This window comes from Labrus mixtus, chromosome 21, assembly GCF_963584025.1.
Source record: "Labrus mixtus chromosome 21, fLabMix1.1, whole genome shotgun sequence".
In the NCBI taxonomy this organism is placed as follows: Eukaryota; Metazoa; Chordata; class Actinopteri; order Labriformes; family Labridae; genus Labrus; species Labrus mixtus.
In genome coordinates, this window is record NC_083632.1 from 7204904 (window position 1) to 7261336 (window position 56433).

At 40.2% G+C, this 56433-nt stretch overlaps 3 protein-coding genes across 6 annotated transcripts; 2 read left to right on the forward strand and 1 right to left on the reverse strand.

Annotated features, from left to right (window-relative positions):
* Positions 1-2594: 2594 nt before the first annotated feature.
* On the forward strand, positions 2595-18803 carry LOC132955713 (thrombospondin-2-like). 2 transcript variants are annotated; one of them, XM_061028677.1, is made up of 21 exons: positions 2595-2989; positions 3118-3183; positions 3330-3466; positions 4416-4682; positions 5530-5623; positions 5717-5881; positions 6178-6354; positions 6439-6612; positions 6929-7059; positions 8454-8588; positions 8692-8910; positions 8993-9100; positions 9220-9379; positions 10446-10564; positions 11716-11950; positions 12333-12560; positions 12658-12788; positions 13430-13570; positions 13756-13853; positions 17335-17474; positions 18446-18803. In XM_061028677.1, exons 1-21 carry the CDS (start codon positions 2983-2985, stop codon positions 18451-18453), a joined length of 2940 nt encoding a protein of 979 aa, XP_060884660.1. In that variant the 5' UTR covers positions 2595-2982; the 3' UTR covers positions 18454-18803. The 2 variants fall into 2 exon arrangements, with proteins under 2 accessions (XP_060884660.1, XP_060884659.1); XM_061028676.1 differs by lacking the exons at positions 13756-13853; positions 17335-17474; positions 18446-18803 and having other exon boundaries at positions 2595-2980; positions 13430-13602.
* A 990-nt stretch (positions 18804-19793) lies between these two features.
* On the forward strand, positions 19794-24908 carry LOC132955716 (potassium channel subfamily K member 1-like). Its single transcript, XM_061028681.1, has 3 exons — positions 19794-20251; positions 22081-22485; positions 23646-24908. Exons 1-3 carry the CDS (start codon positions 19900-19902, stop codon positions 23936-23938), a joined length of 1050 nt encoding a protein of 349 aa, XP_060884664.1. The 5' UTR covers positions 19794-19899; the 3' UTR covers positions 23939-24908.
* A 1118-nt stretch (positions 24909-26026) lies between these two features.
* On the reverse strand, positions 26027-46662 carry entpd1 (ectonucleoside triphosphate diphosphohydrolase 1). Of its 3 annotated transcripts, none has more exons than XM_061028678.1 (10): positions 46506-46662; positions 35858-35985; positions 35371-35488; positions 33034-33184; positions 32570-32729; positions 31870-32073; positions 31425-31682; positions 29924-30037; positions 29648-29785; positions 26027-26652 (listed from the first exon to the last, which is right to left on the reverse strand). In XM_061028678.1, the coding sequence occupies exons 1-10, from the start codon at positions 46519-46521 to the stop codon at positions 26446-26448; spliced, it is 1494 nt and encodes a 497-aa protein (XP_060884661.1). In that variant the 5' UTR covers positions 46522-46662; the 3' UTR covers positions 26027-26445. The 3 variants fall into 3 exon arrangements, with proteins under 3 accessions (XP_060884661.1, XP_060884663.1, XP_060884662.1); XM_061028680.1 differs by having other exon boundaries at positions 46365-46512; XM_061028679.1 differs by lacking the exon at positions 46506-46662 and adding an exon at positions 37147-37413.
* Positions 46663-56433: the final 9771 nt, after the last annotated feature.

Sequence of the window (56433 nt, forward strand, 5' to 3'; positions counted from 1 at the left end):
ATTACCCTATATGCTGAAAATTAATTAAAAAATAAAAAATCACTATTAATTTTCAACATTACAATTAGCCAAGGCTACAAAATTCCATTAAAGCTATTGCAAGCTTGGCGCCCCAAATTTACAGGGTAAAAGTTAATTTTAAAACTCTTACTTACAAAAACGTAAACAATTAAAATGAATAATTTTGTCAGCTTAAAGAGGATATTCTTATTATTTTCAACTCTAGGTCAAATGAAGTTTACTACTTTCATTCCTTTTTTTTTGAGAGAATGTTAAACTATCAAATCTTTGGATACATTTATGTTAAACACACGCTTGCAAATTTTTTTTTCCTCTATAGCTATAGAGTTTTATTTCGGGCGTATTGGCTCTGACATGTGAAGACTTCAATGTACAGGTGCTGCTAGGTAGGCTAATCGATACAGGTGTTGCTTGCTAGGAAGAACCCTTGGCTGGGAGGAGTCATGGTGGACTACAAGTCCCAGAGGCTGTGTAAGTGCGTGTTGCTACCTAATCTGCCATATAATAGGATTTTCTGATAGCCTAACTGGATTAATTACCCTCTGTGTTCTACTGACTCACAGTGACTGGCGGGAACGATATGTACTCGGTGTGTGGGGTGAATGTTGTGAGTCAGCATATCTATCTATCTATCCATCTATCTATCTATCTATCCATCTATCTATCTATCTATCCATCTATCTATCTATCTATCCATCTATCTATCTATCTATCTATCCATCTATCTATCTATCCATCTATCTATCTATCTATCCATCTATCTATCTATCTATCCATCTATCTATCTATCTATCTATCCATCTATCTATCTATCCATCTATCTATCTATCTATCCATCTATCTATCTATCTATCCATCTATCTATCTATCTATCCATCTATCTATCTATCCATCCATCCATCTATCTATCTATAGGACAGGAAACTATTAATACTACTAAGAATAACTCTGATTTTAATTTCAGTTACAAAGTTCTTTACAGAGGCTGCAAATTAAAAGAGGCAAGTCATAAAATAATCAGGTTTTTGTATGTAAAATATAGGCTATCTTTACAGTTTAGGCATATAGGCCTATTAGAAAAACATATTTTTTGAAGAAATAAAACAATATAAAAACTACAATATCATCTCACAGCGGCTCGGAGGTGAAAGTATGTCTTATACGGGGACTTAAAATTGAAACCTGACCTCCTCCATGCACTCCTGCATTATGTGCCCCCTTCCATGTAAATCCCTTTACTTTTAGCCCGTGTAATTCTCTGACCGTGTAATTCTCTGACCACTACATACTTAGAGCTGTTATCGCAGGAGGGTCTGTCTGCAGTTCATAACAGCAGTCAGGTCTCACAGTCATCATGGCTTAGCGCATAATGCAGAAAGCCCCTTTGAGTTCACTGGTTACCTTTAGAGAGATGGGCCAATTGCTGCAGCCCTACAGCAACCTTTTTTTCTTAAGCTGCCTGATTGCATAAAGTGCCCTGTTTCTCAACCTGGCTTCAATCTCACTAGTGATGTTCCTGTTGCTTTTGCAGGTCTGTCTGCAGCTCATCACAACCTGAGCCATGTGCTGTCTTTAAAACAATTTTCTCTCAAAAGAACTGACTTCAGGCTCCCAGAACTGAATGTGCCTTTTACTTAGTGCACCATAACTTTTTCCCAAGGTCCTTTTTTCTTTTATACCCCCTTAGACTTTATTACTTTTTGTGGCTTCTCGGAGAAGTGACAGGCAGCACCTGTTTTCACTGTCTCTACCAATGACCCACATCCAAAAAGAAACATCGGGTCTGTCCCGGTTTGTTCCTCGTTGTGAGGTTTTTTTCTGCTCTCTGGAAATGGGGAATTTGTTGATGTGTTTGTGCGAAAGTCTGTGTTTGTATGGGCACAGTCGCACACATCTGTGAGATTCATTATTCCACAAGTGGAGGCTACAGATGGAAAATATGATTCAGGAGGATGATGATGCCTCTTTGACTCGGCGGGGAGACGACCAAACAGAGAAAAGAGAGAAATAAAGGGAGAGAGAGAGTGAGGGAAAAGAAGGATAGAGAGATGATGGTCCCATTGGAAGAGGTTTTTATATTTCACTATTTTACTCATCTTTACCTCAGAATGTGCAGACGTCAAGACAAAAGAATCTTAAGAAACACACAGGAACACACACATCAAGCCTCTCATTTTCACCAGGGATTAATTGGGTTGCCAGTTTTCCCGCTCCAAATATTTTTGGAAACTCGGACAGCCAATCTATATGTGTGTTTCTGTGTGTGTGTGTGCGTGTGTGTGTATATTCTTTGTGTGTGTTTGAGTTTGTTGAGTGACAAGTATAAACGACATGTCTCGGAAACCTGCATAGAGACATCAACACACACACACACACACACACACACACACACAGACGTACACACACACATACACATGCACACAAGAACACACTTACACACACACACACACACACACACACACACACACACAGATCCTTCCATCCAGCTGGGTTTCTTGCTGGGAGATATGCAGCCCAGCTCATCGCCAGACAGACGGGTAAAATATGGCCCCCGCTCCTGCCTCACACACAAACACACACAGGCGCACACACACACACACACACACACACACACACACACACACACACACACACACACACACACACACACACACAATGACACACACACACACTCAAAGAAATACATAACCACATTAGGACTTTCTGCAGAGCTGTCTGCATGTTCTCTACTCTTACCAGCCTTTCCCTTTTTTTATTTTTGACACGTTTTAAAACTAATTTCTGAAAGCTGTGACGGTCCAGATTCCAAGGTGGGAAGGACACAAGGAGACAAGGAAACAAGGGAGAGTGAAAAAGAGGTAGATATTCCATCACAGCCTCTGTGGAGCTGCAGCAGGGACTATCCTTCCAGCCGGGATTTTTAATTGCTGAGAAAAGCAGAGCAGCGAGGAGCACGCAGGTATGCAAGGTTAATTCCCTCTTCATCTTCTTCTTCTTTTATCTCCTCTGCTGCAGCCGTGCTTGTGTTGTGTGCTGGTGTTGCAGTATAGCAGCTATACTTCATGGTGAATGCATATGTGATTAATGTGTGAACAGGAATGAGTCCGCTGAGAGGTTTCCCCCTGATTCTGATATTCATCCATGCAGCAGCTGTGCGTGCAGGTACCAAACATCCTCAAAGAGACACTCAGAATATCTGCATTAAAATGCATGTGCAAAGCCAGATTCTTCATCATTCTTATTAAATTATTTATTGATGCAGATCTACAATCTGGCACTGATGACACACACGTGTGCCTTCTCTACAGGTGTGGGTGGTGTAAAGGTGGAAAATGTGTCGTCACAAATCTGTCGTCATCCGTGTGACGAGCTGGTGGGTTTGCTCACTGAAATCCACGGCCTGAGGATTGTAACCAGCAACCTGCTGGAAGACCTGGACAGAGTAGTAAGTAGTCACATGTATGATCTGCATGTTGGCAATTGTTTTCCTTTTGTATGTAACTTTCTGATGCTACTTTTATTTCAATAAGAAGGAATTGAACTTAACATCAAATAGACATTATTAGAAAAAACATGTAATAACCTTTTAAAGGAGTGTTTCAAAAATGTAAAAAAGAAAAGTGATGTTTCAGACTTTTTTAATCAGTGAGTAAGAGGTCATTTAAGGCTCTTTAAGAACTTCAATCCGGCTGTTTAATTGTGGATAAACTGAAGGTATAAAATAAAATGCTAATAATCAGAAATTTGTAAAGGAGTTTTGGGAGGGGTCAAGTGAATTAAAAAGAAAAGTAAATGACAACATTATGTATATTTAAACAAAAAGCTACTCCTATTTTCTTGTTTAAAGATGCCCTGTTTGCACATTTAAATTCATCACTTTAAAGTTCTGACGTAGAAAATATGAACAATATAAAAATTTTAAAAAACTGTCCGATCCCTTGTCCCTTCTGAAAAGTAATTAAAAAAGGCTTTTTATAGTTTAACATTTCTACATCAATAAAACACTACAAAAGTAGTTTTGGTGTTATGGTTTTCGACAAATAGAGACGGTTAATGTGAATGCCGGCTAAATCAGAACTTCACACTGTATTTGCCGGGGGAGATTTTATTATGAAGTCTGTCTTCTTCCAGGGAAATTTGAACAAGTGGCATAATAACTTTCTGGCCGGAAGCTCCGTGGTTTGTGGTGGATGTCTTGGTAATTTGGGGGGGAAACATAAACAGAAAGAAAAACCACCCGTGTTAAAATGTTGCCAGTGAATGAACTCAAGCACCATTCAAGTCAAATTCAAAAGGTCTCTGTGTGCCATAGAGGGGGATAGATACAAATCAACATGTGTTGTAAGTTTTCTGATGATGATTTTACTGTTTGTGTGTGATTTTTGTATTCTCAGTCAAAAGAGAATGAAGAGATGCGTCTTTCTTTGGCTGAGCTGAGCAGCAATAGCAGCAGCCGGAGCAACAGCAGCAGCAGTCGTAGAAGCAGTGGCCGAGGTGATTGGCACGGTGACGGCCGCGGCAATGACTATGGAGGAGGGGACCTCGATGGTTATGACCCTGAGGTGGACAGAGCTGAGGAGGTGTGGTGCGTCCAGGACGGGCGGGTGTACGACCATGGGCAGGACTGGGAGGTGGACAGCTGCACCTTCTGTACCTGCCAGGTCAGTGTTTCACCAACCTGATGCAAATGAAATCTAAAATATTCAAGGCAGGGGGTTGCCTATCAAGTCTCCGATGCACAGAGAACAGAGTTAAAACAATCATCTTGATAAAAAGGTACACCCTGACTTTATATTCCTGAATCTTTCTGTTTTATTTGCAGTGCAGAACAGTTGTTTTTTTTGTAATTAAAAAACATTTCCTCTCTTGACTTGTATCTGACTTCTGCAAGACTTTGATTACTTGGGAGTTGACTCTGTTGATGACACGTGTAACCTTACATTTTCTTTTGCAAATATTATTTTTCTATCCAGGAAATAAAATAAATTCACAAATCTTCCTCCTCTATTGTAGCTTCACCTTACAGGAAGGGTTCAACAGTTTGGAAAATTCGCTTATTCCCTTTCATGCTGGTAGTTAGATTAAAAAAAAAAAAAAATCAATTCCACTTTCAGACTTAAGAGTGGGATCGATCTTCTCTTCTCACTCTTGGCAAGAAATCAAATAAGCATATTTTCCAAAACGTGAAATAATTTCATTGTAATTTATTAACCAGTTGGGGAGATGCTAAAGTTTGACTTAAACCCAGTGTGGTTTCATTGAATTCCTCTGCTGCCGTTTTCCAGTCCATATTTCATGCTTGCTTCATCCTCCTCTCTGCGTCTGTTTCTCTTTATGAAACATAATTAGTTTTAGTCAAGGTTTGGATTGAAGGAATAGCCAAACTTACTATGAGTCATGACGGCAAAAGAATTCATCCGCAAGGACGGGCAAAACATCTGGCTCAACGTGACGTATGTTGAATAATGTTTGTTCTAGTTTCTTGTTTTGTTTCTCCATCTTGTGTAGGGAGGGAAGGCGGTGTGTCAGCTGATGTCATGCCCTCCAGTTTCCTGTATCAATCCTTCTTTTATTGAAGGAGAGTGCTGTCCAGTGTGTCTCAGTGAGTTCCTGCAACGTGATACTATCCTCGACATTATATAACGCAAGTATGATGAAGTTGTGCTGATAGTGTGTGTCTCCGTTGTGTGTAAAGATAATGAAACTGGCTGGTCCCCGTGGTCTGAATGGACGCACTGCTCCGTCACCTGTGGACGAGGAGGTCAGCAAAGAGGCCGATCCTGCAACAGCATCATGCCGTCCTGCTCCGGCCCGTCGGTCCAAACCCGCAGCTGCATGCTGACGAAGTGCGACCGCAAGGGTAGGAGGGACATCAATCGGCACGCCTGATGTCATGGTTTAATTTATTCTAGTGATTGATTTTGCACAGCCGCTCAAAGGGAACGATCGAACATTCCTCAAAGAGCAAAAAATATGGAACTTCAGAGTAATGGATTCTGAAGATTATGATCATAATTGGAAACATGTGGTAGCTTTAGGGATGTATACACAGTGTGGAGATTTGGCGGGGGTCTGTGTTGAAGACTTTTCCTAGCTGCGACACAAAAAAAATAGACTTTTTTTTACAAACTTTTCTGTGTTTGTGTCATGTCGAAGGTCGCGCTGATGGGAACTGGGGACTTTGGTCTCCTTGGTCTGCGTGCACGACCACATGTGGAGACGGAAACATCACACGGGTTCGCCTCTGCAACAGCCCTCCACCACAGAAGGGGGGCAGAGGGTGCACGGGCAGCGCCAGGGAGACACAATCCTGCAACAACACACTCTGCCCCGGTGAGTTTTAAAAAAAAAAATAGAAATGCACAAACTCGCTTCACTGTAGACATTAACTTTTTGGAATGATATTTTCACCTTCAGTCGCTGGAGGTTGGACCGGCTGGAGCGGATGGTCACTCTGCTCAGCAACATGTGGAGGCGGCCTTAAAAGTCGCCAGAGGGAGTGTTTAAACCCGGCCCCTCAGAACGGAGGGAAACCCTGTGCCGGAGACGCCACAGACTATGAAGCATGTAACAAACAGTCCTGTCCTATAGGTAAACCTAAACCATGTCCACAAACTTCAGGCTAGAGGTACAACTTAATAGTGTTTGCATACATTATTCTATAAGTAGAGTCACATGCAAGAAAAAGCAGAATTGCTTTTTAACTGGTGCGACATATTTTCATACAATAATGGATTAAAAAAAGATTATCCTGCAGCCCTTATGCTGCTTTCATCTAATTATTCAGTCCGAGGAGAGAAAAGACAAATGATTCATATCTCAAATTCCTGAGATAATCAGAGCACCTTTAACCCCTATATGGATTACTTTGCAATGTGACTCATTTTAATGTTTTGTTTTTTTTTAGATTTATGTTTGCTGTCGAATCCATGTTTTCCGGGGGTGAAGTGTTCATCATATAGCGATGGATCGTGGGAATGTGGACACTGTCCGCTGGGTTTACAGGGAAATGGCACCCACTGTGAAGATGAGGATGAGGTAATGTGGGCATGCAATTGTATCTGAAGTCAGCTGCTCCTGCTCAGTACTTAGACTGCGAGGTAACACCACCACTTTGGTGACAGAAAAAGCTTGGAAAATGCATGAATTATCCCTTAAACAAGTTTTGAGGTCTCATGCATAAATTTATATGTAAGCATGGGCTTACAGGACACCATGAATTTACATATTCCAGGATAAGAGTGCAGAGTCTCAGTGTCATGGAACAAAAAGACAACGCAAAAGCAAGACAAAATATCTTTTTATATCTGTTTTCTGAGCTTTTGAGACAAAATTAGCAAGCTTAAACAGCCATTCCAGTTGTTGCACATCTGTCCACCCCATTATTTCTGTTTTTTGAAGAGCAACATTATGGAATAATAGCTCAATAACAAGTCATCATATTTTGTACAATGCAAAAGAAAATGGGACTCAGTTTCCACTTCATCCAAATCACACATCTCACAGAGTCTGTTTTCTTTAAGAATATTTTTAAATCGACCGACTCCAATGGCCTGAGGGAGAAAACCAGATCTTAACTGTGCGACCAAGGATCTTTGGCATCTAGATAAACGACATGTTACATGTAACATTTGTTAACATATGACAGATGGATTGGCATTAAATTTAGTACAGGTATTCAAGGTTCCCAGACCATGTATCCTTGTAAAGTTGATGGCTCCCAAACGGTTCTTCTAATGCAAAGAGCAGGTTGATGTTGAGGTTTGGAGTTAAACGTCTCACATCGACTGGATACAATGGAATGAATCTTTGTACACCCATTTATGTTTCCCTCCAGATGAATTCTATCACCAAGTCAAAGTTTTATTTTGTCTTTCACTCTGCTTTAGTACCCATTACCTTCCAAACAAATGATTTTGCCATCAACCTCAGCTGAACTTTGTGTTTGCTGACAATCAGTAAATCTCAGTATGCAAACACGTTGAGCTAACATGGAGAAAAGTGTAAACATTAAAGCTGCTAATTATCAGCATGTAAGCTCTGTCATTGTAAGCATGAGGAAAAACCCTCGTACTAAACGACAGCCTCACAAAGCAGCTTGTGTGCCTGTAAACTCTCAGATTTACCGTCTCTGCCTTTTTCCCACAAACATCTATGACATGCACGATAAATCTCAGGTTTGGTGGAAACTTCCAGATCCGCAAAGTTTTTCCCTAATCCTCCTGATGACTTTAGCACTTCATGGAGGCTGTGAAAGAAAGCTGTGATCGGTCCGCTTTATCTGACATTGCGTACCTCTAAAAAGAAGTAAATGTTACGTACAGTAGTGTGATCCAGGCCAAGGGTTCCAGCTCATAAACACCGCCTGTCATGTCTTTCTCTTGTGCTAGTGCTAGATATACTTAACATGGCTTTCTATTCTATTGCTGCAGTGTGAGGTGGAGGGTGTGTGTGTCACACAGTGTGTAAACACAGACCCTGGGTTCTACTGTCTGCCCTGTCCTCCTCGTTATAAAGGCTCCCAGCCGTACGGCCTGGGACTGCAGGAAGCCCAGAAAATCAAGCAGGTGTGTGTTTCCCCTCCATGATAAACTTTTTTTTATTTGTGTCTCAACTACTTTTCTTTTCTCTGAACTAAAGTCATAAATCTCTTCGGTATTCTCTCTGTAGGTGTGTGAACCATACAATCCTTGCAAAGACAACACACACACCTGCCACAGGTTTGCAGACTGTCTGTACCTGGGCCTGGCATCTGAGGTTTTGTACAGGTGTGAGTGCGCTGTCGGGTTTGCAGGCGACGGCTTTCTGTGTGGGGAAGACTCTGATCTGGATGGTTGGCCCAACAAGAGATTGACCTGCAAACAGAACGCAACGTATCACTGCGAAAAGGTACAATTGTGAAAAAAGTGGTTGGCTGTAAGTTTTGTGGTTTAGTGTGAGTTCACTAAAGTTGGTTGTGATTTGGTTCCAGGATAACTGTCCAATGCTACCAAACTCTGGACAGGAGGACCTGGACCAGGACGGACAGGGAGACGCCTGTGATCCTGATGATGACAATGATGACATCACCGATGAAAGGGTGAGACCGTCGCTCAGATCCTCAGAAGAGAATCGTTCGGAGGATAAAATCGCTCAGACAGGCAAAAAAATACAAATTCTCAGTATGTGTATGGTTGCACAAATGTGTGTCTGTGATAGGACAACTGCCCGCTGGTGTACAACCCTCGGCAGTTTGACTCCGACAGAGACGGGGTTGGGGATCGCTGTGATAACTGCCCGTTTGAAAGCAACCCACTGCAGACAGACACTGATGGGAACGGAGAGGGAGACGCCTGCAGCATCGACATTGACGGAGACGGTGGGAGCTACTCACTGAACAGGAACAAAAATATGCAGTTACTTATCTGATTATACCAGTCTTCTTCTAAAATCCCATAAATTCAGTATTCAGAGACAGTCTAAGGATCTCATTATGTTCAATAAACCAAAAATAATGTCCCGGATGACAATGTGGTAGCTCTTATCTCCTGCTGATCTGTTCCTATACATGTGTAAAAAAAAAAAAAAGGGTTTTACGACAAAAATCTCATCCTTCTTTGTTTCAAAACGTCTTTAAATCTTTGCCGTGGAGTGAAAAAAAAAAAGGCTGACTCAGCAGTGTGCTATTATTTACATCGTCCGACACCTACCCCACAGCCAGGGTTCAAGGCATAATGAAAAAACTGAATAGAAATAATCAACCATGCTGCTTATTGTCTTGTTTGCTTTAGTCGGTCATGTAGAGGCATCAGTATTCATTTCATTAATATCGACAGTTAAAAACTCCTTATAGGAGCTTCAACTTTAAGTCGAGATGAACCAAAGTTTGAAATCTTCTAGCCTTTATTGTTTTTTACATATACCTGTGAGAAACAAAACAGACAATGCTGGAGTAAATGTCTATTTGACTTTTTAATGGCAGGGGAAAAAGAGAGAGGAACACATTTCCATCAAAGTGAAAAGATTTTAGGCTGTGGGACACTTTCCAGGATATTTTAAATTTCAGGTGGCCTGATGCTTAACCCCTCTATATATCTGTCTACTCTTCTTCTTACTGTAAATTAAACGATTAAGAAGATGACTAAATCTATTTAAACATCCAACGGTGTATTTTTCAGGAGGAGTCTCATGAGATATATCATAGATTTTACACGGATCGTTAGGGGTCTGGAAGACAAAATAACTGAATGGATTTTCTATGAAAGGAAATAGAAATCCAGAAGTAATGAGCACAGAATGAAATATGGATTTAAATGCATTTAACCAAATATTGTCTTGATTTATATTCCTTTGCATGTCTTGATTTTAGTGCGTAATAAAACTGTACAAGTTCAATAAAATGTAATTTATCTGCTGGGTCTGTATTTTTCTCCTTGCTTCTCCAGATGTTCTGAATGACCGTGACAACTGCCCTTTAGTCTACAACACTGACCAGAGGGACACAGACCTGGATGGTGTTGGAGACCAGTGTGACAACTGTCCCCTTCTACACAACCCACTGCAGGTCAATTTAAAAAAAAACACACACACACACACAAATCATTTAAACAGACATCTGTCCACTTAGAAACGTCCTAAGATAACAACTTGGATTAGACACTGTGCCTCAAAGAACATCTGGTATGGGCTTTCATTTTATTGCTGGCTATTAAACAAGGAAATATTACAGGAAAGTCTTAGAAGTGTATTTCAGTTATGATCAACCTAAGCGCAAAAACTTGTGTCTAACTTTACTGATTATACAAAGCATACACTGAATAAAAAGATAGGCAACATGACAGCTCCACAAGAGTGAGGCCTAAACATTTGGAGCTCCCCCTACTGACCGGCTGCAGTATAGGACTTAAGCTCCACCTCCTCCATTTTAACAGATGGGACATGGGTCAAACTAGAAAAATAAAATATGTCACGTACATTTTTGTCAAAAATGGTTTCTGTCTTTAAGTTAGTTCTTATAGTGCTGATAGATTTCCAAGTTGTAGTCAACTTGTAACTCAACTGCATGTGATGTCACTCAGTCTTTTAAAGGGAGCATGTGCATGACACATACATATTTGCTCTTATCTATACAAGTCTAACACTGAGTAAAAATATTCTACAATAACACTTTAATGCTGAACTAATTAACTTATATTTTCAGATTGTTGCTCTTACACAGGTGCTCATGTTTCTGAGAAGCTACAGTAATATAAAAGGGTGTAAAACACCATGATTGACAGCTCTGTTGACAAATGCAGCTCCTGTAGCGCTTTGAGCACCAGGTGAGCGGAGGAGAAAAGGAAACAGCGAGAGGAAAATGAACAAACACAGATCATTTAACTTTCTGTGACCGTGTGGGGTCTGCTTCACACCGCCACAAGAATCTGTCATGTTAAAGACTTTCCCGACATGAGAGATCAAAGATGTTTCATCAGTGAGTTAAATGTGTTGTTTGGTTTGTAGAAGGGGCCGCGGCGACAAAAGTGCAGCAGAGTCTACTGAGTAACTCTGGCTGTTAATGATGTCACCTGTGCAATATGTCAGCACCCGTAACAGGGATCATTTTGTCTTCACTTTTGTACAAAGGGAGGAGCTTGAGACTTGTTTAACGTCTTTCTATAAAATCAGTGATACAGAGAATGTGACTAAAGTGTGCATGCGTTGTTTTCTTTGCAGCGTGATTCGGACAGCGACCTGGTGGGCGACATGTGCGACAACAACGAGGACATCGATGAGGACGGGCTCCAGAACTCTCTAGATAACTGTCCTTACATCGCCAACAGTAACCAGGCCGACCATGACAACGATGGGAAGGGAGACGTCTGTGACCACGATGACGATAATGACGGTATCCCCGACGATCGAGACAACTGCAGACTGGTGCCCAACAAGGACCAGCTGGACTCTGACGGTCGGTGTTGTCTAAGTTTTTCAAGATAATGTAGCCTGGAAGAAGTGTCACTTACACCTACGATATGCTTCAAATCAAACAATGGGGCCTAAATGTCTTTATTCTCAAATATCTTGAATATCATGAACAAGATGGACATGAATGATGGCTCGTTTGCTGTCACACGGGGGAAGATATTTTGTATCATTTTTGAGGAATGTGTTTAACAGTCATGCAGTAAAACCTTTTGGTCCAGTCCAGTCTGTCTGCAGTGATCCAGGTCATGTTAATGTTGGACATCAGCATAAACCGTTTACCGTGCCAAGTAGAGTCTTTTGCAAAATTCAGGAAATCACATTTGGAATGCATCTCTGCCTTTTTATCTCTGTCCCTCTTTCTGCAGGTGATGGTAGCGGGGATGCATGCTTCGACGACTTTGACAATGACAGTATTCCAGATGCGTTGGATCCCTGTCCACTGAACCAGGATATCGGCTCTACAGACTTCAGGAAGTATCAGGTTGTGTTGTTGGACCCTAAAGGCACCACGCAGTCTGATCCTCTTTGGGTGATCCGCAGCCAAGGCACCGAGCTGCTTCAGACAGCCAACTCTGATCCCGGCATCGCTTTAGGTAAGCTTTAATCCCCCCTCCCCCCCCCAAAAAAAGAGAAAAACCTAAAATTGTTGAACTCAAAAGAAAAAAAGAAAAAACGATTCCTTTTTGCCAGGATATGACAAGTTCAGTTCGGTGGACTTCAGTGTGACATTTTATGTGAACACCAACCGAGATGACGACTACGCAGGCATCGCGTTCGCTTACCAGTCCAGCCGGCGCTTCTATGTTGTCATGTGGAAACAGGTGAGTTGTGGATACGATTATGAATAGAGGGAACAATCACCTCAGACCAGATGATGCCATATTACCACAATACTCAATATTATAATGAGCTAATGCTACTTTCAACAATGGGTGAAATATCTAGTATTGCTTTTCTTACCACTTTTATGCTGAAAATGTGTCAAATCTTTCCATCAAAATCTCCTTCTATCCCACTTTATTCTTATTGCATCAAAAAAAATTGCCAATATTGTCATAAAAACCTGACAACCTCTCATTCCAGTAAACTCAGTCCAACACAAAAAAACAAATGAATGTTTGAGTCAATCAATCCCTATGATGACAGATCAATCATGTGCATCTGTGTATCCATATCATATTGGAATGTAAAATATTGCAATGCAATGCCCTGGCTCACCAATCCTTATTATAACTCAGCTCCACTAATGGTGGTATGAACTGAACCAAAACTGCATTATAAAACCCTTAGATCTAAGTTTAAATCTCTCTTTACTCACCTTTAAATATCTCCTTCGACTTTGTGCTTCTCTCCAGTGTTTTTATTTATATTCTCACTTGCAAAAAAATGTGCACAGCAACAGTCCTCGTCTTAGTTAAAAGCATCAACAACACCTCCACATTCTTTCTGCCCGGGAGCGCAGGTGTCTCAGGCGTACTGGGAGAAAAAGCCGTTCAAAGCTTTCGGCACAGCAGGGGTCTCCATCAAACTGGTCAACTCCACCACAGGACCGGGGGAGTATCTACGCAATGCTCTGTGGCACACCGGAAACACCAGGCACCAGGCATGATTCAGCAAACTTTGTCTCCCCTTTGTATTCTGCTTGTTAGAACTCGCTCTTTGTTGCTAATTTGAAACTGTCCTCAGAAACGACCTTGAACAGACCTTCTGTTGTAGGGATGTCAAAGTAAAGCTCAGAGGCTGGACCTGTTCTCTTGTCTGACATGTCTTTGTTTATGTCTGCTTCAGGTCAGAACGCTGTGGCATGACCCCAATAAAATAGGCTGGAAGGACTACACAGCTTATCGAATGCACCTCATCCACAGACCCAAGACTGGTTTCATCAGGTGAATAACGCTGACATGAGACCCAACTCAAAAATTTTGAGACTCTTTGTCCCTGTGTTCTCTGGAAAACATTTCTCTGGTAAACAAGTCATTTTTATTGGCATGGATAATCACAAACAAGTCTTTTGATCTATGAGCCCGTAGATGTTTTCAGTTAAAGCATTTGTTGCATCTTGTTTTTCCCCTTTTGACTCAGAACATATTTATTGATCTACTTTTACAATAAAAATTGACTTTATTCTCACAGGAGATCACTGATGTAAAAGCAGGTTTTTATGTTGTTATTCTAAAGCTGGGTAACAATATGATTTCACATCAATGCACATGCCGTTTAGTTTGCAGTCACACAATGCTTTGTAAGCCGTTGACATCCAGGTAACTGTCTCTGCAGTTTACTGGAGATTTAGTTTCTGTGGCAACATTCAGAGGAAGTGAGTATAACCATGGATTTGGCTAAAAAGAAAATGGAAAAGCTCAACAGTGATGATAAACACATGAGGATTTGTTCGCTCTCCCTCTTATTTGAATGATTAAAAGCCTTCAAAGTAGTGAAGAGATGCACATAGGAACAATGTCTATGTAGTTACATAGGCAAATGTTTAAAGCTCATGTGAGGAGTTTTTTTAAATGGTTACAAAACAGATTGAAAACAAAAGAGTAATGATGCCTCATTATGACCTAAAGAAGCAAATGAGATGATGAGCAGGAAGAAACCTAATTTCTATACAGTTCTTTTCAATGTCTGAAGCTGCTACCTCGTGGTAGATGTCAGACAGAATGATTAACTGCACACTGGCTCTTTCTTATTTTCTTTTGTTCGCTGGCAAAGATAAGGGATACATTTGTAAAAATAAAATAAAAAGAAAACTACTTACAAATGTACAGGAGAAGATCAGCATAGCGATATGAAGTACCACTTTATCCAGCAGGGGGCACCAAAATGTGCAGAAACCAAAGGTTTATCACCGTAGCTTTAACTAAGAAAAAAAAAACAGTTTGCAAAGGGAAAAATATGAGAAATTCGAAAAAGAACTACAATTGTAAGACATGCTTTTAAACCTCAAACAATTCCGTAAAGTATATGGGTTTTATTCTAAATGTGGAAGAACACTAAAAACTAGCCTCAGGAACACCAACTCTACCAATTCCTCGATGAGAAATCACTGCTTTCTGAACAAACTGATCAGATTTGTTCCTTGAAATATGCTGCAGTTTGGACCGTACAGTACAAACAGTACAGAAATATGTGACAGGACAAAAAAAAAAAGAAACAAAACACACACATTTCAAAATCACTTCATAGACTTTTTCCACACCATTGTTTTTCCACGCACATTCACGACCCACTGAAGACGGCTCTGCGATCCCACTTTTGGGTCACGACCCACCAGTTGAGAACCACGGCGTTAAACTACACATTTAGGGCTCAGTCAGTACCAGGCCAGCTCAGGTCATATTAGTTTTATTGGCGCAACAATATGCTGAATCACTTCTTAAATTTGTGCGAATCACATCCAGTTCCTCCGTTTTTTTAAGAACAAAAAGTTGCCTTCGGATGTCCTCACGCTGGAGACTATCATCAATCTCCACGAGTTATTTGATCACAACTATGTTATTCACTTTCTGTGTTGTACCCTGTTCTCCTCAACCTGCCAAATCTACTTCTACTTAGTTGTGCTTCTCACTAATGGACTTTTGAAAACAGGCCCCGGGCAATGTGTAACTTTTAATGTGCACATTGAGAGGGAAGCATCAGTACAAGAGCTAGGTTTTAAAGCTCCAGGACGAAAGGACAAAACTGCAATGTTCAAGGCCAAGTTATTCTGAAAATACACTCACACAGAATCTATCTTTGAGGACGCAAGTGTTGCATTCTGTGCGCTGGATGATTGTAGGATGACTGTATGCTCATTGAATGTCTCACTGAAAAGAGGCTCCTGCTCTTTGTTTTTGAAGGACACACACACACATTGATATTTTGTCATTCGCCGGGAACTGTTTTTAATATAGCTCCATTTGACGTCATGTTCTCAGTTTTAGCCAGATTTTAAAAAAGTAAAACAACGAACAGAACAGAGAGTACAAGAACAAAAAGACACAGTTGGCCTAGAAATGTTCGGTACATTCAAATTGTGTGTCCAAAGACCCAAATGCTTTTGGACACAAATGGATAAACTATCAACAAATCAGAGCGAGAAAAAAAAAAGGGTAAGGGAAAGGTAACTTTATTGGTAGGCGTAGGTGGATTTGGTTTGCAGTGATTGAGTCGGCCTCCTTTTACACACTAACAACAGCACAGGACAAAACATGATAGAGCTCAACACTAAAGAGAAAACCCTTGGTAAAAACAAGATAAAGTAACCCATCAGAAAGAATAAGACAAATAAAAATAAGATGTGTGATGTGTGACGTATAGGTAGGTTTCAAGGGTAGTTGTACAATTCACTGGGCTTTCCATCAATCCAATACAAGAACATTAGACAAGGCAAGAAAGAGTAGCTAAAACTTGCAACTTGTATGCACATCCAGTTTGTTCAATAATAACACAAGAGTGGATACAGGATGATGCATTTGCAACAGCGCTTAAATTCTCACAATAATGGTAAACAACTGTGACTGGCCTGATGGTCACGTGAATAAGAAGTTTCCACACTCCACGTAGACGTGATGTTCTATGAGTGTCTTTTTGTAAAGCATTGTTTGACTTCTTAAGCAAATACATTTATAAATACGGTTTCTACCGATAGCTTGCAGCGTATTGACTCCTGCAAACACAAACATTTCACTGGCGCTACACCAGCGACGTCTTCCAAGCAAGATTCTCGCTGCATCATCGTATGCTACTTGAAGTTAATTCAAGCCCGCTTTATTGCAGTTAGACCACAAGTGGGCAGTATAGAGAGGAGTACAATGTGCTGTGAAGAGAGTCACCTTCACCCCATCTGTACATGCACCGAACATGCAAACCCTGAACATGTGAACCTGAACATGTAAGATTATGATTTCTACTTTATGTGTTTTTTTAATGTTTAACCTGCAAGGTGAATACAGAAACATTTAAGATATAATATTAGATAAATGTTTTTTTGTGTTAATCTGAAAAGTTGTGAAAAAGGGAAAATAAGTATTATTGAGTAAATGTGTTTCGTTACATCCCACCTCTGATTTTAACACCGAGGTAAACTCACTATTGATGTTTTACCTTTTCCATGAGGTGCCATCAGTTACAGGTAGTCTGCATCATTGGGTAAACACATAACAAATGCTAGGCTCATGATGCTAGCATTTTGGGAGGGGCTTTCTATACCTTTTAATGAGCGGGCAAGGACAGAGGCTACAGCTGGATACAGGGTATGAGGGAGTGGGAGATGACATGCGGTGAAACAACAGAGGGTGGGAGTCAGAACCCTCGAGGGCTCTAGACTACCAACACGAGACGTGAGATTTAACCACTGAGCTAAACCCTGTGTTCACTTTGCAGGGTGGTGGTGTACGAGGGCAGGAACATTTTATCTGACTCAGGGGCCGTTTACGATCACACCCTGGCTGGAGGCAGACTGGGACTGTTCGTCTTCTCTCAGGAACACGTCCTCTTCTCGGACCTCAGATACGAGTGCAGAGGTAAGACCACTTGTTTCTCCTGACTCCTGATTGGAGGTGGAAAATTACTCTCATTTAGATCCATTTGCTTATTTAACAGTGTAAATATATTCCATGACGAGTAAATGTCCTTCATGTAACGTACAGTTTAGTGGACAGTGTAAGTAAATGGTCTCAATCTAGACAGCTGGATAATTTCTTTACTATGTACAAAGTTCTCAGAACAGGCGAGTCATTATAAAACCAGTTCCTTTAACTGTCTGAATTGTATCTTGTTTGATTATATGTTGGACACTATTTAATGTCTGTAATGTATGCATTTAAAATCTGAGAGGACATGGTGTGAATAAGGAGAGAAGACAAAGGTTTTTCTAGCCACACTTTTATTTTAAAATAGAGAGAAATATTAGAAAAGTCCTAAAATCTGTTGGGCCTCAAACTGTAATTGAAGTCAGATAAGTTAAAGGGGAAATTACTTGTGAAACTTTCCAGCTGGACAACGCTTTTCAAATGTGTTTTGTATTGTTACAACTTTGTAATAACTTAGCTAATAAATAAATGACTCTCTTGAGCACAAACAAAGTTCATTGTGAAGAAAGGGCAGTCTAAACTGAACGTCTGAGGCACTCTGATGCAATATAAAAAAATCCTTTATTAAATAAATAGGGATGTGTTTACGCGTAAAATTATTTTTATATCCCATCAGAGTGCCTCAGACTTCCAGTTTAGACTGCCTTTTCTTCACAATGAACTTTGATTGTAATCAGGACAGTCATTCTTTTATTAGCCATGCACGAGTAACAATTATGTAGGAGGCATTAGAGAAACTGTGTAATATAGTGACCTCTGAACCTGCAAGGGAGCAGTAGAAGCATGAGGTTTAAGAAATACTAAAGTACATCACTCTACTTGGGTAAATCTACCACATGCCTCTTATGAAACACGATCCTCTGATGATTTTTGGACCCTAATTTCTGTGTTCTTTTCCTCAGACAACTGAAGAGACCCACCTAAGACCCTTAAACATGTCAGAAAACTAAGAGAGAAAGATTGATTATTATGCACAAGACCCGGGCCTTCAACCTGCAAAGACTATCAATACGTTTTTATGTATCAGCTTCCTGTGCCAAAGACTGCTGTCTCATTCGCTGTATTTAACTCTTAAGACTCAGAATGCATTTCTAGTGACAGTTACCTCTTGCTACTTTCATTAGCTTTTCCTTTAATGGTGTAAATAATTATTTATTGCCAGATGCCAAAGGAAGTGAATTGATGCTGGATTAAAGAGAACGTTGTGCATATCTCTTGTGGTAAAGTAAATTATCAATAAAATACTTTTTTCACTTCTTATTTACTTATTTTTATCATAATTATTTTATTATATATTTTTTTTATCTCCACTTTTCAGCTCATGTTCCTCTCTGGAAATGTGGTCTGTATCGCTCTCTAGTGGTAGAAGTACTAATTGCATCTCAGTCAAAGCAGAACAGGTGGAAAATGTTTTATTTAAAGTTGTTAAAGTTAAGCTCAGGCAGTCTTAACATCGTTTCATATTCTTACAACTTCTTGACTAAAATAATAAAAGCATTCTATAGAAATACTTAGTAACAAGTACAAGTCATTAAAAGTCAAATTTACTGATAAAAAGGGAAGTGAAAATACATAAACTCATTTACTCATTAACTGTAAAGCATGGTTGATGTAATGTTTTGTTTGTTACATTTTGGACATTAAAGGAACTGTCTTGTTAAAAGAACAGTCATTTTTCTCTTTAGTTCTACCAGAAGTATCATAAAATGTAAATAATCCGAACCAAGTGATAACATTGTACTAAAGTGCTACTCAGTAACGTTTTGATGAAATAAAAACTGTGTTTGAGTAAGTGTTTAACATTGTGGAAGAGCAAAACTAATAGTAAGCCAGACTAAAGATTTATGTGTTTTATTATGACCTTTTAGTTTTTTTAAATTCTACTTTTGTTACATAGTAATTCTCACTGTAAGTATTGTAAACGAGGGGAGCAAGTTAGTCCATAAATAAATCTGGTCTGACCTTGAGCCTCAGGGAAAATAAATCCTTTGTAGTGACTCAAAACATTAAAACCTGTTGAACCGGTGAGAAGTTTCCTTTCACAAACTCAGGTACACACACACACACACACACACACGCGCGCGCGCGCGCACACACACACACACACACACACACACACACGCACACACACGCACACACACACACACACACACACACACACACACACGCACACACACACACACACACACACACACACACGCACACACACACTCTACCTGGCTCGGTGAGGGACTGACGTCACCAGTGCCTGCTTCCATTGAGATGTGGAGAATGAGGAAGACAAGTCCATCTACAGCAGGGAACAACTTTCTTTTGAACTAGTTTAGTATATCACGTTTTGTCTTTAACTTGAAGGATGTCTCGCGTTTGTTCCACGGGTTGTTTCTCTCGATTTGTGGAGAGAAACTATTCGGCGCTGCATTTTGCGCTCCTGGTTTTTGGGTATATCCTTTATCTCATTGTCGGCGCAGCGATTTTCTCGGCCATCGAGCTGCCGTACGAGCGTGAACTTCGCCGGGAACTGGTAGAGGCCCGGCAGGACTTCCTGAGCAGCAACCCCTGTGTATCCGACGAGCGCCTCGACGAGCTGCTGGCCCGCGCACTGGAGGCCAGTAACTATGGAGTGTCCGTGCTGGGTAACAACAGCAACCATAACTGGGACTTTATCTCTTCACTGTTCTTCACCAGCACCGTGGTGACCACGACAGGTGAGGCCCGGGACACAGGTGTGCCCACAAAGTGTGAGCTGTGGATGATCCCTGTCTGAATTTGAATTGATAGTTTTCCCCCCATAAGTCAAGAAGCCTACGAATTTAAATCAAACATAGTATCAAAGAACACGTAAGCGTAGACGTTTGACATCTAGTTATTTGGGAAATAGAAGCAAGTTTGGAGAGGGGAATTATAATGCTTTAATGAGAATTGACGCCCTTGAAGATACATTAACAAATAGAGCAGTTTAACCTACTAAATAAAATAAAATCCCCACATTCCTTCATCCTTCAGTCAGGTTGTGAAGGGCAGGACTAAAACTGTATCTATAATTCATTATGCTTATTATTTATTGATAGATTTAAGATTGAGTATGAATCGGATCTGATTTGTGTTTTCACATGAAGACACGCTGCTTTCTAATGAGCATCTGTTTTTTTTTCTCCTTTTAGCCTACATAATTATTATTCTGTGTGTAGAGATTCACTGCAGCAAAGTGGCTCCAGGGGAGGAACCGCACCTCTTATTATAGCCCTGTAATTGTCCACATATACACACACACAGCTGTCATTTTCTTCTGACGTCATGCACAGTGAAGCTTAAAGCTGTGTTTTGAAGATGGTCAATGACAGAAAAAAAAAAAAAAAACATCTCTTGGAACAGTCTATGCTTGGAACTCATCTCATTTTACAGACATGAACTGGAAGAAGAATTTGTTTGAAGAATTTTGTTTCAGAAACAAAATGATATCTCAAAAATGGTACAGAATATTTATCCAACAAAAGTATGCAGCACAAGATTTGTTCATTTTAATCTATGTGCTATGCAAAGTTGGTGCTGAGTTTAAAAAAAACAAAAAACTACAAAAGATATGATGCACAAAGACTCAAAACACTATGTCACCCAAATATACAGCCTACTTATTTATTTGCTGTAAACAACACAGCATTTATAATAATAATAGACTTTATTTGGCATGGACATCACAGATACATTGGACCGAACCAGATGCATTGTTTAAGTGTTTTAGCAAGCATGCTAGTTCTCAACACCTGTCCACGGGAGGCTTTTTGAAAAGAAAACAATTAAGATAGGGAGAAAAAGCGATAAAACAGAGAAAACAATAATGGGAGAATAAATAAATAGAACCGTAGAGCAAAAGGGCAGCATGATCAAACAATACACCAGTCAGAAGCTATTCGTGTGAGCACTGTTGTTTTGATTTTAGCCATTGTTTGAGTCCTCTGTTAAAAGCATTCCTGTTGCTCTCTGATTTTATGCCAGTGGTGCAGAGAGTTCCAAAGTTTTGCCCCCTTTGCAGAGAAAGCAGAGCGGCCAAAAGATGCCTTGTACATTGGGGCAAGACAATCACCGCTGATGGAGGCTCGTGTGACTGCACCTACGGGAGCTCTGACGCCTAATGGCTATTTAGAGCCAGACTGTGCTCTGCATCAGCTGCTTTATAAAAAAAAAAAAAAAAAAAAAACAGGTTCAGGTGTTATTCATATTTCAAAACCACAGAGTCCCATCCGTGGGTGTGGACATCAGAGTGGAGCAAATTAGACTTTAAGCATGGAAAAAAAAAAAACCTGCCATGCTACAGGAACCTGGAATGAATCAGAGTGTAGACATTAGACAGGTTTCACGCATATGTGTACAAAAATATACGTAATGTATACACAACTACAACAAAAGCAGTACAACATTATACCAGCAGTGAAGCTTCCAGCATTTGAGCTGCATCGGCTTTATGAGACAGGAACATAGCAGCTGTATTAATATAGTGAACTCAGACTGTACTACATGTTTTTTTCTGTATTTTCAGGTTATGGCCACACTGTTCCTCTCTCAGATGAAGGGAAGGCCTTCTGCATCTTCTACGCCCTCTTGGGTATTCCCGTCACCCTCTTCTTCCTCACTGTTGTGGTGCAGAGGATCATGGTCCTGGTGACTCGACGTCCAGTGGACTACTTTCATCGTCGATGGGCCATGTCTAAGCCCAAGCTAGCCGCCATACACGCCACCTGCTTGGCCCTCATCATGACCCTGCTGCTCCTAATCATCCCTGCCTGGATATTTTACAGCCTGGAAAAGGACTGGGACTTTCTGGAGTCTCTATATTTCTGTTTTATCTCTCTGACAACCATCGGCCTTGGGGATTATGTTCCCGGAGAGACGCACAGTAAAGACGACAACCCACATCCACAACTCTACAGGCTATCAATTACAGGTGGGTGGAAGGATGAAGATACTGCTGGCTAAGGCTACTGAACAGATTTGTAGTTCTAAAAGTTTTGATTGCACTCGATAGAAACGGTTTAGAAATGGTTTTGAGAGTTCTTTTTCTCATCATATTGAGCAGTGGTTCAACCAAGGACTTCTTGCCATTTTCTCAACTCAATTATTTATGAGAAGGTGAAAATAATCTGCTATTTAGCAAGGAATAGCAAGGTCATTGTTGAAGCTTTTTGAGGCTGTACTTTTTTGCTGTATCCAAATGAACTTTGTAGTTAGAAGTCATGTCAGGAAACACTCAAGTTGACTATGTTCAAATACACAGAGACGCATAAGATTCCACAATGTGGGGGGAATTATGTGGGGGGAACATAGCTTTGCCTCAAGCGATTACTCGGCTCACTTGATGCCAGCACGTTAAATAGCTGATTTAATGAAGCACAACATAATGCAGAAGTGCTGATAAACTGTTTACATTTACACGTTTTAACTGCCACTGATTTCTGTCCATTTTGGGTTTTGAGCTCGGGGGTTGATCATGTTTCAGTGTTTTCCCGAGTGCGTCTTCGTGTTCGTGTTGAAATGTAGACATTTACTGGAGAGCCCAGGAAGTCACCTGCTTAGTTTAATTGACACACAGCGATATAGGCAGAGTGGAAAAGCCGAATTACGATCATGAGGCTCGCAAGCTCACGAAGACAGAGCGGACGTAGTGATGTTCAAACATTCTTACATTTGTTTCTTTGTACTAAAACAAAGTACAGACGAGGCTGAGGGGAATGTCCGCTTTGCAGGTATTTGGTTATAAGCTTAAGTATGATATTTCAAATTGTCCAACAGAAAACAGTCTGGGCATCTTGGAAGCTGTTCATTATTTAAAGGCACTTCATCTATTAGCTGGTAAGATACTCTGGTCTGCATCAAAGTGTTGGGCCAACTAAGAGACAACTTTTTTTCCCATTGAGTATTAATAATGTGCTCCTACAGGATCGTCATGTTTTTGTTTTTCTAAATGGCAAGGTTAAACAAAGCAACAACTCTTGGCCACTCCACCCTTTACACACTGACCAATCCTTGATTAAACCAGTCACCCTGCCCTGGTCTTTGTTTAGTCATGCTGCCATTGTGTGTAATACGTGCTATTTGCTTTCCCAGTCTACCTGCTGCTGGGCCTGGTGTGTGTCCTGGTCGTTCTGGAGACGTGCTGTGAGCTTCCTCAGATGAAGCGTCTCAGACAGAGGTTCTGCAAGGAAACCGTTCGGGAGCTGGACTCTGAGACCACCAACATCATCAGCAGGGACCACTTGAGTGACGAGCTGACCGATACGTCGGATCACGTACCTGTCATCCCGTCTGTGTCGGACCAGGCTGCTTCTCTACGGGAGGATAGCAAATCAACACCTTACACCCAAGCATTAGGGTCTCCCTCTAATGGAAAACTGAGGTGACGGATTTCCTTGAGTGGATTTCGCATTTTGCTTCCTTCGTGACTGCTAAAGACATACCGCCGCCTTAAAGTGTATATATGAGTATATTAGGAGCCTGAGCACAATTTTTGTTTATCTGCATTAAATCTGAGTCACTTAATCAGTTTGAAATAGATTCCTTTTCTCCAGTGCCAACACCAACAGGCATCTTTGGCTTAAAAGCAGGAACCACCCACAGACTATCAGGATCAGGATGGCTTTGTTTTCTTGTTCTCCCCCTGTTGTGTTATTCCCTGTAGATAAGACCTAGATCTGTGACACAGAGGAAGGGCTGGGCCCTCGAACGGAGGGAAACCTCACAAGGTTCCTCTTCCTGCCAACGACTCGGCGTTGTAATCCCAAGGCGGCACAGTCTGCTCCTGGATGATTTCACACCCGCTCTATGCATATTATATAATCGACCGGGGTATTTGCATGGGAAATTTGCCTCCTTGGAAGTAGGAGAGTGGTACCAGGAGAATTAGGCTCACTATTTGTTGGTCTGTTGCACATAACGTGCAAGGATTCCACGATGAAGATCAAACGATGCAGAAATAAACATTATTCTCTTCCTGGTTGCGACAGATGGTTATTGACCTTATTATCCTAAATGTTGAAATACACTCAGTTTATTCTAGAAGGTAGGCCTCATCGCAACCAAGAAGCCTCAAACATGAGGAAAAGATGTTTTTTTTTTTTTTACACAGGTGGTGATTCAACTGTATAATTAATTTGCTGCGGTTCTTGTAGTGTTTGTATCTGACCATAAAGAGATATTAAGCGATGCGCTGGGGGTTACACACAATGCGATACGATACAATACACGATACATAGCAAGTGATGACTATAACATCATGATACAAGAACTTTGCAATGAATATGTGGACGATCATATAATGACATCACAATATTTGACTTGCTGAAAATATGAAATGCCCCTCACGAAGGTCAAGAGCAGGATTGATGTATTTATTCACTTTAATTTGCTGTCAGTTTCACTGCCTAACACACTTCATCCTCTTAACTTTCACTATTGTCTGAAACTTTTCTTCTTCTTCTTCATCTTCTTTTATCCTGCTGTCAACTTCTTCTTTAGCCAATAGATTATGTTTGCGTAACCCCCATTCATGTTATCAAATGGGTGTCAAGCGCCATTGTGAGAAGTGGTGGGTCAAATTTCCAGGGAAATCTGATAAGAACACTGTTTCTTTTTGTAATTCATCAAAAATATTGGTATCTGTGGTATCACCAGTGATTCTATAATTGTATCACGAGCCATATTGCTGATCAATATTTTGTCTCACCCCTAATTTATTTTATTTATTCTATTATCATTGATAAGAACTTCTGAGACAAAAGTAATAGAAAGGTGTGTGTTAGGTGTCATTCTGACTATACAGTTGAATCAAACCTCCAATTCAATTCAGACAAAAACTTCACCTTTTACAATAACATTAGGACATTATAACCTTCATAAACTTAGGGTTTCATTCAGGGCTGTTTAGCTGATACACTGGCATCTGAATGTTAGGCATTGGGATAATCATAGTGCAATATTTACACATCTTCCACTAGAGGGCAGCACTTTCATTTTCTATTCTGAAAAGATAGATTACGTGGGATTCATTGGTAAAATTAATCTCTCATGCTTCTTAAAGGATTTTGTTTTTCCTTCAATAATTACACTGCAATAACATGTTATTGTTACACCTGAAGGTGAGGGAACATGCTGTTACATGTTGCACTTTTCATTAGGCTACATTTTGGCAGAGCTGTCCCAGTGACAGGAGTGTTAAGCGGATTGTGCTGTATAAAGTGTTTGTTTTATGTCAGGATTTTGTAGATAGCGAGCAAAAACATCTTAAAAACTAGGTGCAAATTCAAGGTATGTCTTCCAAATATATATTTTTTGTTTTGTATATTTTAAGGTATTTATAAAAATCAGAACTTTATTATAGTAATTGTAATTAAATCAAGTCAACTCTCTGAATAAAGTGCAATCAAATCATGCAACATTAAACTTCAGACACCTGATTGTATTTCCTAAAAAATATACGCATGACAAGCATATCAAACTTTTATATAAACTTGGGTTATTTTATTTATACATTAACATATTCACATCGTAATTCAAGACACCAACATGCAGACTGATGTGGGTACACACAATCAAGCAGGCGTTCACATTCACACGTTCAGACTCACACATACACACAAACACAGAGAATGTCCTTCAACCAGAGAAGCAGAACTCACTCCCCTGAGAGAGATAGTTTTTGTCCTTCTGAAATGTCCTTGAATCCACATGAGCTATGGGACTGTTGTTGTGCAGCAGACTTTCGACCTTTGACCTCCCCACAGAGGCTGGAAAGTGTACAGTCGTCTATTGTTTCACAAATTGGGAGTAAAGCCGTCACCTTCACACTAACAGGCTCTCAGATATATTCGCCTTCTCAACTTAACCTATATATATATATATATCTGTGTGTTTATACGATCTGGGGTTGTGTGGAGCAGCGGGGCCATAGAGGACGCAGACTAATGATGAAGAGGATCAAGAGCAGTATTGCCATAATGGTGACTATAGAGACGTAGCCGGCGTGGGGTAGAGGAGGGGAGTCAGGAGCCTCAGCTGGAATCATGTTGGTCAGATTTAACATGTAGCCCAGAGTCCAGCCTGCATCACTGCCTTTTATCTGCACACAAGCACGGGTAGAAAAAAAAAATACAGAGTAAATGCCAGACCAGTACAGTCTAAAGTTGGAGTATGACTTTTTAATTGATTTAATTAATTAATTAAGTTGTAGGAGGATTATTATAGGCCTTACTCGTTTTTTATAGTCCAATTCAGAATGCTTCACCCCCACTGTATTGACATATGATACCCCATACAGGCCTACTTCCACTGTTAGATAAAGATACTTTTCAACGTTTACTTGACTACTTTTGACCCTCCAAAGACACCGTCACAAGCCTAACAACAGCCCTCAGCAACCAACCAAGAGAGTCCAATGACGTTCAAGCGCGGCTTTTACAACCGGAAAAAGCTAGCCTTCTCCGATGATATTCACCTGGACACCGCCGCTCCGGAAGACTTCCTGTGTTTAGATTATGAGCCCGCTCATAAAAAGTGAAGTTTCACAGTGTTACCTAAAGGACTTTTATTGCTATTCATCACAAAAAACTCCTCTATCAGTGTGCCCAGAGACAAGCTCAGTGGCGGTTCTAGACCACTTTTACTGAGGGGGCTCAACTGGGGCCATTTGTTTTGTAAGAGGGGAACATTAAACCCAGGTGAAAAATAGACAAAGATGATCGCTTTAAAATAAATATATTTATTATGCCAAATAATAGCACACATCATAAAATACCATGATTTATATTTGTTTCAGTAAGAGTATTTAATGCTAGATTGTGAGTCTGGTTGTTGAGTCAAATACTATGTATGTGTTAATAGGGGGGCTCTTCCTTTTGGAGGGGTCGCCACAGGGGGGACCAAGCTCAGTGTGACAGGGGCACTGGCCCCTGTTGGCCCTTGCCTAGAACCGCCCATGGACAAGCTACAGGCTACTACAGGTAAGTCCATTGCTACAGAGCTGTCAATCAATGCTAGCAGTATTTAATGTCAGATGTGCCTGTAAACTAGCTTTGCCTGTACTGCCTTAAATTAGGTATTGATGCTTGCTGAAACTTTCATTAAGCTTTAAGTAATTAGATATATAATTAGGCCTACTCTAAAACAATTGGGGATGCTCTTGCATGCAACTTCACATATGTTGAATAGGCTATAATTTAATGGGATTGCTGACATAATTTCCAATGTTTATTTACATTGGTTAAGTTAGGCTACTACTACAGATATGTCGGACTATACTGAAGTGGCCTCGTGATATTTTCCCACAATGTTGTTGCCATTTTTGTTGGTCTAATTTCCCCCTAATTTCGTCTCACTGCACTAACAGATCTCTAGCAGCAGATAATATTGGTTATTTTTGCTGCTATCTTGTGGAAATTAGAAAAAATGAGTAGTCAATATCATTCATCATTGTTGGGGGTGTAAGGAGTAAGGGAAGATTTTAAATAAAAAATCTAAACCTAGGTGTTTATATTGTTTAATACCATTATTAAGGCACACTTCTGTTGTTAATTGCAATTCTTCCTAGTTTTCAGTAACATGGAATTACTTGGCTTGCATGTCGAGCATTGCTATCCATAGATAGAGTTCATTTATTTCCCCACGCTGATGATATATTTGTGGGGCCGCTGTGTCTAGGAGGAAGTAAAGGTTGAACATTAATCACATGGATGGTGGTCCTATTTCCTGGCTCCTCCTTGTGAAAGAAAAATGGTGCGATGTTGAGTCAGTGGAGAGGAGGCAGATTGCAAACTGCCTTTTCTACTTTGGAAAATCCCAATGAAGGAATCCTTTTTACTCAGTGTAATCAAGTTACAGCTAAGATTGGAATTGATTGATTGCAACAATTATTGGAATAAATCTGGTCATATCTTGCTAAATGTTCTTAAGGCATATACAGTAGTGTTAGACAGTTGGTATGTGAATGATGCTTTTGGTGCGTTTTAAGACATTGGCAGATAGTTTTGAAAAGTTGTATGTGCCACTTTGTCTTGATTTTAAAGCAGGAAACCAACATTTGTTTGATGGCGGTCCATCAGCAGCATCATTGTAGCTGTTTGGATTCTCCAGAAGCTCAAAAAACACTGTCTTTTCTGAAAGGAATAACCACATTACCATTTACTTTAACGCTCAATTCCTCAACCCGTGTCTTCGACCAAACTGAGGAAATGTGTATCAGGTGTCTTGGAATTCTTTGATTTTTACTGATAAGATTGCTTAAAGGTTTTCTAGACTGAGACAGTATTGATGGATAATGTAGTTTGTGCTTTAGTTGGGCAATCCATTACAATCTTTGCAGCGGCTGGAGATGCTGTTAAAGTATGTGTTTTAAGTGCTGGGTGGTCACCCAGGATATCAGTAGTTGGACAAAAAAATGCCGAGGCTAAGTATCAGAGACAGTCAACCTTAAGCAATAAACCTCACAGCTTATCAGACTTTTGTATCTCAAGCAGGTCATCACAAAGTTAGAAGTAGAACATATGAATGTGATTTATTAAACAATATCACACAGGAGGGATTGTTGTACTTAATTTCAGACCGTCTGTAATTCAGACGAGGATAATCATAGCCTTGCTTATATTCAGCACAGCAGTGCAATCTCCAGTGTGGCATTCCTTTAACCCAGCAGGTTTTAAAGGTTGCAAATAGTGAAAAAAAAAAAAAAAAATCACAAAATGGCAATGAATTATTTTTTGTTCATCATCCATTTGGCTCCCCCAACACAGCCACCTGCACAACTTCTTTCAGAGCAAATTAAATGCAAACACTGAAAAAACATCCTGTTTACCACTTCTTTGGCGGACTCAGAGATCAATAGATGTAGACAAAAACCGTATGCTTGCTGAAATGTAAATTTACCTGATTCTGAAAACCTAAGCAGGGTGATACTGTAATTAAAAGTCCTGGTGCTGTTGTACACTATCCACACTCATTGAGTGCCTCTTGTCAAATCAGATTACATGCTTCGAACTAAACCAAAATGATATGATTGAAATCAGGAAGTCTGGGCTATTGGGTGTTTTAGACAGGAAAGGAGTGGACAGTGATCTACTGACCTTTTTGATGAATTTAATATCCGAGTAGCTCTCTGAGGTGAAGTTGTATCCTTCTGTGAGCAGAGTGAGGATGTACGTGCCAGAGAAACAGTACTCAGCCAGATACTTCACATTAATGCCGAGATGCTGCTGCATTATCTGTTCAGGAACATGCAGCGATAAAGTTAATGTAAAGTACTGGCAGACTGCAGGACATGGGAAAGACAGGAAAGTAGATAGATCTGGCTGAAGTGTTTTTAAAAAAAAAAATGTTTTAAATGTCCTATATGCGCTGACCTGACTCCAAGGAGTAGCACAGTAGCTTGCTAGCTTTTGCTTGACAGTTTCCAGAGGGATGGTTGTGTCTGTCAGGTTGAGGAAGTTCATCACAAAGTAGTAAGCGGAGAAAGCCTACAGAGAGAGAAGAGGAGAGGAAAGGATGAGTCGAAAAGACATTAGCTTGTCCAGTATACTAAGCATATGAGGAAATCAGTTTATAAATAAATGATACTTTGTTCTAACAGTTTGACGCAGAAGGCTTTTGCTGACCTCCCTGACTCAGACTATATTTGTCTGTGGCTTGAAAGTAGATGTAAGACTAGGATATAATAACAGTGAGTTCACTCAGATCATGCAAAGATTAGCAACATATTTTGTTCTTATAGGAACAACATTATCAGTATTGCAAATTAGACTCTTATTGGAATTTATCATTTTTTCCCATGAAGACATTTGAGACATACTACATTTAGATTTTTGGATACCACTTTTCCTTGCTAATACCTAGACTTGTTAATTGACCAAAACAGAGTACCCCTCCTATACAAGCAAGAGTAAAAAAATAAAGATATAGTGATCAATTATAAGATATTAAATGAAAGGGTTAAGAATTAAAAGTACTTTTTAATGGTTATAATCCAGGGTGAAAATAAACTTGAAGAAAACTAACTACATTCTGGACACCATCAGAGGCAATAACGATACTGGTATCAACAGTAAGTTTAGTTTAGGCCTAAGTCTAGGCCTGTGAAGACTGTTTCGTCATGAGCCGGGGATCCGGCCAAAGATTTCTGCCTTTTAATAAATCAGTTTTTTCTTACCACTGTAACTTTTGCTGCTTTGCTAAAGTGCTCATGATGGATAGGCCGGGTCTTTGTAATATAACAATAAGTAAGGTCTTTTACCTGCTCTTTTGTAATGTTAACAGACAAAGAGTAAGGTATTTTACCTGCTTCTTGTAAAGTGTCTCGAGATAACACTTGTTATGAGTTGACGCTATACAAATAAAAGTTGATTGATTGATTGATTGAACATCAGAAGAACTCTACTGAACTATTTTAGATTTCAGTGGTAGCATTCTTCTTGTTCTCAATAAGGGTTTTTACTGCACTTTTTGACACATGCCTCTTACCTTAAGGCAACCCTGTGTGTTTTGCAATCAGCTACGGAACTTGTACAAAGGAAAATCCTACATTTTTGATCGAAGGAAAACAATATTGGGAATGGTTTTACTACTGCTAAACATTATGAACCAAACCCTGGATATGTGTAAAAATCACAACAACACTGAATGCTTCAAGAAAGTGTTTCAACAAAGGAAAGAGGAAGTTGTGCTTGCAATAAGTTGCATATAAATTACAACATCAGTCTGTATGCATGGTTAAAAGTAAATCCCCAAGATAAAAATTCATTTCCATTAGACAAGTTAACAGTTTTCCAAAAATGTTGTAAAAAATTGACGGAAAAGAGCAAAAAATAGTAGTTCATACAGTAGACAACAACAGCTATGTCATATTACCCCAAATGGCCCCTGCAGAAGCGGCTGGAAGACCCCATTGAAGGAGCATTTGCTGTATTTACAGTGGGTAAAGTTGAAGACATTTTTGACCACTTCCTGGCATTGTAGGAAGTTTCCTTTCCCCTCTTGAATAAACGACTGAGGTGCTCCTTGGGGTTTCCTGTTCGACACGCAGGGGCTGTCATAGAGGGCTGAGTAGTTCTTTGTTGAAGTGTAGCCAGGGTTGAAACAAGGATCTAATATTGAGGTTGGACCCGACTAGGAGATAGAGTGAGAGATAAAGAGGTGTAAGTCCCAGAGAGAGAGGAAGCTAATTAGGTGTAAAGTCAATATTGTTTCAATGAATCAAATCTCTCATGATGATTATGTCTCAGACCTCGTATTAGATCTAAATCTAATCTAAATAGTCTGTCAAAGTTAAAATGGAAAAAATATCTGAATTTACCTGTGTCTGGTGTGCCAGCGTCAATCGCAATGCTTGGTCTTTCCCGTAACACAGGAAGCTGTGGGTGTAAAGGTTGTAGTCGTTTCCATAGAGCCGGAAGGTCACGGAGTTGCTCTGTGACTCTGACCCGTCAAATTGATCAGATATGAAGCTAATCTGAGTGGAGGCCCCGCCAAGGTCAAGGGCCCCTGTGGTTTCCAAACCCTGCGGCAGGGACAAAGGGCATTGAATTCAGTGCACAGCAGGAACAAATTGACGTATTGATGTATTCCTAAATCAGAATCTAAAAGAAGCAAGGTCTTGATACTAATCTCTCCTTTACAATTACGCCTTGACTTGAGTATTGGCTGATACTCCTCCCATACTAGACTGACAAATACAACAAAGATAACATTGTTGGTAAAACAGTTAGTGTTAGCGTTGACTAACGTTCCACTTTCTGCTAGCACCTCACTGGGGTTGTTTTGTTTACTGCCCATTTAAGGCTGTATTAGAGGCCGATATCGTTCCGTTGCAAGGATCAGCGATCACATTCCTCTTTTGGTGTTTCATTCAAAAATAGCAGAAAAAACATTAAACCCCTCGAAGTATGTAGCTGTGGTATCAACTGAGCTGATATGTGTATTGATACGGATACAGATATCAATACTGGCATTGGTATTGGATGACTCTATCCAAAAGTGGTCAAAGTTGCTTGTACCTGTTTAAGGCGGTCATCCAAGTAGTTGACTGTGACCCAGCCGAAGGCGCCCTCCTCCTGTCCGCTCAGTATTCTTGCTCCTTGAAAGGAGAAGGGGGCCTTTTGCAGGGCTCCCTCCACAGCTCTGAAGACCTTGTCTGACGCCGAGCTATTCTCCATACTGCACACACAACACAAATTCATTAGAGTGATTCACATCCATAATTCAAATCAATACAGCGGCCCGTAAATAATAGACAGACTGTGTCGTATATAATGGATATGACAGTAACGTATTCGCTGCTCTGGCAGTTTAGTTCATGTGGAGATAAATCACAAAATAGGCGGACAGAAAAGGCTACAGACAGCAGCACTTTGGCTGCTAGTGGAAACACATATCACTGTCGAGAGTAAGCAAGAAAAGAAATGCTTGTTATTAGATGTGCGCTTTACTACGGGGACGTCGGTGTAAACGTGCGCCGTACTTTAACAGTCTCATTCCAGCAGTGGCCCCCAGGTAAAGAGGGGTTTCGCGGTGTCTTCTTTCAGGGACCCACTGCTCCGCCTCCTGCATGCATGCTCTCAGAGACTCCCCGGCTTTCAGTGGAGCTGAGGCATAGCTGGAGATACCTGGACCTGCGAAATGTAAAAAAAAAAAAAAAAAAGATGAAGAAGCAATTCAGCCAAAATGACTGTACAGAAAACAGTCAGAGAATTGAAGGTGATCTGGCGGGCAAAGAAGTTCGCTGTTGAGTTGGAAATTTGGTGGAGATGTTATCAAGTTATCGGCTTCCTGTAAGCGTGTCTGATGTACTCCACCTGAAGCAAGTGCTTGACTTAATTTGTCTGAGACTCCCAGAGGGTAAATTATAGCCAGATGTAGCCCTGAATAGATATCCAGCATGAACATGCACCTTCTACCTACTCTGGTGTCAGTTTTAACCTCTCACTTACTCTTCCTGCATGGGTTAAAGGAAATGTCTGCTGTTTTTTTAGTTTCTGACTCAAATCGCAGAAATAAATGACTCTATAAGGTCAAGACTTTCTTCATCTGATATGTTGCACAACTGAAAACTTCTCAAAAAACATAAAGCGTCACAAAAAGTGTGGCTCAGTAGAACATCTGCACTGCAGCTTTAAAGCAAACCCCACTCAGAGAAGTATGTTGATCCTATTATCCGTGGGAATCCACTGTCTGCTGCTATGAAAGTGCCCCACTTTAAACTTTGATAAGCAAAGTAGATTACACGAAGAGAGAGGCCAGCACACACAGACTGTGCTCTGATAGGTAAAAAGCAGTTTTTTGAATCAAATCAACATACGAGAATCTCACAGAGGGAGTAAGTCTGATAGATGTGTATATTCAATTGTGAGTTGAAATCTGCTTTTATTGCTCTGCAGGAACAGCTGTTTCATTTAAAAGATGACCTGAGGCTGAGGCGTTTAGAATTTCCTGCTAGTCTCAGGAAAATTCAAACTTGACTTTACAAATGTGTGCCTACAAGACAGGGACAGTGTGTTTTATTTTTTAGAAGGTGTTGTTTTTAATGGCCTTACAGTGTTAGTGTACAAAAGAATATTTTGTAAAAGAGTAGTTTGGAGTTACAGGAACATAAACCTTGCAAGTGCCCGTATGAATGTGTCCACATCCCTAATATTTGAAGGGAGGACAGTGAATACTTAATAATACAGCTCAGATCACTGATGCTACTGATGTGTCATTTTAAATGATCTGTGTAAGGTAAGACAATAGATGCTTATATTGTGCGCCTCTTATGTTACTGATTGATTGCCGGGTGTATACTTAGTTATAAAGCACCTTCCCCAAACACCATTTTAAAGGATGAGCGAATGACATGCACTCCTGTGTGACATGATTCTACATCCAGCAGTTGATTAGCTTAACTCTGCATAGAGTGGGGTAAACTAATCAGGGTTTGTCCAAAGATTTTTTTAAAAGCCTAACCGGACTGAAATCTTAATCATGGACATGGTTTGTCTACTTTTTTCACAAAAAACGTACTGTGGTTTGACAGGTGCTGTTTCTTTTTTTTTTATGTGGCTCAGTTACGTCCTCACTTCATGTACTTAAAAGCAAATACTGCAATATAAACTATATGAAGCTAATTGCTAGCTGGCTGTTTCTTTATATTTACATAAACATCTGGCTTTAAATGTTTTTAGGATGTATTTGGCATGTGTGTAACCACTTCCAGACTTTAATTTGCAAACTCAAGTCATCAGTAAAGACAATCCAACGCAACACTTTGCCACTTAACTGCTGTAAAAAAACAAAAAAAAAACAAGACTGGTAGCTTCGTGTGAAGAACTTATCATTTACAGCTTGAAAACATTTGGACAATCTTTAAGAAAGCCAAACCCGAGGCCTCTTTATTACTTTACTTATGACTGTATTACTCTTATCACACAGTGAGAACGCCAGCTGTAGATTGTAAAGGGCTTTTTGAATTGATTAATAGTTTTGGTCAAAGAAAACATACCACATTTTTTTTTTAAAGACTTCTAGTTTCTTGATTGTGAGTGTATTTTGCTTTTATTTGTTTCATTATAAGTCGACTCTGTCACCTTTGGAAAAGGGGCAGTTTATTCCTCAGACTTTTACAGATATGTAAGTTTCAGCTTAGGTTTGTTCTTCAATATGTTTTTTAAAAGAATAAGAATAATTACCGCGAGAGGAAATATGTGCACACAAATGACATTTTTCTTAAATACTTGAACAAGTATGCATCACATTTAAGTACTTCTGTGGTTGTGCATGTGAACATGTGGGTTAAGTTTTTGATGCGTGTTACACCGTTTACCTTTGACTTTGCATGAATGCTTCTGTTCAGCTCTTCCAGTGTTGTTATCCTTCTCTGCTGGCCACTCATAGATGTACAGAGCTGTGTGGGAGGAACCAGCGTCCAGCACAATCCCATACTGGAGAGGAGACAGAAGTGAGGGAAAACCAGTTCAGCGCTAGAGGATGTAAATCAGACAACCCTTCAAAATGTAAACATTCAGTGAAATGATTTAAAAGACCCCAGAAAATATAGATTAACTGCTTTATAAAACAGCACCTTAAACTCTGTTCAGCTGAAAACTGGGCCTGCGTTTGACTAACTTGGCGATTTAAAATTCTTATCAACACTCACTGGCCTTATTTGGTAGTGAATTCCCTGAACCAGTCGTAAAGGTTGAGGCCGTATTGACATGAGAGACCATATTTAGCCTGTGGACTTTGCACACAGATCCCACTGTGACAAAGTGAACAGGCCACAACAGTTTAACATTATTCCTCTACCATACCTTGTACTTTTGTGGGAGGGGCCTGTTCTGCAAAACTGCTACCGTCACCAGGGCAACAATCGCTATGACACCAATCACAGTGATGATGATGGTCACAGGCATGTGCCAGGGGTTCTTCTCTTTCATCTCTGAGAGCGTGGGCGGGAAAAAGAGACAGACAGGAAGCAGAAGTGAGAGGGGTAGCCGGAGCCGAAACAGGGGGAAGATGGGGACATACCGGGGGAAAAAAAAAGAGGAAAAAGGGGGGAGTGTTAGTGCGTCTTGCGTCCAGATGTGGGTGATGTCACAGCTAGTGTTCTTTGATGTATGACCCCTCTCCGGGGTGTTGCAGAGAGAGTTTAATTGTGTTGTTTTGTAACCAAGGACAACAGATGGATTTCTGATTTGGAATGTCTGAACTCAAGCCAAGCTGTTCACTGATTCTCGAGGGGGGATGCTGTTATTTTAGCCACGCGTTTGAGAGGGAATTCCACCAAAGTACTTAGCTAATGCTGAAAGATCAACAAGATTTCCTCTTTGGAAGATGATGAAAAAGGAAACAGGCTTCACAGTCATTATTATGGAAATGAGTGTGTACATAACAAAGGAGCGGTTGGATTCAATCAAAAAGATGAATGCTGGCCTAAATTCTGATTAATGCTTGAGTGTCAGTGTTAGATAACAGATATATATATATATATATATATATATATATATATATATATATTGATTACCACATTGTGGTATCGGTAGGATTTAATTATTTAATCAATATAATATGCTACTGTTTGTTTGGCTCCAATTTCTTCTTAAGTACTCATTGAAATTCCAGAGATTACTCCAGGGATTTAAACAAAACATACACATGCGCACACAAGCACACACACATACAATACATCAGATTGCATATTCAGTGTTTATAAAAGGACAAAAAAGGGCGTTTACAGATACCAACTCTATCCAAACACACTCACTTAAACACACATGGTTGTTTGAATATAACCAGGATAAGTAAAAAACGGCAGACTCTGTCTAGGTGCACATGACAGCCTGCAGAGGCACACATAAACCTTGTAGAAACAGACCGGACTTTAGTGTACTGTACACATTTCAGTAATGCACAAACAACACACACACACACACACACACACACACACACACACACACACACACACACAGATACACTCACATCTGTTTTTTCTGCAGCAGTGATAGTAAACCTAACCTTTGTCTACTGTGGGAAAACACACAGAGACTGAAAGTTACAGCGAGCTTAAAGCAACGAGCACAGAGCGGAAGAGAGTACTTACCTCTGTTGTCTACTTCAATGAACTTACCACTGAGAGGGGAGGGCAAGAGACTGAGACAGAGAGAGAGAGAGGGCGAGAGAGAGAGAGAGGGCGAGAGAGAGGGAGGGAGGAATGGGGGGAGAGTGGAAGTGGAAAGGAGAGGAGAGGAGAGGAAAATCTGCAAAGGACAGAAAGAGGAAAGAATGGACAGAAGGAGGTAGCAGGGTGATAAGATGAGAGGTTTTTCCGTCCGGCCGGACAGAGGCTCAAAAAAGAGCTGTGTGTGTGTCTGAGTGTGTGTGTGTATGTGTGTGTGTGTGTGTGTGTGTGTGTGTGTGTGTGTGTGTGTGTGTGTATTTCTAGTGGAACACTGAGTTTGGCATTTCCTCTCCAAGCTGGGGAAGCAGAGCCTGTCTCTATGGAGACACTAGAGTGCGTTTGTGCGTGTGTCAGTGAACTTTTGTGTGCATGTGGACCCCTTAAAATGGACTCTCCTTTTTCTCTCTGTTAACTAATGAGAGCCCCAGCACTCTCTCCCTCTCCCTCTCTCTTTTCCTCTCTCTCTCCCTCTCTCTGTGGGATGTGTAGGAGGGAGGGGAAGTGGGGACTCCCTTGTTTGGCGTTTTTTTATTACTTGCAGGCTGTGATGTCACCTCTGTGACGGATTGGAATCCCCTGCTTTTCTCTGGGTCAGTGTGTGCGTCTGTGTTTTAGAAGAAAAGGGGTTGCTGTAGAGAGTTTGTGTGTGTGTGTGTGTATGTGTGTGTGTGTGTGTGTGCACGCATGCATTTGTGTGTGCTGGTCAAAATCATGTCTTGCATGCAAATTTGCCCCACTATTCACTGCTACATTATGTCACTTCCCTCTCCTGCTGCAAGCATGTAGATACAAGATCACACATATTTAAACATGCACCGGAGACTTACTGTCAATGCAAAATTTATATCACGTATCACTCCCTAACTTTTCCTAGTCTGGAGGGAGCTGTGTGAGTCGAAGCCAACGGTAAGGATACACCCGCACAGTATCTCACATACACGCTCGTCTCCGCCAAGAAGTGTCCTGTAATTGTTTGACCGTGTTTCTTCTAAGGAAACAGTCAAAGTCCATGGCTGTACTTTCCTCTCTTTAAAACATTACGGGGCGTTTAAACTAGATACAGTCTGTCAGGACTCTGTCTAATCTGGCTATTCATTTCCTCAACATTCAGTAAATGAGAACACATTTTCCCCCTAAATTTTGTGTCGTTTCTGTAATAGCTTGCATGCATATGTCACTGGAAAGTACAGCTATACGGTGCTTATGAATAATACGTGTGAATAAAATCGTTAAAGGAAGCATTCAGTAATTCCTCAAGCTCAAAATCAAATATTCAAACTAATGATTCAAAATATAAAACCCCATAAAACCCCATTTTACCCATGGATCCCTTAAGATAACACCGATAGCTCTAGAAAATTACAAAAAACTTGTGACGTCACCCTCAAGTTTCTCAGTGCTGTTATGGATATCAGTTCACAGCTCTCTGTTCTACTTTGTCAGCGATGGTACAGTCTGGGTGGAGTTTGGCTAACGCAGGAAAGAGACAACCGGGGCTTACTGTCAGGTGGAGACACCCCACATTTAAACAAACAAGCCACAAAACATTCTTGGTTTAAGTCTCAGGGTCATGTTAACGCACGTCCACTTTGGCTCCAGCTTTTGTTTCCATTTCATGTATGATCCTCTATGACGACAGCAAGAATTACGCAATTTAAATAGCCTGACGTTTTTTGTTGTTGACTGATACATCTGTTTGCCGATAGTATCGGCCGATATTTCTCCATTGTAGATCATTTGATGTCAGCATTCTGCATATACACTTTTTCTAAGAACATATAATACAGAAAACAAGGCTTGGGTAGAAGAAGAAAAAATGCTGGCAATGTGTGGCTTACCCAGCAGAGCATGATCCAACCTTATTGATCATGTACTGTCTTCAGCACCTGTAGCCGAGCATCCCAGCTCAGAAGACAATGAAGGCATAGTCAAAGTCTGCTCTACAATTTGTTGATGATTTAAAATATTTTCAAACATTCTCTCATGTTTTTTTCACACAAACATAAAACTCCTGAAAACTTCCCAAAAAGTCTCGGGATGAGCTGCATTCAATGGATGATGTTTTTCACCCTGACCATAACCCCATGTGTGAACGCAGCTGGTAGTTTTTAGGAAACTTAACTGCGAGCGTATGTGTTTTAGCGATGAGCAATTGCTGTGATCATCGTGCGTAAAGCGGCTTAATACTCTTTGTCCGCTGTTCTGCTGTGTGTCTTCTTATCTCTCCTTCTTTGAGATAACACGGAGAATTGATATAAAGCAAATTTCTGCCATTTCCGCTTCGTCCCATCATGTCCTGCCTCCCGAGAGTCCCTCCACCTCCTGTCCTGCTGTGAGGTGCATATGGAACAGGCAACTCAGGAAGATTTCAGGGGCAGTCTGTTATTAAATTTAAAATTAGGAAAATTAGGAAATCATTTATTTAAGTACGTTGTGAAAGAAAGCTCCTTTAAGTTGTCTTAAGAAAAAAAAAAAAAAAAAAGGCCAAAACAATGTACAAGACACAAACAGCTTCTATATTAAAGTGCACTGTCGTGATCAAAGCCTCGTACAGTTCCAGTCTTGGTTAAACCACCAGACCTTGCCTGCATGACTGTCTGAGTCTAATCATACAAGACTACAGTGTGTTGCTTCAGGGGGATTATGGGATTCATCAAACCTGTCTTCGAAGGCGTGCGACCACAGTGCAGCATGAATGAAACCACATGAGGTTTCCACATATGTTTACTTGTTTTACGACTCTCTCGCATGCCTTGATTTATAGTGACATTACTCCGAAGGTTTGTCTGCGACATCTAAAATGTATGAGAACATCTGCAGTGCGTCCGCCTGTATCGTGAATAACAAGCTTTGGCATTAATGAATGACTCGGTTAATGACAGCTGGCTCCAACAACAAACTCCAGCTTCACTATGGTGACAATCAAAGTCTCTGTGGGAAGTGGCAAGAGCTTTAAAGGCACACAGGACTGATCTGAACCTCACCCTTCCTTCCAGTCATTGTTGAGTTTTGAGACCTGTTTTGATAATAGAACGAGACGATAGAAAAATCCTGTTTCCAGTCAAAGTCCTTTCTTTTGCTTTCAGATTAAAGTAGGGAAAGATTGTTGCATAACGCGCAATCACTCTGTGATGACGTCGCTGGTTGGCAGCTGGCTGAACAGACACACAGTCACAAACACACATGCTGAGACAGAAAACAGGGCTTACCTGAGCAGTTAATTAAAAACATCAGCTCATAAGGGAACATCAGCACGGACTGGAACACAGGTGTTTAGGCCTCACACAAACAACCTTTTTTTTACATCTCTTGCTTTGTGAATATTTGTATTACCAAAATGCATTCCCTAATGATTACAACTACATGCCTAACCCCAACTGTTTAAACACCCCCAAACTAATTCAGTCCAAACTCTGACCTGGCCTTTTTTGTTTGTTCGTTTATTTCATTTCAGAGCCCAGAACAAGTTTATCTGTCTGTAAAACTTAGATAAACCTCAGCCGTAAACTTACATCAATGCAGACGCACGCATGCAATATCCTATACATGTCTACTCTGAGACCACACAAGCCCACTTGCATCAACTGGGACCCCTGTGTAAACATCAATGCAGAGGTAAGGTGAGGCCTGGAGTAAACACAGAGCGAAAGGACAAGGAGAGCACAGGAAGGGTAAACAACTTCTGCTATCACTTGGTGTCTCGCCCTTTTTTAAGAGTTTGATGCAAATGTTTGAAGCATTTTAATAGATTTCTGGCAAGATAAGTAAATAAAAGGAGCATTTGCCCAGCTCAAACAGACTTTTACTGGTCTGGTGAAAGGACGGTTAAAGAAAAAGCACTTTGGAGGGAAACTCGAGGTTTAATAAAGTTGCAATGCCTGCAGGGAATTAAGTAAGTGTTGTTTAGATGAGCAGCAGTCGACTCATTAACTTACAAAAACATTGTCCAACAACTTTGACATGTAAAAATAACATCACGGCTAACGCACACTCACTACATTCAATCCATTACTTTACTGTATATCACACACACTTGTCAACTTGTTTTAGTCCATTTTTTTTTATTTATTCCGACATGTGCTGCTAAAAGATTCCTCTATAAACGATTTCCTCTGGTCATTAGAGACAAAGTCTGCATGGATCTAATGTGATGTTAAGTCAGCACTCATTCGTAAAACTCACCACATGCTGAGTCAGTGCCATTGTATTTGTTTTGCTCATATTGGACTCATTGGACTCGGAATTTCATGTCATGAAGCCAGACATTCACTCAACTCAGTCGTATTTTAAAATCCAGACTCTGGCTAATCATTTCCAACTCCCTTATTTAATCTTCACTGATGATGAAATCTACGTCAGACCTATTTGTAGTCTGACATTTAAATATCTGATGAAGTCAAATTTGATTGTTACTTTTTTTTATTATCACATACATTATGTGTTGCCTTGATCTCCACCTATATTCCAGGAGCTGTCCAAAGGATGACAAGGTTTTTTTTTGTCGATATTGTTCCCGGTATTTTCGTTGTCATTTCTTGGAAAACATAACAAAATAAGTCGGGGCTGTAGCCATAGACTGGCTGTATAAACAAGCACAGTGAACGGGTAGCATCTCGTAGGAGCGGCGCGGTTTGGCAGTATCTTTTTCCTGTCTCCAAGTCAGGCAAAAAAAACAAAAAACTTCCCTCCCCTCCCATAATAAGAAAATGTACATAGGCTGTGTCAGGTTAAACTGATATATCGACTGTAGCAACCTTTAACACATAAGGTGAGAGTCCTGCAGGCAGGACCACAGGGTGGCGGTAGCACTGCTACTGTTGTACCTTGAAAGGCGCTTATAAATAAAATGTATTATTATTATTATTATCGTTAGCAACACCCAGCAAACCAGATCAAATCAATTACCTTCAGACAATTTGAAAATAAACTGTGCTCAATTTTGAATTTTTTTTTTCAAGTGTTTTCTTACTGTTATCCGTTTAAGCGACCAGGAAATTAGTCAACTATAAACACCTCTACTGTTTAAAGTTAAAGACATAAATACACAGAATGAACAAGTGCTGTGGTAGCCTGTCATTGTCCTGATTCTAAAGAAGTATATTTAAGACATAAATCCAGGCAAATGACCTAATTTTACAAATACAGTTTCAAAGGCACTGCATGTAAGGACTCAAACAAACAGACATAGATACACACATCAATGTCTAACAAGTCCAAGTTACACATCTCATACATTGGCCCTAACATGCCCTACTGTATGCGCACAAAGACTGTCACAGCTCTGGAGTTTTTACAGGCAATATGTTGCAGTCCAGCTTGTTCCTGTTTCACATTTTACGAGATATGACCTAACAGAGTCGCCACCCCTGCTGATTTGAAACTGGGCCCATAAATCTCCTGACAAAAAGTGATGGAAAAACAAAAGAGAGGAAGAACAAGAAATTAAGGAAGGAGGAGAGGATTTGAATCAGCACATACTAAGTCGTCTTGTTGTTGGCTTGGCTTGTTTTTTTTCACACTCAGACATGAGTGTGACACAGTTGGGCATCAACTGTGTGGTTTTGTAATGACAGGAAGACGGGGAAACAACGTCTGAGCAAGGCAGGTCTTACATTTGTTGTTCTGCTCTTGTGGTTAGACTCTAACAAGTCATATGCCCGTGTTTGGAAACATGAACATTGTGGTGCAAATACAAGACTTGGCTAGATTGGGCCACTACAACACGCCTTCCTGTACAACAGCTGTTTGAAGCCTTTAAATAAATGAGTGGAAAAATACAGATTTTAAAGATAATATCCGGAAATGAAAGCAGAGTAAATGTAAAATGTTTTAAAGTTGAAGTTCTTAATTCTAAGGTAAAGGGTGAAATAATAAAAATGGTGACAAAGTAGACTTCATTATTATTAATGTGAAATATTATGAGCTGTTTCCATGGTATACCTGGAGCTACAAAACAATTACAAAATCAGCTGTTGCAAAAAATGGGTTGGTCAAAAAGTGTTGTGAAATGTCAAAATGGTAAATGCAGAAACACTCGAGTAGCTCTAAGTTGTAATTGCCTATTGAGTTGCTTATATGCTAAAAGTCAAGAGGCATGCTCTAAAGCACAAAACCTATTTTTCCAATTATAGAAGAAGACATAATTTGAAAAGAAAACTCTTTACATTGATGGATTTGAAGTGTGGGAACATTGAATTCTTGTGTTCAATTATGTTCGCTAGAGTCAATGGATTGTGTTATTTTCCTTCGAAACTGAACACACATGAAAAAACAATTTAGTGCCAATAAACACATCCATGTTTCACACACACACACACACACACACACACACACACACACACACACATGCATTGTGCTTCTGAACATAGAGTCCTTGAGTTGTCACTGGAATTCTCGCTGCAACTTTTTTCCAGTTAACCAGGAACCTTTTGTTTGTTCTAAATGTTGAGAGAGACAACACACTTAGCAGCTCTATAAATATTCTTGCTCTAACTATTGTGAAAGGGCATCGTCTGCTGCTTCCTGTAAAAAGGGAAGCTCTGTCGGCGCTGTATGATAAATGAGAGGAAGCATCTCCTGCTGCCACAGGGAAGTGTTCAGTCCAGTCTGACCTCAGCTAAAGGACACGCTGACACTGACCCCTGGGGTGGTCTTGTCTACTTAACCTTCAGAAGAGAAAAAAAAATATTGGTAGCGTTGGATCATTTTCTAAGAATTTGCACATCCCTCAGTGAAGTGAAATCCTATCCACATGTACAACATCACTCCCACAGCGCTGACTCTGTGTTTACTTTCATCGCCATGGAGGGCCAGTTGCCTTACTTTGAAGCTGTAGATAAGATATAGAATCACAGAATATAAGCACATTTCTCTTCTGTATACACTTTTTGTGGGATTGTCTAAACACTCTATAGACACCTAAATGACCTGAAAACTCCTTTGAAGAACTTTCTGGGTGTGTCTATTTGGCAACCCATGTGGAAAAAGCGAGCAATTCATCTCTTCGCTGAGCTTGTCTTGCACATGTTTTTTTTATTTATTTATTTTGGGCTTTTTGTGCCTTTAATGGAGAGATAGGACAGTGGATAGAGTCGGAAATCAGGGAGAGAGAGTGGGGAATGACATGCGGAAGGGAGGCCACAGGTGGGAGGCGAACCCGGGCCGCCCGCTTGAGACAACAGCCTCCATACATGGGGCGCGCGCACTAACCACTGCGCCACCAGCACCCGGTCTTGCACGTGTTTTAAGTATTGTTTTCCAATTAAAACAATCTCATCCATATTTATTTTAACCCGAATCTCACAATAAATGAGTGGCGCAGAAATGTAAAAAAAGGCTCTTTAGGAAACATTCAGTTAAATCCCTTATCTGACACCTACCCCGAGGCAGCGTTTAGAGACATATTAAACTATAATATAGACATAATCAGGCTCTCTCTAATGGACTGGTTTGCTTTTTCATGTAATAGAGAGACAGAGAGAGAGAGACATAGGCATTCATTCCAGTATGTTTCCATTACCCCCCAAAAAGAACGCCTCAAAAGACATGGTTGTAATATTAACGGGTCAAGTCAATTTAATTCCAGACAACCTAAAACAAAAGTGTTTTGTCTCTCTTAACAGTTTTAGTTTGATTTCAGCTGAGGCTCAGTGATGGAGCTGGTCGTGTGTCTCAACAGCAGGTTGGGGGGTTTGATCCCCAGCACCCACAGCCACATGTTGAAGTGTCCTTGGGCAAGACACTGAACCCCAGATTGCTCCCACGGCAACGGCAGCAGCGTGTGAATGATCAGAGTGATCACTTTCCATAGAAGCCTCTGCCATCAGTGTGTGAAAGTGGTGTGAATGTGTGAATGTGTGAATGTGACATGTAATGTAAAAGTGCTGAGTTGTCAGATGACTAGAAAAGTGCCATACAAGTCAGTTTACCATTGAATTTTGGTTACTGACCTTTTAATCTACCCGAGCACCGAACGTTTTGTATTTTGAATCATGACAGTCAACACAACCAAATATGAACTTTGTAAAAAGAATCGCTGGAGTTAAATAGAATCTGTTTTGAAAGCTAAAATTCAACCGTCTGGGTTGCAAATAAATCTGGTGAACTGACCATTAATTCACCAGAGAGCCATGTTTCTTATCCTGAAAGTTCAGTTAAGGTATCAGCCACTTCGCGTAAACAAATTTGACTTGTGTGTACATCTTTGGGATTCTCCAAACATTCTCGAGTACGCTACTGCCTCAATAGCAAACAACAATCCTTTCTAGGAGTAAACAAATTGGAAATACATTTGAAAGGTTCAGTTGCCTGAACATCAAACAAACAGTTGTGCTTTCAGTTCTCTGACATTTCTGCTTTTGCGCAAGTCGGTGAAGCCGACGTTTCACATCACTTTTCTATGAACTTCAGACTAATAGGTGTGGAGAGTATATGGGAAACTATTTCTAACAAACGTTATTTATTCAAAGGGAGCTCTACAAACATTATTATACCTTAACTACATTATATGCGGAAACTTAAACATACATCTCAAAATTCTGTTTTGAAAAACAACACTGTTTTTCCTTTGGACCTCTGGCTGTTGGTCCTCAAATGTGAGCAAGTTTAACTTTTGTTTCAGTTGTTAGATTGAATAAACATTCTTCAATTCACGGATACATAGCTGTTCTAAAAATACACAGTATAGGTAGTAACAATGTCACAAAGTCTGCTCTTAAATGCATTTTTCTTTGCATATACTGTACCGGAAATATTATTGAAAGAAATGATCTGTCTAGTCATTTGTACATCAGTAAGATTATAGGTCAAAGATCAGATGTACTTGTTATCAAATGCATTCAAGAAATCAGATAACACTGCACACTGACTATCAGTCACATGCTCTTTACAGATAAACTACAATAAACCTCACATGATCTTAAAGTGTTAAAGTGAGCCACTGTGTGTATCCTCAGCGACATAATCACATAGAATCCCACAGGCAAAACATACCAACACACACACACACGTACAAACACACACAATGGAGGCACCTGCTTCTGCCGCACACTCCACACATGTTATGGAAAAGTCACACACTGTTACACAGCTGCTACATGCAGTGAAGCAAGTCACACAGTCTGAAGAGAACACACACTCACCTGACACTTTACATGTACTGTACGGACTTCTGGTTCATCCCTCTGTTGGGTCAGAAGGACTTCCTGCTCCCGTGTGTGTGTGTTGTGTGTGTGTGTGTGTGTGTGTGTGTGTGTGTGAGCCAGTCATAGCAGTACACCTACCTCTTTGTGCAGACATGGGTTCTCTCTCAGCAGCAACACAATGCTCTTTCTATTCTTTGCCCCTCTCTCTCTCTCTCCCCTCCTCTTTTACTCTCTCTCTCTCTCTATCTCTGGTAACACAGCTCTCTCTCGGTTCAGTCTAACGTTTTCAGCACCTCCTTTCACATACACTCGTTTTATTAAGAGAAGCAGAGCCTCCCTCCTCCTCCTGCTCAGCCCACTCCCCTCCTTCCCAGGCTCCGCTGGCTGTGCCTTCTGTTTCCCCCTTTTCCTCTCTCTCTCTTTCTGTCTTAACACCTTCTATCATTGTCTTTTACTTCACCACTCCTCCACTCATTCCTCCTGCTTCTCCTCCTGCCCACACTTTCTGCGTCTCCGCTTCTCATTGTGCCTCTCTGCCTCAACTCTCCCCAGCTCTCCTCCACTTGTGTCATTTTCATCATTTTTCCTTCTGCCTCTCTTTCCCCCCCTTTTTTTTTTTTGTCATTGGCTCTGTCTTGTAAAAGTGGGTCAAACATGAAAGCAGTGCTAGATCTGGATGAGAGCTGGAGCTGAAGCTGGAGGGAAATTGTAAGAAAAAAAGCAGCGAACTCATGCCTCCCGCTGAAATCCTTCACACCCTTTTTAATAGATGTAATCTAAACTCTGCGGGGGGGAAAGGTCTCTAAATGGATCTTTTTAAGTATTTAACCCAATACTCAACTATAAAGTTAACTCTCAGGGGCATTTCTATGAGATCTATGCAAAATAAGACAGTTTAGAATGACAAACAAACCTTGAGTCAAAGGCTAAATCATTGATTCTTCTACCTGTGTGTGTGCTTTTTCCACACACTACCAAGGCTGAAACACAAAGCTCTGTCTGTTATTGGTCACAAGGGACTCCGGTTCAGATCCACACACACCAGGCTACACTTTAACCGCGACAATAAACCACCGCTGCTAAGCCCTGGTACTAAGCAGGAGAAAAATCTGCCACCATCAGCAGAAAACACTTAATATACGGGTGTGATATGTGTGCATGCTAATGCATATAGTGTACTCAGTACAAGGAGTATGGAGCAATGTTTTATTTTGTTTTGTTTTTAACTGTAGAACCGCAGACTGAGGCAGCACACCCTGTATTTTTCTGCAGCGATAAAACAACAAACACAATTTATTATGACAACAATAAACCTCAATTAATGATATTCTAAATGACATGCAGAATAGTTCCTTTGAGATGTAAGTAATGTTCTATTGTTGGGCTGGAATCTGTAAGCGCTCCATCAGTCTGTCAGTGAAAATGAAAATCATCATTAGTCATGGTGAATATCTATCTCTGCAGTGGTGTGCACAGTGAGAGGGCAGAGGAGGTTACTGCCTCTGGTACTTAGGCTCAGAAAGCCAGACTTTAATGTTACCTTAGGCAATTATTTTAGAGGCGTTTTTTTTTTGCTGACATCTTCTTTACATCCTGATGGCAAACAATTTAAAAACAATTGCTGTGAAAAGAAGGAAAACAGATCACAAGCTGTTGAAGGCATGTCCAGTACTAAGTCTGTCCATTCATTTCATACCTGCCTGTCTTATCTGCCTACCTGCAACTGCATTTATCTATGCAGGCGTCCACAAGCCAAAGCTACTTACCATACAAGAATGGCGGGAAAAGGTGGTTCTATGCAGTTAGCAACAAGCTCTCTGAGGGTCTCTCCTGAGAAAATCAAGCCCTCACATTCATGTGTTTTAGATTGTATACTTTCAAAAATTAGTTTAATATACTAGGCTGCCAAACATCCCTAGTTATTCCGATTGACCCGTGAGTGGTCTTATTGCCCCTCTCGTCCAAAAGTTCCTTTGTTCTGATTCATTGCGCCTTTAATCCATTATTCAGTTCCGCTGTTGAAATCAAGCGGCAACCTCCGATGTTATAAAAAAAAGTGTTATAAAAAAACAACATCAATGTAGAAGTGCAAAAAAATGAAATTCCTCGAATGTCCACTGGAGGCTGGCTGCAAAAGCCAAGAATATCCCATTAGGTCCCATATTACAAAGCTGGTTTTTAAATGAGAAATAATCAAATTTGGTTTTGGTCTGTATAGCGTATTTCTTCATTGGCTAAAACACTATGGAAAGTTTTTTTTTTTTTTTTTTCAAAATGCATCCGTTTTTTGATATTAAGGTAGCGACCAACCCATAAACACACACAATTGTGGGCATGGCTGAGTTGACTGCGTTGTAGCTGTTTATCAGGAGGCTTGAAGCACCTCTTTGTCTACTTCTTGATTGATCAAAAGTCAGTAGAGTGGCATTTCCAATATGGTGACTGACCACCATCACTGGGCTTCAAAGTGCCTCCTCAGGAACCAACGGGTGACGTCACTGACACCGCAACCTCCACAGCTTAAAATTGCATCCAAGCAGATTCTCTTGTCTGAAAAAAGAGAACCAGCTCCTGTCAGCAGAAGTGCTTGTGCCCTTGTACGCTAAGAGCTAATAAGGAGCCTCTTTTCATTTTTGTCATTTCCCCTTAGTGGTGAGCTTATATTCTGGCTGTGTATTTTTTTTTTTATGAATCACTGAAGTTAAAGAAATTATATTTTTTTCAGTAAGGTTTATTTAAATTACAACTGCAATCTGAGATGCATCTTCTGCTACGCTACAAATATCCAATAAAGATGTCACTTCTTCTTATTCATATACAGTAAATCTGCACTGTCACTGTTACACAGGATAGGTCTTGCTAAAAGCTACAGCAGTTTGATTCTTTTACCACTTGAAGTGAAAGCATTATCTCTGAAATGTTCGTATTATATTACTCTCACAGATTAAACATCTCAGCAGAAATTGCACAGGGAGGAAAACTGATCAGTCCAATTCAGCGCACTTCACATTTACTTCCTGCTCAACACCCACAACATCAGGATATGCTTTTATGACATCTCTTTATTTCCAAGAACATTTGAACAGTAGGAAATTCTTTATTTGTTTCCTTTACAGAAAACCACACCCTAATATCCTCAAACAAGCATAATGTAATCCAACTAATGTTTGATCTAAATCCTTAATAGAGTTCTGGCTGCTGTTGTCTTATATTTACCAAATGGGACTGACCAGTTTTGTGTTTTTGATGCAAATGTGTCAAATAGTACTGGAAACTTTCAAGGTTCAGGCCAGATTTAGATACATGTTATATTGTCTGCAAATTCCCATATCATCACCTTGAAAAGTAACAGAATGAAACAATGTTTTCTGAAATAATCCTGATGAAGCTGTTGCAACAAGAACAGTTTTCGCAATGCTCGGTTTCCTCATTTTACAAATCGCTTACTGATGCAACATCTGACACTTCCTCCGGGCGATAAGACGGAAATGACAGACAGACAGAGGGGGAGAGAAAGGAAAAAAGGTTGCCAGACATTGCTCATGATGTTTATTAGCCCACATATTTAATCATCAATCACTGAAACTTGACAATGGAAGAATGAAATGTTTAAGTTTTCATCCTTTTTGCCTGACTGGCGCCCAGAGGGCTCTTAGTCAGAGAGCAGTTGGTTAATGAAATGCAACCACAACTATAGTATATCATGTGTAATGTCTGAACAGCGTACATTACTCAGTTCATACATGTTCTGTTTCCAAGAACGGATTTCAACACTGCAGTGCGTAGTCAGGGAATGTTGTATTTCCTTTCATATCTTTCCATAATTGACTTAATTTACTGAGCTTTTGTTGATGTTTTAAATTGAAAAGACTACAAACATAATGAAGGGGTTTGTTGGAACTCCAACAATAGCAGAGCCGTCACACAAGTTTTGTGGCTTTGCTCGAATGGAGAACATCCAACAACATTTATTCAATAAAACAACAACATGCTGGCAGATTTGTATATAAAAAGATATTGATCGATATATGACTGTGTGACCCCTGATGCTAACACTACTGTTACTGATACGGATTTCAGATGATCAGACCTGTTTAGATCGATTTGACGATGAAATAGTGCTCAGAAGTCTGCTTTCCTTACAACTTTATCAACGAATAGTATACATCATTTAATATTGTCAACCATTTCTAGAGTGATGCTCTGCTACTTGAGCTTCAGACAGTGCTGAGAGTATTTAAGACCAGTAGTCCCCAACCTTTTTTACATGTAGCTCTCCCTACAACCCATCTAAGAAAAGCTGAGCCTCCCCAGGACTCACACGAAAATACATTGCAATCACACATTGCTGTCGAAATGTAACATAAATTCCCAACACAATATGCCTACGATCACACTTTGTCTTACCAAAAGACCTTTGTATAAATTATTCAGTGAGTCTGTTATCATGATTTCAGTTAATACTGACAACCTCAGATTAGACGAATCCTCACACTCTTTCCTTAGGCAATTAAAAAGCACATTGTATGTATTTTTTGTTAAGTTTAAAAAGCCCACTGTGATGAAAAAACATTTCAGTTTTACAGCACGTCAGTTCTGGTTGTATAGCCTCAGTGAAGAGACAGCTGGACAGGGTTGTTCATAAAGTATCTTAGCTGTTGCTGTGCCCTCCCCCTTTTATGATACATGCTTAAAACAGACACATGCTGATCACTGATTCAGACTTTGTTTTCTTGCCATAATGCAGCTGGAGGTCTCTGACTCAAAGGTGTCAGACCTCCGTCACACAGTCTGTGTCCTCATGCTGGCCGGCTGTTCAATCCAGATAGGTCTCTCTTGGACTATCTGTAACACTTTTATCAACACTGGATGTACAAACCATGTCTGAAGAATTACTCACAATGTTTGTTTTTTTATTATTTAATTTTTTTTTCATTTTACATAATTAATCCCCAAGAGGATATTCAGGTGTGTTATTGAGAAAACATGCTTCTCACACACATAGGCCCAAAATACAAAAATGCCCAACCAGGACCTGTGGACATGGGAAGCATGCTAGAGCTGTTGGGGGGTTTGTGCCACTCTCAAGGGCACCTCAGGAAGTGACCTGGCACCTCTCCAGAAACCAGACCAACGTCCATATTTTTGCCCACACCAGGACTTGAACCTTGAACCGGCAACCCTCCGGTTCCCAACCCAAGTCCCTACAGATTGATCTACTGCTGCCCCCATTTCATTTTAAATGACTTATTCTGACAGTAAGGTTAAGACAATATTAACAAATCAAAATGTATATTATTCTAAAACAAACCAAGGCAGTGCATTTAAGATCATAGGCAAACTGATCCTATCTCCCAGTATCTAAATCATTGATTGTGTGGAATCTTACCAGACTACAATCAACAAAACTTAATGTTGTAATCCAGCTGTGTCTCTCACTAAGAAAAAATAGGGACGCCTACATTTTGATGTCGTTTTGTGGTCTGTCATTAATTGTTTTTTATGTGTTTTTACTCCATCTTTACAGATTTTTCTCTTTATGTTATGTTGTTTGACTTTTTGCTTTTATTGGGCTTTATTTCTCATCAAGAATGTTAACAAGTCAATAAAATCAGCCATTATAGGCATATAACGAACTTCCCTTTATTTGGCAAGATACTATCCCCAAGCATTTATTCAGCTGTCAGGATTGGCTGTTGTCCAGTCAAGTTTTCTAGAAATCACTAGCACATGACAGAATGGTTTCTGTTGTGGTATAATTTATTTGCTGTTGGTCATATTTTAACTGTGACTTAAATGTATCAGTCATTTAAAGTGAAGTTAAGTTTAGAGACTCTTTCATCTCCCTTTGTGACTTTAAATCAGAAAATTAATTATGGGGTCCCACAGGGGTCAGATTTGGGCCGATTGAAATTTGACAAATACTTAGAATAGTATCTAATACAAATGTTGTATAGACGAATCAAATCTTTACATAAAAACATAATCAAAATGTCTTATGCCTGTCCATCAACAGCATAATTAATTGTGCTTTTTATCTTTAAAGGTGCATTGGGAAATATATATTTTTCTTTTAAAAATACATTTTTGCCTTCACCTAGAGGTGGACGGTTAATACCGGCACAGGTATTACATTCTGCCATGACATGGATTTGTGTCACCGCCATCACCTGTTTAATACACACATTTGGTTGTAGTGCACACACGAGGCAACACAGTAAGTAGCGTTAAATAGTGATTTGTGACAACAGCTCGGGATTCTGCATGTTTTGCTCTGGTGCTCACAAAGCAGAGCCGCGGTTGGAGTCGCATCTTCTACCAGTCTACCTTCTGAACGTGTGTTTCAACTGATGTCTAAAGTTCAGGATGATTCAAAGAGGAGGACTGTGGCTGCAAAATCCTGCTCAAGATAGCAGCTGTAACTCCCTACGGTGTGGTTGAAAATGTTCTTTTCTTGGAATGCTTTGATTATGACAGAGCCATATCAGGAAATGTGTTGTTTCAGCAGCGGCTTAACATAACTCTGCAGAAAAGTTAAAAGACTTTGAAGCCACAGACGGGAAGGGAAATATTGTGAAGCATTATGATTACTGTGTCAAGTTTTAGTATTTTTTTTTTCATTTAAAAACAAACAATGAAATATCACCAGATTCATACTTGAAGCATCCTCACAATAATTCCAAAAAATGGGGTGCATACAATCTGTGATTTTAGATCCTCTATGCTTTTAATTGTTCTCTATCTATCTTATTTTTAAACACAGATCAAAAACCAACCAGCTGTGTCATCTGAGCTTCCACTGTACTTCCTGAAATAGAAACTTGAAAACATATTTAGCCTGATGGAACAAGGGAGAAACAGGATATGGCTTGTAATGCATTTTGGGGGCATTGTGTCACATTTACACCCCCAGTAAGAGCTGTCTGATTGAGTTATGGTAAGACTTAAAGCCTTTGTTGAGAATCTGTTTAGTGTAGCAAGACGCTGCGCTGTGAAAGAGAAGAGGAAGAGAGCGTGAGAGAACACATTTAACAACAAGTCATTATCCAGCTCGTGACTCAGTGATGTGAAGGAGACAAAAGATAGACATACAGATAGACAGTCAGGATCTCCAGTTCATTCTTAAGATGCTAATGATACAGACTCCATGTTCTACTCTGTGCCTGTCTCTTTTCATCACATAGGCTACACAAAGCAGACTGGGGCAAGACATGAGATTGCAAAAACACGTTCAAGATAAGACCTTTTTTCTCCTTATATTTTGCAATTACAGTATCGGGGTTAAACCCTTGCTAGCATCATGACTTTATTGATATTAAAGTTCTATGAGTTAGATAGTCCGCCACTTTGGTCCAGACTAAAATATTTGTTAAATGATCCAATGGATGCTCTGACATTTGCTTTCACAATCATGTAACACTCACAATGACTTTGGTAAACAGATGATTTTCCATTCAGTACTTTAAACAACTCAAATAAATAAATAAATGACAATAAAATTGCTCCAATAGTTTCTCTAAACATCTACCTGCAGCCCTACTTCTCTCTAAAGTAACAACATGGAGGAGTTTGGTTTGGTGCGATTGCACTGTGTATTGGCGTAGCCAGCTCTAGGTTGGTCTTGCAGCCGACTGTTTTGAAATGCTCCAGCCAACTTGTCCAATATTTACTCTGTTCCTGCTGCTACTTCGGTCACTCGTCTTCCATCTCTTAGGCTCAGCCACTGTATTCAAACTCTGTTGCGACGGCTAACTGGCTTTTTTTTTTTTTTTTGTTGCTTTTACTTGTGCCGTATATATGCATATATTCTCACCTGCTGACAAAGGTACATAGTGCTGAAAAGAGACTGACGCCATGCTCCCTGTTGAAAGTTATTTTAATATTAATAATTTATACTCTATTGATCCCGCGAGGGGAAATTCGTTTTTACACTCTGTCTAGTTAACATGCTACACAAACATAGGCTGAAATACACACATATGCACAAACAGGATCCTATGGACATGCACTAATGGAGAGATCTCAGAGTGAGGGGGCTGCCCACAGCGGGCACTCCTGAGCTGGTTGGGGGGGGGGGAGGGGGTTAGGTGCCTTGCTCAAGGGCACCTCGGCAGTGCTCAGGAAGTGGACTGGCACCTCCCCAGCTACCAGACCAATTTCCGGACTTGGTCCGTGCCGGGACTTGAACCGGTGATCCTCTGATTCCCAACCCAAGTCCTTACAGACTGAGCTACTGCCGCACATTTTACTACTCTATCGACTTTCAAAGTATTATTTTAAAGTGGAAAAGTTACATATTGTTGCTTTTAGTGTCAATTAGCAGGTTAGCACAAAATGATTTAGGTCAACATTAAATTGGCTAAACATCAGCAGGTTAGTTTTGTAGTATTGCAAAGGTCATGTTAGCATTTAGCTCCATGCTTCACTGTGCCTCAATACAGACAGGGGGATGGGCATTTACAGTAATCTAAATACTCGAGCATTCTCATTACTTTATGAGTACACGTCGGTGATTTTACAAATATTTTACCGCAAAAATTAAATGTCGGACACGGACCTCTGGGTAGCCTGCCATGTTCCCTGCAGTGTGTCGCTCATCAGTAAGTGTCCAGAGTACAGCAGTCTTCAAATCCCAGTTCTGAATGAAACGACTGTGAAAGTGATTTTAACATGCCACTCTGCGGCGAGAGCTGAGTCTGTAACAGACACTTTGCAGTTCTGCTCACTTCAGCTGCACTTTCCTCATACATCTTTCCCACTCTCGTAGCTCTTGTTCTCCCTGATTGTGGCTTAAATACTCCGGCTCAAAAAACGGCATGAGTTCCCGGAAGCTTTCTCCTTCCACAAAACTTATTGGAAACATAGCTCCAGTCATCATTGTGGTAATTAGTAGGTTCATCTTCCACACTATTTATTATTATTATTATTTTCTTACTAGCTATGTACAGTTGCCCTTTGTAAAGGTCTATGCTCTCTGAGTGACCTTCCAGTTAGAGATAGTTCAATGGCTCATATCTAATTGAATGTCTAAATAAGGAACAAGTTTTGGATAGATTTACTTTGGTTTCAACAAATGTAATAAAAGTTTTGGACTGAACAGGATTTTTATTCATAGTATTTTACAAATGTAATATATGGATTCAATATGACAAAACAAGAAACGTGACAGACCTTTCTTGGCATAAACATACTCCGTATAATCAGAAATTAGTTTCGGAAGTCACACATGAAAGCGTCTCAGCATCGGGGTCAGTGCTCAGGTCAGCCTGCCAATAAATAGCAAATGTTCCGATTTATATCAGAAAGAAAAATGCAAGCCTTGTGCAAGACAAAATATAATTAGTAAGAGGTCAATCTTAATGAGAGAGTCGGTTAGGGTTAATACATAATTCATGTGACCTCTTCACTCATGCTGACCTTTTTTGGGGCTCTAGCCCCTCCCACTGAGTAGTGTTACCATGGCATCGAGTGTCAGAGGAAACGGAAAATGTCAACAAAGAGGCTTTTTGTCACTTGGGTTTTTACTGTGAGATAAGAAACATGATTGTTTGGCAAAAATTGCTGAAATTCACTGCTGGTGTTACTAAGTGATAGCTATCACACAGATTAGAGCTTTATGGAGTCTCACATGAAGATGTGGGAGTAAGTGATCCAATTTATTTTTTTTGGGCCTGTTTGTGTATCTTATGACACCCAGAAAGAGGAACTTTTTTTTCTTCTTAAAATGATGAAGATATTTCTGTAGAAATTACATGATTTTTTTTATCACAAGAGAAATTGTACAATGTTAGAATTTAGAACTAGATTTCACGTCAAGATGAGTACCAAAGAAGGAATTATCCTCTGGAACATTTAAAAACTCACGCTGCTTACATAACATTTATTCATTTGATCCATTAAAAGATAAAGAGAGGTCTTGTGACAGTTCCTGAGAATGACACATGAATGACTTTCAGAGTAATTCACTGGCAGCTGAACAGTTTGTGTTCTGGTAATCTGTAGGAGTAATTACCTTAATCATCATCAATAAAGCAGCTGCAGCATTTATTTTTATTGATGACATCAT

What these genes read in the sequence shown, in the direction of transcription:
- LOC132955713 (XM_061028677.1), top strand. An exon ending in GCACCTTCTGTACCTGCCAG is followed by an intron (nt 4,683 to 5,529) that starts GTCAGTGTTTCA and finishes CATCTTGTGTAG; the next exon opens with GGAGGGAAGGCGGTGTGTCA. An exon ending in AAGCCCAGAAAATCAAGCAG is followed by an intron (nt 8,589 to 8,691) that starts GTGTGTGTTTCC and finishes TTCTCTCTGTAG; the next exon opens with GTGTGTGAACCATACAATCC.
- LOC132955716 (XM_061028681.1), top strand. Translation starts at nt 19,900, where the DNA reads ATGTCTCGCGTTTGTTCCACGGGTTGTTTCTCTCGATTTGTGGAGAGA. An exon ending in CACCGTGGTGACCACGACAG is followed by an intron (nt 20,252 to 22,080) that starts GTGAGGCCCGGG and finishes CTGTATTTTCAG; the next exon opens with GTTATGGCCACACTGTTCCT. An exon ending in CTACAGGCTATCAATTACAG is followed by an intron (nt 22,486 to 23,645) that starts GTGGGTGGAAGG and finishes TTGCTTTCCCAG; the next exon opens with TCTACCTGCTGCTGGGCCTG.
- entpd1 (XM_061028678.1), bottom strand. An exon ending in GCTGGAATGAGACTGTTAAA is followed by an intron (nt 32,730 to 33,033) that starts GTACGGCGCACG and finishes TTGTGTGTGCAG; the next exon opens with TATGGAGAATAGCTCGGCGT. An exon ending in ATATTAAATTCATCAAAAAG is followed by an intron (nt 26,653 to 29,647) that starts GTCAGTAGATCA and finishes GCTTGTGTGCAG; the next exon opens with ATAAAAGGCAGTGATGCAGG.